Here is a 65354-nt window from a genome sequence, read left to right on the forward strand (position 1 = left end):
TATGTTGTTCCTATTAAATATAAATATTTAGTAATATTCCTTCTATTCCATATTAAGTGAATTTGTGAGGCAATACAAACTTATTAAGAAATACATTTAAGGACATAGTTTATACCATACTTGCCATTATTGTCCTTTATCAAACTTCATTAAAGGAAAGGATAAATATGGAAAACTTTTAAACATCCATCTTAAACTTTGAAAAATTCAATTATTTTGAACAATAAAAAACCCAAAAAGAATTCAAGTAATACGGAATAGATAGAGTACTTGTCATTATTTTTCCTATTTTATTGTTGAGAGTTATTAACATAGAAAATATGCATTTGACCAACATAGAAAAACTAAGTTACTCCATTCGTCCAACAATAATTGTCCACTATACTATTTTGGGATGTCATGTTATATTTGTCCATTTTATCAAATCAATGAAATAATTTTACACTTAGTTCCTAATTTACCTTTATCATTAATTATAGTCATTTCCCTATTATATTTTTCAAGACATTGTATTTATTATATTCAAAGGGTGATATAGTAAAATTACTCTTTTATTTACAGTTTCTTAAGAAGTGTGCAAAGTTAATAGTGTACAACGATTATTGGATAAATAAAGTATTTATTAATGTTTATAGGTTAAATTAATTAATTAAAATAAATTAAATTATTTTTATTTATAAACTTGACTTAAAAAAACATTAAATAATAGTACAATGATAAGTTACCTAGTTTCTCTGAAACATAATAGGGTGACAATTAAATAGGAATGGAAAGAGGGTAATGTTACCAAAAAAAAATAAAAATTAAAAACATTACTTAAGCCCGTAACCGTTTTTCTCAATAATCGCCGTTCCCCCACCCCACCCCACTACCACCCCCACCATAACAGACGCGAATGCCACCCAACTCAACAAAACTGCTCAACAGCTTATATAATATCACATTCACATAACCCCAACCCCCCCAAAACCACCCACCCCTTCTTCGCTCCTCTTCTCCGTTTAACAAATCTGTTCGGAGCGAAGAAGTTGCAGAGTAGAATATCTAGATAGAGAAACACATATAGAGAGAGAAAAAGAGAATACCCACACCACTCTCCTTTTCTCTCTATATCATATTATATATATATATGTTGAACATTCACCTTCAGATATAGCTGCATACACAATATACCGGAGGTTTTGGCGTGGTTGATCTCCTTTCCTGCCGTTCGTATTCCGATTGCAGATCTCGAGATTCCACCGGAGGATCAATTAATTGTGCATTTCTCTGTAAAAAAGGAATTCAACTTCGTTATTGAGATTTTTGGCTTACATTTTCATTGACGGAGGAGCATTGGAGTGTGTTGCTGTTTAGAGGAGGTTGAATGTGATGCAAGTATTGTAGAGAATAGTTTTTCAATTAGCTGAAAGTATGGATGATAGAGGAGGATCGTTCGTGGCGGTGAGGAGGATATCTCAAGGAATTGAAAGAGGCAATGCTTGTCATACAACTTCTGGTATATTTACCTTTTTACCTTACCTAACAGTACAAACATTCGCTCATTTCTCTCTCTATATATCGATATTTCTCTCTCTGTCTCTATCTCTCTCTGTTTTTGCTGTTACTATCGGTGTATTTCTGTCTGTATGTATTACCGATTGGTCTCCGTCTATGTCAGGAGTAAATTAATTGAGGTTTTGGATCTGTGAATTGAAAAATTAGGTGCATTCATGCCTACTTGCATTGACATGTGTGGTGAGTTTTCATCTGCTGCTTAATTCATTTTCTTTCCCTGAAGTTTTGGTGTCGTACCTACCGTTTGGATAATTAACAGATTCATGCATTTTGTTTGGATAAGATCGGTTTCATAGAGTTACTTTGTGATTTACCAGTACTGAAGTTTTCTGTAGATAAAGCTGTCCCAGAGCATATTTTGAACATGTCTGGGCTACCTTAAGAGGAATCAGATGTTAGTAACGGAGTTTGGTTTTATTCAGTTTGTGTAGGTTTTACAACAATTACATTGGTTGTGGAGAAATAATTACTTTGTTTATATAACTGAGTTACTGTAAGTAAGTTCGGGTAAAATGGATTTTGATTTTTGATTGGTTCACCTCATGGTGGATGGTTTTGTTGCTAGAGGAGTTGCTTAGAAAGGATGACCTTGCTAGTTGTAAATATTTTGAGTATGGTTTACAGTTTTTTCTGCTTCCTAATGTTTGAGTAAAGTGAACTAGTTGTTTTACTGAGGGTCATGTCATTTCGTAGTCTTCTCAATTGATCTATGAAGAATGTATTGACATAGATTTTTCCTTTGCACAGTGTCTCACATGCACAAGAGAGAGAGAGAGAGAAAATACAGTTGTTTGTGCTCACGCATTGTGATTTATTATTCTGTAGATATAGATATATAGGGCATGGAATCCTTGTAAATAGTTGCCTATTTCTTTTCCAAGAAAAGCCATTTACTGCTGTCACATGGCTATAGATCTCTCTGCTATTTATGCCTTGTGCCTTTTGGTTGATCTACTATTGAGTTTTCTCCATAGGAATTGCAGGAAGTGTGTCTTTTAATTGACTGAACCAATCCAGCATATTCTCTCAGTGGACAGAGATAACTAGGAAATATTAGTACAGTTACGTGATTCATATTAATTTTTTGGGAATGGTGCTGGATACATCTTTTATCTTTAATGAAGTTAAGTAGGGGCTTAACAGAGTATGTTGTCTTTAACTATTTATATCAGAGGATGGTCCACTTTTCTTCTTGTGTTCTACTTACCATGATTTTGGTTCATCATGCTTAGAATTCTCCATTAATCTGTTCTGTTTTTAGTGTTTGCTTTCCCGTAGGAGAAAGATATCTAGTTCTATAATTCATCATTAGGTGCTGAACTTCAGCTCTATTCGATGTTGATATTAGAACTTTTTCTTATTTAAAAAAAATAGAACTTTATGGTTATATAAAAGTTGTATACCAAGCTCTAGCTAGACCTTTGAAGCTAGTTGATATTCATCTGTGGGTAAGCTCATTTTTTAGAATCCACATTTTGGGTAACATGAACTGATTGGATATTGTTTTTTTCACCTTTTCCGGAACCATATATTCCATTAGTTGATCTCCAATGTAGCTTTATCGAATTGTACAACTAGATTTTAGTTTTACAAACATTTTAAAATCCTATTTGCCTCGTATATTTGCAGGAAACAGTCTGCTAATATGGCCTTGATTTTATCCATGTAGAATGCATTTCTTCCTTACTCTATCAAGATTGTTGACTAAATCAGATCTGCTTAAGGATACTTATGTAGCCACTAAAACACTACCCAAGCAGGAAGTGTCCTTCACAATTTCTGTTGAATCACTACAGCCCATGATGCTTAGGTTGTATCATAAGAACACATTTTATGTTTATTTCCATTTTCATGTCATGTGCTGTAGTTTATTTGTATCATACTTTCCTGATAATGTAATTGAGGCATTGAGCATATTCGTCGGATTGTTTAATGTTGACAGTATAATACCCGAAAATGACCAAACTTTTCTCATCATATGTGAACATGTTTCTAGAAAGAAGTGTTTCTTTATCTGGCATCTGCATTCCAGTCTCACTTATAATAGAGGCATTTCATTATTGGAAAATCCAGGATTTCCATTTTCTTTTGCCAATCATTTTATTTTGTTACAGCGGAGGTTGTGGCAGGATCAGCAGCATGGCTAGGCAGAGGCCTTTCATGTGTTTGTGTTCAAAGGAGGGAGAGCGATGCTCGTCCATCATTTGATTTAACTCCATCCCAGGTAATATGTTTGTGGAGGTTATATTAAGTTTATATTTCCTGCTTGCTGAATACTGAAAATGTCATAAGACACAATGTAGTAGTATGCATTTCAGTCTGCAGTATAATAGAAGTCCTGTTGTGTGCAGTACTAGTTTGTGTTTTTAATGTTGTTCTTACTTCTCTTGTTGAGTAGACAAATGTGCTCATGTGCATCTGGATATGCTGTGATTTTTATTTCTAACTGTGCCATGTCTTAGGCACAAGTGATTTGTCTAAATTTTCTGGCTTTCCACTTTAATGAGATTTCCAAATAACTCTCTAGTTGGCGTCTGCGCACTTCTTCAAAATTTCTTGTTTTCTTCTTTTGAAATGTCATGCACAAGAATTAGCTTAGCCATGGTAAGGAAGTATGGAATGGCTTCTACATATTGGATGCTAATGATGTTTTTTCCATACTTTGTTAATCTCAGGAGGAATGTTTGCTAAGGCTACAAAACCGTATAGATGTTGCATATGATAGTTTAATCCCTGAACATCAGGTACCTTCTGTGCAAGACATCTTAGTTGTTTGTAATAGCTTAATATCTGTAAGATTTTGACATTTCATTCAGGTATGACATTCTTGTTTCTCAAGATTTTTCTTTGTTTTGACCTAAAGGAAGCTTTAAAAGCTTTGTGGAAAGTTGCCTTTCCTGAGGAACAACTTCGTGGTTTGATATCTGAACAGTGGAAGGAAATGGGCTGGCAAGGAAAAGATCCGTCTACTGACTTTAGGTACATCAGCACCTCACTCCGCCCAAAATTTAAATGAAGAAAAAAGGAGGATATTTTCAGGCTTATTAACATCTTTCTGATAATTTGCCTTTCTGCCTATTGCAATCTTATGTTGGTTTTAAGTTGTTTGATTGATTCTGTAGGGGTGGTGGATTTATATCACTGGAGAACTTGTTATATTTTGCGAGGAATTTCCCGGTATGTCCTCTTTCCTCACTCTTTTTATGGAGAATGATATGTCAAACCTTCTAAGCATATGTATGCATACTGGTAAGAATGAGAACATTACTAGGAAAAGATAACTTTTAGTGTCAAAATTGGCGGTTATTTTGTGTGATGGGAGACCTGACAGTTCTAGGTTATTTTTTTCTAAGCAGGTATTGGGAATTTGCATCCTGAGATTGTAGCTATTCAAATTGTTATGTTACGCCTGAATTACTTCACTACGTCTGCCACACGCCTTTTCCTTCCCCTATGCATTGAAACATATGGTTTTTTAATTGCTTGCTCAACCCAGAAATTGTGGTAGTTGCTGGGGGATGGGGGTGGGGATGGGTTATGGTAGGTGCATACTTAATGATGTGATGATTATCTCTGGATTTCTTTATGATATTCTACACAATCTAAGTAGGCACCTAGTCATCATCTCTCGGTGATAGCAGCATATAAAAAACTGCTGGAAAAGTATTTCTGGCATTAATTATTTAGTGTTTAAGGGTGAAATGTACTTTAATGGAATAAATCAGGCACAATGCTTTAGAACTTGGATGACCAAGAAGGAAAAAAGGTTTATAACTTGGTTGACCAAGAATGAAAAAACAAAAAAGGGCTTTATTGTCATCTAGTATCTCTTTGTTTCTTGTAAAATTGGATAAATGTTTGTTAATCAGACTATGACATCACTAATCTTCATGCGCGTCAAGGGAGGGATAGTCTTGTGAAAGGGCCCTATCCTCCAACCATAAGGTTGGGGTTTCAAATCACCAAGGGAGCGAAGGGGGAAAAGCTGTTGTTCTCCTTGTTTTTTTTTTTTTTGGTGTTTGTGTGGGTGGGTGGGTGGGTGGGGTTCGGAGTGGGGGTACCATAAATAAAAAACAAATCTATGTGCAGCAATATTTTCCCACTCCCTAACTTTTGCTGGATCATATATATTTAGTTGGAAAGTTGTGTATTTGGAGACCCTCAAAGTTAGCACAAAATTATGCCTTGGATGTCAAATCTGAATTGGTTTTGTGATGTTGGATTGTGTGACATGATGACGTAAGTGGTTTATATATCGTATGTATCCTCACTAGAAAAGTTACATTCAGGAGAAGGTACAGATATTTGTCTTAATCAATAATCATTTAATTTAGAAGTTAAGTGTTTTTCAATTACTTTTCTCTATGGTAAGCCTTGAAGAAAATCACGGAATGGATGATCGGCATAATGAACTTTGATAGATCTATTAAATACTTTTCAGAAAAGATTGGCTTGATGTTCGATGAATTTCTTAAAATAATTCTGCCTAAATTGCAAATTTTATTCTCCCTTTGAATAACTTGCTCAGGTGAATATGAGGCCTTCAAATTTGTACAATTAAATTTGAAATGTGGTCCTATTATTCAGGCATCTATGAATCAACAAAACTGATCTGTCCCACTCTGTATCTTGTCATTTTATGTGAAATATTTGAGTGTCTACTATTAGCAAAACAAAGGGTTTGTGTTAACTTGGAGAAAGATTCACGAGAGCATACTATAACACATCCATGAACAAAAATTCAGCAATTTCTGTTTTTACCACACCAACAATTATCTAAAGAAGTGCACATTATTATCTTGATTTTATGTGAAATAATTGGAAATCTGTGAATGACAGATTGTTCAGAAGTAAGTTTCAGTTAACCAATAGAATGCTTATGCGACGTACAAGCAGTATAAAGTTCTAGATTCATCTATTTATTCTCTTTTCGTAATTTTATTTGCAGAAATCTTTCCAGGATCTGCTCCGAAAGCAGGAAGGTGATAGAGCAATTTGGGAATACCCATTCGCTGTTGCTGGCGTCAATATCACATTTATGCTTATCCAGATGCTCGATCTGGAAGCTTGTACGTGTACCACATCTACACTCTTTTATATACTCAAAGTTGTGAAGTCTCGACAAAATTCCAGACTATATGCTTTTAAGTAGGCCCTTCTAATGAAAAATGAGATTTGAGTTTCTAACAATCAATACAGAGTCTCTCATGCACAAGTATATAGTCCAACCAAAGATGCTTAATTCTCCCTGCAAACTTGTTTTGATATACGTAATTAATTGTGTTTTTATCTCTGCAGTAAAACCTAGAAATCTGGTTGGAGCTACTTTCTTGAAGTTTCTTGCAGGTACATTTTTTTTGAGATCTGTCTCTACTTTCAGGTTTTCGTAAAGTGCTGCTAATTTCTCTTTCATTTTGATGCATTCATTACTGCGTGTAGATGTGTCTTTTTGTTTCTACTTCTCTTCTGTGTTAAATAAGAGAAGTCAGTGAATCTCCATTTAGTCCTTCACAAATGTGAAGTCGTACTTTCATCTGCATTTATCCTTTGCTCTTCTAAGCAAAGTTGTTTCCTTTTTACAGAAAATGAATCAGCATTTGATCTGCTATATTGCATCACATTTAAGCTGATGGATAATCAGTGGCTTGCCATGCGCGCATCATATATGGACTTCAATGTATGTATTTTCAGCTTACTGATATTCAGTTATGGATATGGAATGATCAAATTCTGCTGCTACCTAATCCGGTTCTTTTGCATTTGAAAAAGTTTTCATGTCTCTTTCACTTAAATGCTTTCTTAATTGTTTCACTTTGGCTAGCATTATCTTAATATCAAAGAGATGTGAAATCCTTGGTAACAGAGCAGCCTGCAATTTTGCTTTTACTGACGATTGTGGTTTCTGAGTAACATGTTTGTTGTGACTCTTTATTGGTGGATTTATCTAGTTGGTATTGGGTTCAATCAGAGAAATTCACTATGGCTATCACACTACTTGGTAGTACACTACATGTGAATTTAGAGTCCTGATTTTAGATATGCTATGTTCTTGCAGGCGGTCATGAAGGCTACTCGTCGTCAACTAGAAGAGGAGCTTCTGCAAGAAGACGTTACACGGCTAGAAGATTTACCATCATACAACCTTCTTAGTCGATAGTGTTTGTAGGCATGACTTTTAAGAAAATGAGAATATGGCTTCCGTATGCATGTTTTGTGGCATTTATTGGTGGTGTTGTTACGTAGTAGCTTTTGATGGGTGGGTGTTACTTTGTAAAAGTCAGCGGATAGGGAAAATGGGGATTAATGTTAGAGCAAGTACAATGTTATTCCCTTGTTTCTTGAATTTGGAAAGGGTCACACCTGATGATCGGTCTCAGTAGTGATGGTAGGAATTCAAAGATTGCCTTCAGAGACTACCTTTCTCTTTAATTAACTCGTAAGGTGGTAACCATCAATAGTCTGTCTATAAACAAGACTTTGTAAGACTTTAGACCAAGACGTGTCCGTGTAAACTGACTGATCCTTGAAAGAGATTGTGATATCAACGTGACCTATATTCATCTTATATCTTGAATCCTGTTGGAATCTAATTAAATTTGAACGGCTTCTATGGTTGCCTTCCGACCCACTTGTGACTTGTGAGGTCATGTCAAAAGGAGGATCCATCTTGGGATGTACACTTGCCCAAAACAGAGTGTTCCCTAACCGAAGATTGTTAGTGTCAAGTCAACTCACAACATCTGTTGATTAAGCAGTCACCTCAACACAACCTGGGTCTTTTGTATCATAGCACCAAATTAGTGCGCATTACTCAGCATACAGTAACAAGCATAAACCGGCTGATGTGTACTTGCCAGCCTATGAGCAGTGAGAACAAGTACCGACAGCCTGAACTATGGACAATTCTTAAGTGCAAGAATTCTACATTTCAACTGTGGCAGTTATTCCACGCCTTCATTTTCTATTTTATTTATATTGGCTATTTTCAGTGTACACCTAACAAGAAATAAATAGGCCAAACTTCACACTGGTTTTTGTGCTAGCAGAGACCAAGCTCCAAAATACTGACCTTCTTTCAGACCAAAGTCGATTGCAGCAACAATATGATTATGAACCAAAACTCACATCCACAAGCACTAAAGTTATCAAATCTTAGTGCATATTGCACACAAACATGTTGCCAACTACCATTTATAGCCACAGCATAGAGTTAAGGAACATTGTTTAACGTTACACTGGTTTTTGAAACAAAATTTTAAGATGCTTTTTTCTTTTAACAAGAATAAAGAAAAATGTGAAGCAAACAAATGATGAAAGCTCACAATTACTTGAAAGTGCAACACATAAACAAAATGATCAAATATCACATCATTAAGTCTCAAAATACCAAACTTCTGGACTCAAATGACATACAAAATTCATAAGTTAAAACAAAACAGGCAAGACCATAGAGAGAGTTCTAAATTCATAAAACTTTTCTATTCATAGATCCATGAGTGAAGGCTGCTCTCCCACTCTGCAATTCCTTCGGGGAACCAAAGAGCAATCTCCTTCCTAGCACTCTCAACAGCATCACTTCCATGAATAACATTCCTGTAATCAAACAGGTTGGGGGTCTTAGACTTCAGCACTATGGTTAAGGTAGGGGCAATAAGCAAAAACAACAGTGAACTGAAAAATAGTAACATCACCAGGCTTCTATTACATAGAAGGGAAATAAACATTAACATAACAAGTATATCTTGAATTAGTATAGTTTATTCATATACACAGATGTTTTACCTGCCAATATCAATAGCAAAATCACCACGGATGGTACCAGCAGCTGACTCCAAGGGGTTGGTTGCTCCAATGATCTTCCTGCCAGTGGCAACTACACCCTTACCCTCCCAGACCATAGCAACAACAGGTCCAGAAACAATATACTCAACAAGCCCATTAAAGAAAGGCTTAGCAGACAAGTCAGCGTAATGCTTCTCAGCAAAGGCACGGTCCACAGTGATGAGCTTCAAGCCTTTATACATGCAAAGTAAAAAATCACAACCAAATCAACAATTACAGTCAAAATAAATTCAAAATACTACACTACAGAAAGAATTCTTTTAACGGTAACAATGACACATTAGCTGGATAATGTGGCATTTGCAAAGAGCAATAATAATTACGCAAGGAGGCAAAGGAAACATACTAGACTGTTCCAATACATATTACTCTAATGTAAAAGAAACAAATCTCCAACTGAAAAATCATTGCAGTGTGGGTCCTGACTAATCATAAGATTTTTGTGATGTAATTGGGACACTAAATAAATCGAGTACTAAATTAATCATACATTGTAATAATTGATTAAATTTTACCTTTCAAAGAGAATCCTTTCTTCTCAAATCTGCCGATAATCTCACCAACCTGAAACATAACATTCAAATGAGTGCACAGTAAGAAAAAAAAAACTGCCGTATCAAGGATTTAGTAAACTAAGATACAAAATTGACAATATATAACATTTATTAAACAAAAATACACACTGAATCAAAGCTCAAAGGGATAGATCTAAAAGAAACAAGATTTAGGAAGACGAACCAGGCCACGTTGGACACCGTCAGGCTTGATCATGATGAAAGTCTGCTCCATTTTTGCTTCTTTGATGTTTGCTCAAGTATGGTCTGTGGATTAGCAAATAACAGTACGCGGCACTTTGGTGAAAAGACGGAGAAGGGGTATTTATACGGTAACGGGTCGGTGGCACTTTACACAGTGAACCCTAATTGTTCGATGGAATATTCTCGGGTTTTTTTCCTTTTTGGTTTTGTTTTAACCCGAACGAAAGCCCATAGGTAAATTCGCCAGTCCAGAACCCAGCAATAAACGTATCTCGGTTTTGAAATTGTTGAACATACACATATTTGATGTAATGAAAAAAAAGGAAAATGTAAGTCGTAAGTTGGAGATCATATTTTGGTTAAGATGGTCGGAGACTATTCTATTTTAAATTTTATTTCATGTCTATATAAATATATATATTTCTTTGAAGATATATCTCAAAAATTTCATAAATTCATAAAATATTCAAAAAGAGATTGAAATATGATCATACTCTTTTTGACAATCAAATACTTTCTTTCTTGAAGATTTGTTAAGTAAATCCTTGACATATAATAAGATTAAAACTCATTGATCATATAGAACTTATATTAAGTGAGAACTGTTAAACAACTCAATATTTTTTAGAGATAATATCTCAAATGATCATTCAACTTTGCATAGTTCACTTAGAAAGTCACTCAATTTTATTTTATAACTCAAAAGTCACTTAACTATTGATATCTCACTTAGAAAGTCATTCAACTATTGATATTTCACTTAGAAAGTCACTCAACTATTGATATTTTACTTAGAAAGTCACCCAACAAACTTAAATGATTTGTTTATTAAATTTTGTTGAAGTCTAAATTTTATTTTTAAATTAGTTTTAAGAATTAATAAAATATTTATTTTAATTATCTTATTGACCTACTTCAATTATTTATTTACAATTTTTTTTAAAAAACGTACAGTAGCATTTTTCAGCATATTTAATTTTAGTAAGACAATAGCAAGTTTTTTTCTCAATTGCTACTGTACGTTTAAAATAGTAGCAATCTTTTATTATTTTCTTATTAAATTAATAGCAATGCTACAGTACATTTTAATTTTAATTTGTCAATTGCTATGGTACGTTTAACAATCTTTTATTAAATTAAAAGGAGTAATCAAAAAGATAAAAAAGACGCACAGTAGCAAACTTTTATTATTTTAAAAAAAATTGTATTTCAACAAAGTTTAACAAAATAATTAAACTGAACATTTTTTATTTATTTTTTAAAAATAGTTTAAACAAAATTGTATTTCAACAAAATTTAATGAAGAAATTATTTAAATTAGTTGGATGACTTTCTAAGTTAAATATCAATAGTTGAGTGACTTTTGAGTTGTAAAATAAAATTGAGTGATTTTCTAAGTAAACTACTCAAAGTTGAGTCACTTTCTAAGTTAACTATTCAAAGTTGAGTGACCGTATGAGATATTAACTCATATTTTTTACTATGTATAAACTAACAAATACGGTGCAGCGGGAGGTAGCTCTTTCCTTAATTAAAAGTTTTGGGTTCAAGTCCTGGATATAAAAAAATTCTCTGTTGGTTTATTAGCATTTTAATATTAATGTTTTGTATATTAATTTGCTAAGGCTTAGTGTCGACCGTTGCTGTCAATCTTTAGTGACTTTTCAGTTTGCAACCGTTGAAATGTCATGATTGCTACATTACTATACTGCATTACTCCATTGGCAGTAAGTGCATATGTTACAAACTTCTGGTGCAGCAACTAAGGTCTAAGCCGTTAGTGGCTGATAGCTTTTATCTCATTTACTTATTCACCTTTATTCTATAACATATGTAACCCCTAAATCATTTATCTTCACTATTTACTACACCATTCATCTTCCTATTCATTGCTAGGAAGACTTCTTCTAGTATAAATAGTGATGGTTTTCATTTGGTTTGGAACACACAATACACAATAAAATATAGAGTGCATAAGGTTTGTCAAAAAGATAGTTCTTATTAGTTGAAGGGAGGTATTTCTTTTGTGGAGCTTTGGACTCAACTCTTGTCCAGAGTTGTTGAGTTATACTTTGTGAAGGCTGTTGTATCCTGGAGGGGACAAGTCAAGAGGACTATTGCTGGACCGGTGAAAACATTTGTTGCAGTGGGCTTGAATCTCCTTAAAGAGAGCGTGATATCCGCGCCTCAGCCTGAAGAGATTTATTTCTTCATTTTTATTTTCAATTGTAATCTTGTATTTTTGTTATCTTGTAAGTTTTCACTAACATTCTCGATAGGAGCGCTTTCTCCTAAATAGAGACTTACGCAGGATGAATCCGAATTAGTTGAACTTCAATACGGGTATCGAAAACCAAATGAAAAATAAAAAAAAATGAATAGAGCATATCATGGAAGCTTTACCAAGGAATTACCCAATTGGATTGATTCCTATATCGAAATCCTAACCTTAAAATAGACATTCACTTGGTACAAGAATCAAATACTCTCCACCTTGTAAAAGTTAAAATTGATGTTAAAGATATAGTATTATCTATGTTCGATATTAATCATAACCTTCATTATATTAATATTATTTTTATTATTAGTAATAGGTTATTAATGCGTAGAAAATCTACGAGTCAAGCATAGCTCATAAGAAAGTAAATAACGTTACAAACTGCCTTGGAAAGAATTTAAAAAATTTAGAGCTTTATTGTATACCCCTTGGTTATGTAATTTTATCTTCTGAAAATATATATACATTTAGGTATTATGTATTCTAGGCAAATTGTAGTATGTAATAGTCTTTAAATTCGAAAAAAAAAACCGTCTTTATTATATTTATTAAAAGAAAAAAAATAGAGACAAGTTGAAGTGGGATAAAAGTTAGATGAGACGGTGGCAATGACGTATTTTTTTTATCCCCACCCATTATCATTCTTTGATTCTAGGGGAATGAAATTCAATTATGTTTTCAAATAAAAAATTTAATTCGATATTAAAATTAAGAAGAAAAAAAACCTTTTGATGCATGAATCGAATTTATACAAAATATTGATGGTAAAATATTCTTATGATGTTTTTGATATAAAAGAAACATAAAATTCTCCAGAAAAATAAGGAGGAAATGATTTTATGTGGCCACTTTTGAATAGATACGAAAATGATATATTTTTAGATTTTTCTTTTTAATGTTTTCCAACACACATGAAATTCAAATTATTTATATTTTTTTCTTTCTCCAAATTATTGAATAGGACTTCGATTTTCCACATACAAAACACACCTATATTAACATGTAAAAATATCTAAGTCCTATCTAAATTATTGAATAGGACTTCAATTTTTCCACTTACAAAACACACTTGTATTAACATATGAAAATATCTAAGTCCTATCCAAATTATTGAATAGGACTTCAATTTTTCCACATAAAAAACACATTTGTATTTTTACATGTAAAAATATCTAAGTCCTATCCAAATTATTGAATAGGACTTCAATTTTTCCACATAAAAAACACATTTGTATTTTTACATGTAAAAATATCTAAGTCCTATCCAAATTATTCCCATCCATTGCTTGCCCCGGCCCAGCCCAATAAATTGATTCTACTAGGCCCAAAATCAAATTCAGCCTCAATGGCCCAAACCATCGGTCAAACATATTCTCACTCAACCATTTCAAACACAGTTTCCCATGATATCAAACACTGCATTAGTCTTCGAACAATACTTGAGTTGAAATCTTAAAGTTAAATTATTTTTCAAAGTTTAATTATGTATAAAAATGAAATAGAAACAAAAATTATTTAGGCTTATAGTCTAGTAGTACATGTAAGAATTTCACAGGTATATTGGAGGTTATTTCACACATGATTGAAATTAAATTGCAGATGTGGAATTCACTTGGAAAACATTACTTCGATAATATATATCACGTGTGTATATCATAGCCATATTATCACTAATATACACAGATATACATGACCTACATTCTTCTTCGTTGAACATATACTATCATGGATATTCACTGATATACACATGTACATGAAATATACATGGACATACACATATATACAATGTGTTCTTTACCTCGAACAATGTATTCATAGTTATATTCACGTTTTTAAGTTTACAAATATCACAACAATGATTTCAAGGCTTTTGAACGAAGAGTTCAACGCAATGTGAAGATGACAACAATCTGTTATCCGACTAGCATACACGAATTTTTGACCAAAGTAAGCTATTATTAAAATCAATTCACCAAAATAATACTTTTTTTTTTTGAAATTTTACGAAACTAGTATAAACGTAGTTCTCAGTAACGTTTTAGGTTATATTTTATTCAAAAAATATTCATTAACAAAAAGACAAAATTCTGATAGAATAAACAGACGTAAAACGTTATTGTCAGTAACGTTTTATAATTCGTTACTCTGAGGCACATTTTACAGCTAAAACGTGACTCACATTAACGTTTTTCTGGAATGACTGAAAATTAAAATTCAATCTTGTACATGCCTCATTCAACTTTATTAAACTTCCACTATTAAAATGAATATAAGATACTATTTTTGTAAGGAAAAGAAGTTGTGGGGAGGGCTTTACTACAATATCAATTAATTTCTTTGTCTCTTCTATTATGATGTAGCCATTATGTTTTTATTTAATAAGTGTTTTGCTTACTTATTACGTCAATTTTAATTCAATAGCTTCTTTATTGATAGTCTAATATTTAATAATTATAAGAAACCGATTGTTCTAATATTTGAAAGGGATGCTATCTTAGGCTAGAAGAAGATCTCTCATATGATTCATTTACAAAATTTGAAATTGAAATGATACGGGACAAGCTCCAATTTGTGCAAAGTCTTCCTCACCTTTTTTTTTCCTTTTGTTTAAAAATGTATTGTCTATGTATGAAAAGAGAAAGAAAAGAGAAAATCACATATATTTCAAATGAATGTATGTACAAAATATATCTATCCATTTTAATAATGGAAATTTGAATAATGAATGAGGCAGGTACAAGATTGAATTTCAATTTTCACCATTCCAGAGAAATGTTACTGAGAGTCACATTTTAGCTGTAAAATATGCTTCAGAGTAACGAATTATAAAACGTTACTAACAATAACGTTTTATGTCTGTTTACTCTGTCAGATTTTTGTCTTTTAGTTATTGATTTTTTTTTGAATAAAATCTTACCCAAAACGTTACTGAGAACTATGTTTATACTAGTTTTGTAAAATTTTAAAAAAACATATTATTTTGGTGAATTGATTTTAATAATGGCTTACTTTGGTAAAAAATTCTAAACATACACATGCCAATTTCTCAAAAAGAAAAGAGTAGTAAAATAAGGGGAAAACTACACTTCATAACCAACAACTAAAATAATATATAGCAACTGTATATTTTTATATGAAATACACAAAATTCACATTTTTTATACAAAATTGTTTTTTTAAATCTATTTTATAATTATTTTGGCCGATCGGTAAAATATAGAGCAACTTTCACATATAGCAAACACAAAATTCATATTTGTGTGCTATAGCAAAGTTTGCATAATTGCGCTCCATAGCAAACATATATATGTATAATTCGCTATACGTATACAAAAAAAATAGTTGTATAATTCGCTATACATATATAAAGAAAGCAGTTGTATAATTCGCTATACATATACAAAAGAAAGCAGTTGTATACAAAAGATCAATTGTATAATCTGTGTATGTATAAAACGAGAAAGAGAGAAAGGCAAAAGAAAACTGGGCAGAGAAATATTTGTATTGTATAGTTATAAGTGTATAGGACGAAAATATATGTATTTGCATGTGTATATACAATTTTCTCCCGCTTTATACAAACAGAAGCGCAATTTATACATTTCGTTTTTGTTTGTATAAGCAAGAGAGGCGAGGGTGGCGAGCGAGATCTGGGAGAGGGGAGAGAGGGCAACGAAAATATATGTATATATACAATTTCCTCTCGCTTTATACAAAACACAAACACATTTTATACATTTGTGTTTGTATAAAAGCGAGTGAGGCGAGCAAGACTGCCACCAAACGAGAGTGGCGAGCGAGATTCCACCAGGGAGAGTGGCGAAAATAACAATAGTTAGTTATAGGGTACAATTAAATCAAAGTATATTTATAGCATTTAATTGAATTAATAGTTTGCTATTATATATAATTTTCCCTAAAATATATAACTTGCCCTAAAATGAAAGTACCTAGGGGAAATCCCAACATGATATCCAACACAATAGGTTAGGCCCAATTATTAAAGGCTCCTTCCTCCTTGTAATAAGTGCAAGTAAACTTTAGAAGGTGGATCTAGTGGGCCTAAAGAATAAATAATAAGTGAAATTTTGAATAAATAGATTATGGCTTTTCCCATAAAAGTAAAATCTCAAGCTTGGTTTAAATTAAAGAAAAAACATGCATTTTCTAGAAGCTTATATAAGTCTAGAGAAATTAAGTCAAAGAAAAATGCCATAGTTGAGAGTTATTGAACAATGATAACAACAAAATATGATTGAATTTTGAATTACAACTCAATAGCAATCAGGTATTCCATGATTAAAAATCATTAATGAGAAAAAAAAAGTATTAGGGCCCTTCTTACTCATGAGAGCCAAAGAAACAAAGAAAAGCAAGGGGTAAACATAACTTTTAATAAGTGATCTCTTTTCTTTGCCAAAGTTTTATGCAGCAAATTACAATGTTACTTGTGTTGGTGCGAAATAACAGGTATCAGGTGAAAGACTTGAAGTGTGTTCAGAGGCAATGGAGCCTATTTTAATGGATTCGAGTAAGCCAGGTGTTTTTAAATCCATAGTTTAAAAATAGTGCGTTCAACATTAATAAACTCAAAAAAATTAAACCTATCAAATTTAACTCGTAAATCTGCTCTAACGCGCACACATGTTAAATCATATAGCACTATTGTTTTCTTTTATAGAGAATAGTAGTTTTTGCTATTGAGGATTTAGTTTCTGCGAATGTATTTGACTTAAGTGGTTGAACCTAGGGGTGTGCAAAAACCGATTTAACCAATAAACCGAACCGAAAAAAACACTATTGATTTATTGATATTGGGTTATTGGGCTAACGGTTTTTAAACAGTTTTGCAAAATTTTTTATTGGGTTATTGGTTCGGTTTTCGGTTTTATAATTTTTGTTAATGGTTAAACCGATAACCCAATAAGACTATACTAAATTTACTACTCTTATTGTTAATGGTTAAACGATTGTTACTTTCACACTTTTTGTTAATGGTTAAACAATTGTTACTTTCACACTTTTTCCTTTGAATGTGTCTAGTGTCTAAACTTGCAAGAAAAATGATTGTTACTTTTATGATTATTACTTTCATGCCAAATGCTGGAAAAATCATATGGTTTATTTGAAAATTTTCTTATCGTGTATATAATATATATGAGTATTTTCTTATTGGTTAAACTGAAAACCGAACCGTTAAGTACCATAAACCGATTAACCAAAAAACCGATAAGAAATATGTTATTGGTTTGATTATCGGTTTGAAGTATTTACAAACCGAGAACTGATAAACTGAACCAATAACACCTAAAACCGAACCGAACCAACCGATGCGCACCCCTATTTGAACCTATCAAATTAAAATCTTAAATCTGCCTCTAAGTAACACATGTTAAATCAGATACCACTTAGCTATTGAGGATTTAGTTTGTGCAAATGTAATTGACTTGAGTGGTTGGACCAATCAAATTCAACTTGTGAATCTGTCTCTAAGCAACAAACATGTTAAATAAGATACCACTTAGCTATTGAGGATTTAGTTAGTGCAAATATAATTGACTTAAGTGGTTGAACCTATCAAATTTAAATCATGAATCTGCCTCTAAACAACACACATGTTAAATCAGATACAACTTAGCTATTGAGGATTTTGTTTGTGCAAATATAAATGACTTGAGCAGTTGAACTTATCAAATTTAACTCGTGAATTTGCCTCTAAGCAACACACATGTTATATCAGATACCACTTAGCTATTGAGGATTTAGTTAGTGCAAATGTAATTGACTTAAGTGGTTGAAGGAGTGTTAAGTCTCACCAGCCAATAAATTAAAGAAACATTGCATGTCAAAGTTCAAGAAATAATTTTTTTTTAAAAAGGTGTCAAAGTTTGAAAAAACCATATGTACCTCAAAGGGAAAGAAAACAAAGAGAAGACAACAAAAAAGAAAAAGAGAAAGACCCCACCAAATATTTATCTTATGATGAATAATAGAAGACTTTAACACACTGATTGAAATGGCCATTATGGTTGCATGGAATTCAGCATATGATGCCTGCCCCCCTTTGCCCTTTGCCCTTTACCCTTTGGTGGAAATCTCTCAATTACTTCAACTTGTTACTAGTGAATATCTTTTTTTGAAGAAGACAATCCATTACTTGTTTGAAATTTTTATCAGAAATCATGAGATTGTCGGATCCATAGCTAAAACTTTCCCTTTTCAAATCCTACAATTCCCTCCAACTTGTTGAGTTGTTTCATTTCTTCTGGAAAATTTAAATTATATATATTGACAGTATTATAGTTATATTTTATATTATTCGTGTAATTTCACGTAAGACTTATCACTTCTTTTAGGTTTTTGATCTATGTTTATTATATAAGATTGTCTATATTAACATTTTAAGTGATATGATCATGTAAATATGTTTTGAGTCATTAGTTTATATATATTTGAATATTGACGTCATCATATGAATATACATAAAAATATTAAAATGTTGTATTAAGATATGAATATTAAATAAAGAACTAATAATGTTTGTTTTTTTCAATATTTAAATGCATAAAATTTTATAGTAAACTTGATTAGTATAAATTTAAATATACTAATTTATTTAATACTATATCAAACAAAAATATTTTAAAAGATGTATAGCGGTTTGTGGTGGTGATGGTTAACAATGATGATTGTAGATGCTCATTAAGGGTGGTGGCGGTTGATGATGATTGTGGTGGAGGATAACGATAGTTAATTATAGTGTGTGGTGATGACTGATAAATGATAGTTATAGTATATACTAGTGGTTGATGGTGTTGATTTTCAATATTGATTAGTGTTTGTTGTGGTTATGGTGAATGAATTCGATATTAAAATAGAAGCTACTCTATAAAATATTTAGGTGGTGTCTCAAACATAATAAATAAAAGTTACTCTTATCAAGTTCTGAAAGTGGTGGACATGTCTCCCCTTGTGATTATATTCACATAGTGCAACCAACAATTCCACCCTAGAAATAAACGTGCAAATTAAAAGGTCAACAAAAAAATATTGAAAAAAAGTTGGACGATTTATTTGGTGGCCAAAAGATCAAAATTTGTATCTAGCCAATCTCAAATTCCCTCTCTTTGTCAACAAAATCAACACAAAAGAGAGAAAATATGACCAATACTACTATATTTTGCCATCATGAAGTTTGTCATTTTTGTTTATTTTTTTTTCTCATTAAGGTGGGGTAGGGGGTTGTTTCATGCAATATTCTTTTTTGAAATTGGGGCAAGGGAAGGGATTATAATGTTGGGGAATCGAACCCTCACCAACAATGTGTGAGTTCAAATAGTCAACCAATTGAATTACTAAAATTTCTTTTTAATTCATTTATTTTAGCCAAAATGTAGTACAAATGTGAAAAGTTAATCTGAGGGAAGTAGCACATTAGAACTTTAATAAAATCTTTATATGATTCTGTACGAAAACATTGTATTGAATAATTGACACCGTGTAAATTACAGCCACAAAAATTTGAGCCTATAAATGTTTCTAGAATATTTAGGTCAAAGAATTGTACTGAACATATACATGTTGTTCGTATCGTTGTCAAACTAAAAGGAATAAAGGCGACATGATCTCTTATGACCAGTTACCATCTGAATATATAAAAATCATTTTACAAAGATGATATTATTTTTTTAAGAAAAAAAACTTACATGTTAAAAGCAACAAACATTTGATTTGTTCTCTTTGTTCCCATCCTTCATATGGATAATAATAATAACAATTAAATTAGGTGTATATTATATATTTAGCTTTATTTATTTGACTGCTGTTGCAGTGGATCGATGGTCAAGAAAATAGAATAATATAAGTTCAGAACTATATAATTTACAAGATTTATCTCATGATGAGTAGTGATCAATCGATGAGCCTCGAAATTACATTTTTTTGCAGAAGAAAATTCATGATGATTTTTGAAATAATAAAGGACTTTGACCAAGAAGATTTGGGAAGACCAAAAGTTAGAGCTATTACTTATTTTCTTTGCTATTGATTTTGGATCAAACAATATCTTCCAAATTGATTAATCATCAGAATATTGTAGAAGCCTTATTCTACAATTTCTTTGATTTTGTACGCTTTAATCATTGATTTGTACTTTTTGATATTTCAATTCATTTCTACCATGAAACTATATTTAATTTGGATCTAGTATAGAACTTTTAAAGGGGACCGCTACTATACATTGTCCTGTTTTGAGCTCATGATATTGGGTAATGGAAAGATCCACGAGGGGGCTAGGATGGCCTGGGTCAGAGTCATGATCAAATACGACACTTGCTTGGTAAACTTAGTTAAAAAATAAAGAGTTGTGTCTTTACTATCAATCACGTATAACTTTTGGCATAATAGTAAGGAATTGATATTAGCAATAGAGATATGAAACTCGATGAGTTTGACACTATATATAAAGTAAACGGTGATTGATTATTCATATGAAATTAACCCTCAGCTTTTATTTTGGAATCGTGTTTATAAAGATGCATATAGATTGTTCCAAAAAGTCATATATGGTAAGAGTTGATTTCTTTTACAATCACTCAATCACTAGTTATTATCTTCATAAAGTCATTTTATTATTAAAAAAAATTTAAAATTAAGAAAAAAATATGATTTTATGACATAATAACTATCCGTCGAATACATTTGTCATTCTATTTTGCTACTTGTAGCTACGCATAGGATTCCCAATCTAACTCATCAGGGACCTGCACTCACATAAATTGGCATAAATTAGTCAATTCAGACTTGTACAAAGTCAACGCTTGGTTATTTAAATAAGTAAATTAGTCTTATTGTTTATATTTTATTTTTTAAAATACAGTTAGCTTTGCACGAAAAAACATTTTAAAGGTCTATCCTTTTAATTACAGTCACTTTTCTGATTCACAACAATAAATTTTTGTCTAATAAACTTTTAATTTTAATTTTATCACATGGACGTTTTTATTTTACTGAAAAATGTGATATGTATTTTTATCATAAAGAAATTTTTTTAAGATGTTGTTGAAGGAGAAGTCCTAATAGTCAAAGTATAATATGCTCTCTGAGTCAAATGTGGCCATGGATGTCAGGGTTACTTGTCTTTTTTCTTTTTTCTTTATTTAAAACTTAATTGATTCAATAATTGAATCTTATAAATTCGAATTCTACTTCTTTTAGGTTATTAAGTTTTAAATTATATATATATATATATAATAATTTTTTAGACGAATAAAATATTTAAATCAAATCAAATTCAACTAAATTTTATTTTAGCTCCGCCACCAATAGCATGATCGAACACATTTTCGAGCAATTGTTGGTATTAAGCGACAAAAACGTGAAGGGTTGGGCATGTTGATTATTGATCAATTTTTTGAGGGGATAAGATTCTGTGTCCCTCCGTATCAAAATGGTCCTTGATGCATAAATATTAGTACTTTATTTTAATTCTTAATATATTTCACTTTCATTAAAATGGTTTTTAATATTAATAAAAAAATATTTTTATTTTAACTTCTTGTTAGCTTTAAAGAAAGAGTCTTATAAAATCCAACACTATTTTTCTATTTTGTTTTACAAAATTAATTATTTCTCTGATCTAAACGGATTGAACGAATCATATTTTTTCGTATCAACTGGGGGTATGTATGACAGGGTTGAATCAAGTTTTTCAAATATCAAACCAAATTATTATTGTCGAATTTTCAAATATTTAAATCAAATCAAATTAATAAAACTCAAATTTTTCAACCTCGAATTTTTTCGATAAAGTATTCATACAAACATATAATTAACTTGTACTTTATAGGTATTTTTAGTCCTATCAAAATATAATCATCTAATGTATTTTTTAAAAGAAACTAACACAAAATATGAGATGAGTGATGACACAAAAAAATTAATAAAAACTAATAATAAAATCACATAAAACAAATATCGCAAAATAATAGGTTGTAAGAAATGATCATAATTAAAAGTACTAAATCATGCAAAAATAAAGTCTAATAAGTAGTAATTACATGACTAAACATTGAAGAAAAACTAAAATTAGGTTATATATTTTAATTTTCTAAACCAATGTAAAGTTAAAGAACAAATATTCAATATTATTGTCATTCTTAGTATTAAACTGATTTTTTGTTGTTGATAGTATTAGTATTGATTTGAGCTTTAGTAGGGTTACTAATATCTATAGATTATAATCTTTATTGGACCATTCAAAATTTTAAATCTCAAACATGAAATAATATGTTAAACGATAAAAACTATAAAAATATAAGAAATATTTAGAAATTATATCAAAATAAATACTTTTATCTATAAAATAATTTTCTTAACAAATATATATAATATCGAGTTAGTTTGATCTCGGATTGACTTTTTTAGTTAAAACCAGACCAACCCAAGTATAGTCAAATTTTTTTCCAATATCAAACTAAGTCAACCCAAACACTAGTAATTTTTAGTTTCCAATTTAACTCAATTCATGATTTGATTCAATTTTCAATTCGATTTTGTTCACCCTTAGCCGACCCTCTATCTTCCTATCTTTGCAAGGTGAAAAGGGAACATAAGATGATCATATGTGGTGACGAAAGATCGTGTGGAGAGTCAAATAGAGGGACATGTATCGATAAATATGAAATTAAAGAAGAAACTAAGGTGATCGAGTGTTGAGTGGAAGGCCAAGAGAGAAGGCAAAACTAAAGGAAAAAAGTGCCCTATTTACGTCACTCTACATTTGTAGTATTACTTATTAGCTACCTTTCTAGCTATCCCTAGCTTCACTTTTTTTCCTTCGTCGGTGTTCTGTTATTTGTATTAAAGTTCGAATAAATTTAAGTTTAAACTGAAAAGTTCAATATTAGTTGGGGAGGAAGTAAAAAGCTCTCTAATAGAGACGATTTTATATCTAGGAAGAACCTGAACTCAAAAAATTAGTTAAAAATAAATGAATATGGACCATTTCATTACAATCTTTGTCAGTACCGTAATTTTACTTTTATCCAACATAAAGCACGCTAGGGAGATATTTGCTCCCAGAGTATACACCGACGCAGTAAAATTTATGACATAATTAATCTTTACATACTCATATTTATATTCCCTTCCATTTCTAATTTGTTTGTCTTATTTTGATTTGACACGAAATTTAAGAAAATCAAGGTAAAAAATGTTTTTTTTTTAGTCTTGTGATTTGAAACAAAAAATATGTAAAATGTACCAAAATATTCTTTAATTTTATGATATGAAATATGTCACGTGGAGAATTTGAAATAAAGAGTTGCAAGGAAAATGACATTTTTTAAAACTAATTTAAAAGAAAAATAAGACAAAAAGTTGAAATACAGGGATGAGTAAATTACTGTGCGGTGTATATATTTATCCACTTAACAAGGAATAAAAAATGGTTTGTGAATAAATATTTATAAGTAACGGATTTCTTGATGATTTTAATCTTCTATCATAGAACATATATGACGATTGAATTGGTGGCAACTCTCTATTACTTATTATATAGTATAAATGTAATATATATATATATATATATATATATAATGGAAAATGCATAAGTACCCTCAATCTATGCCCGAAATTTCAGAGACACACTTATATTATACTAAGGTCCTATTAACCCGACCTTATTTTATAAATAATTTTCTACCCCTTTTCGGACTACGTGGCACTATCAATGAAAAAATTGTCAACACGCGCTGGACCCAGAAGATAGTGCCACGTAGACCGAAAAGGGGTAGAAAATTATTTATAAAATAAGTTCGAAGGGTAATAGAACCTTAGTATAATATAAGTGTGTTTCTGAAATTTCAGACATAGATTGGGGGTAATTATGCATTTTCTATATATATATATATAATTTTTTTTTTTTTTTTTTTTGAATCCCCATTTAAAAAAGAGACCTACTATGGTCATATGGATACTATCTTTTTCTATATAAGAAATTATCTATACTGACTATGTATAAAATTTGAAATCGATAGAAAATTGGTATAGATTTTAATGGAATCAAATTTGGCAGGATTAGATAGGAAGGGTTATCGTGTTCGTTCATTCCTTTTCCACTGTCTAATACTCATTACAATCTTTTGACATGTAAGAAAATTCTAATGGACCCTACCTACTACTCATTGCTTTCAAGAAATTAATTTTTTCCTTTGATTCAGCCACACCCCATTCACATACAACTAATTAGTAACATCAAGATATTTTACATTATTAGCTTAATTATTTGATTATAAAAAAAGATTTGAAAGAATATAGTTATAGTGGGAGAAAATGATCAAAATGGTCCTTCATGTATGAAGATTGCTTTATGTTGATCCTTAATATATTTCATATGATCCATATGGTCCTTAATGTATATGAAAGAATGATCATTTTTGTCCTTTAACCCTAAAACTAATCAAGAAAAAAAAAACATTTTAGATTTAACATATTTGCTTTCTTTCACCATCACCACCATAAACCCTTCTCCTCAACCTCTTTCTTTTGCCATTTGAGATCATGCTCTATATCCTCATAAGAAAAATAATATACACTACACCTATTTCTTATCTCCATCTAAACAAAATTTTCAAAAGCTTCCATTATCATTCATAAAGAAGAATAAGAGAACCAAAATCATTAAAACAAATGTAAACTAAGTAAATCAAATTAAAGACTCAATTTCTCCTTCCAAGAGATCACCATAAATTATCTCTTTTAAAATTGTAACTAGTTATTCTTTCTTGTCGAAGTGATTTATGGGGAGGATATAGCTTTCTTTTGTTTTATTCTTTTCAAAATTACTAATTTTTTCAAGCCATTTTTTAATTCTATTTTTAAAATTAAAGGGTAAAAATTGAACAGACAGATGTAGAAAACAAATATCTTACAAATATTCTTTTGAAATTTGAAGAAACTTTTCTGTGCATGAGAAGATTTTGGCAGCACAAGTTGTAGAAGAAATGGAAAAAAAAAAAAAAGATGAAGGAGAAGAACTGTGCAAGAAAGATGGAGGAAGAAGGCTCCCAACTGTGGGACCCACAGTTAAGTTTAACATTTTTTATGTTTTCAATTAATTTTTAGGGCTAAGGACCAAAATGATCCTCTTTTATAATATATTAAGAACCATACGGATCATGTGAAATATATTAAGGATCAACATAAAACAACTCTCATTTATGAAGGACCATTTTGATCATTTTCTCTTTATAGTGGATATAACTTAACCTCTAAATTATTTGATTTTGTGTCAAAACTGGATTACTTGTAATGAATTTGTGATGGAAAGACAATTAGGTCATGATGAAATTTAAATGAGAAAATTGTATAAAATAGCAAATTATTAATTCAAATGAAATGATATAACCACAATTTCATTTAATTATAACCCGTAGCAAACAGCTGTCATTCGCCTCTCTCCTAACGAATCTCGTTCGCCAAACTCCCTCGCCTCTCTCACTTTATACAAACACAAATGTAAAAATTGTGTTTGTGTTTGTATAAAGCGAGAGAAAACTGTATATACAAATACAAATACATATATTTTCGTCCTACACACTTATAATTATACAAATACAGATCTTCCCCTACCAGTTTTCTTTTGTCTTTCTCTATTTGTTGCTTTATACAAATACAAATTATTACAATGTATAATTTGTGTTGTATAAAGTGAGAGAGAGAGAGAGAGAGAGAGAAAGATTTGATATATAAATGTTTTATTTCGATTTAATTGCATAAAATTCATTGATACATATACACAGTAGTTACATATATACAATTGAATCGAGAGGCTGCCAGCGATTTATACAAATCTGATGCTCCATAGCAAACATAAAGTTTGCTATTGAGCGCAATTATACAAACTATAGCTATAACACACAAATATAAATTTTATGTTTGCTTAACCTAAAATTTACTCAATTTAAATCTACACCTATCGCAGTTATGCAAATCAGCAAGTTTTATGTGCGCGGAACAATTCAATATATGGAAAAAAATATTCTTCCTAACTAGTGATGAACTTTTATTTTTCGCATTATAAGAATAAGAAGTAATTGAAGAAAAATGATCCACAACGACTTTTTAACTTTGCATTACCGACCATTGATAAAATTAGGCAACACAAGTAAATTTTATTTGGTATATTTGATTTGTGTAATGATGTTTGATATTAAGATATAAATTATGTAACAAACTTTTCATATGAACCAACCAGATAGGCAGGGTATTTGTTAGAAAGGAGACAACAATATCCAATCATGGAGATGGAATATATCATATTAAATTTCACGCCTAAAACCATTTGCACCTGGAAGCACAAGGCACCAAAATAAAGTTTAGGGTCATGTCACAATTTGGGTGGGACTTTGTGGGGTGTGGGGTGTGGAGAGGTTAAAATAGGTAAGTTCGATATAGTCTTAGAGTTTTGATCGAAATCATGTATTTATATTTTGTGTTAAAAAATCAACTGAATATGTATAAATAAAACGAATTCATTCTCCTTGTATCTCAAATTATTAGCTGTGGTAAAATTTTGTTTGATTTGCTTCTTTAATTGATGAAATTTATTGCCTATAGTTTATAGATTTCACAAATTTGTTAAATATTCATTTTTGCTTTATCACTTCAAGACTCAAGTCTTCCTTTTTCATCTTTGATTATTTGATAATTTCCACAAATAAACAAAGCAAAAATCCAGATGTTCCATCTGATGAGAAGGTAGATTAATTCTTCAAAGAAGAAAATTATGACTAATTAGATCATTAGTAATCATTACTCTCATAATACAACATGTTCAAAATTCCACTAGATGTTAAATCAATTTATACCTTTGTTTCAATTTTATGTTCAGTTGGTAAAAAAAAATTAAAATATTTTCTTTAGAGAAACAAGTTTCTTAACATTGAGGAAAATGACCTCCCTAGTAAAAATAGAGAAAATAAGTTGGAGAAATGACATTCCACGTTCATTGTCCTTCCACCCTCCATCAGTATACCTCATCTTCACCACCACCTCTATAGTATCTGTCTAGATTATATATATAAATACGATAAGAATAGAACTTTTTCTATTTACATACCGAACATAAGGAAATAAGTATAAAACCACTTATTTTCCTGAAATTAATTTTTCAAGAAATTTTTTTCAATGGAAAACATTTTTCTTCGTACTGACAAACCCACCCACCCCCCCAAACCCCCAAAGTAAAACTTATACTCCATGTACCTGTCAACCTTACTAATTAAAAACACATGTCTCAAAATACTTGTTATTTTACAAGTTTCAGAAAAATTAACTATATTTTTTTCGTTTTATCTTCTGTAGTAATTGTTCGTGAAGACTATAATTAAACATTTCAATTATAACATATAAATTAAATAATATTTAATGAAGAGAAATTATATATTAAAACATAAATAAGGATAAAATAATTAATGAAACATCCCTTCAAATTAATATTTTTAAGAGGGGGGGGGGGGGGGTGTAAATAAAAAAATCCGACTAGTAATTTGAGTCGGAGTACCTCCCCCATCCCCCAACGTAATAATTTCTTTTAAGAAAATATATGATCTCAAATATTATCAATCATTAGATATTACATTATTGTAGATATAGGTGTAGATGTAGATGTATTGATAAAATTGATCAACCTGTCGATACTCTATAGAAATCAACATGAGTAGTTGTGACGGTGCTCTATTGGTAGATTGATTTAAACAAGATTAAGAAATTAAATATAAAAGAAAAACTTTCAAGAGAAGTGAGATTTCTAAAATGAGCAAGAGAATAAGGGACAGGTTATAAGTTTTTTATTTTTTTATGTGATCGTGGTGTATGGGTTAAGTTTTAGCGCACCTCGATTAATTTCATGGGATACTTGCCACTTGCTACCTGCTACTATCAACGGATACTAGGTAACTCTGTCCACCAAAATTAGAACAAATAGAAAGAATGACTTTGTGTTTTTTTGTCTCTGCTCAAAAATTTATTTGAGAGAATAACATATTTTTATGTTTTTGTTTTTATTTTTTACAATTTTAAAGAGAAGAAAATGACTTAACAAATATCTCTTTAGTACTGTTATTTTTCGATTCCTTATGAAGAAAAATAAAAATTTTGAATTAAAAAATAAAATAAAATTAAAGATAAATTTATAAAGGGTTATAAAGAGAAAATGGTCAAATGCCCCCTCACGTATAACCGGATTTTCAACTACACACTTAAACTTTACGGGAGTCCTATCACCCTCCCTCTCCCCCCCCCCCCCCCCCCCCCGAACTGTTTAAAAATGAAATAATTATACCATTAAAAAGCCATAACCAGATCTATGGTGGCATGTGAGTTTCACGCGTTTGACAGGTCATCAAATTATTATTTTTTCAATTTTTATATTTGTTTACCCTTTTCTTCGATATTCTTACCCATCCCTTCAAACACCCAAAATATTTTCACCATCACTAGAACACCATAAGTCCATGAAATTGGGTCTTTAAGGAAGAAAGGTGAGATATTCGGGTTTTGCTCATTTGAAACCTAAAAATCAAATTAAAAAAAAGTGAAGGGGGGAAGAGAAGACGAATATGACGGAATATTGTCATTAATGGTGGTCATCGAAGATAAGCAATCCTCTCAAGAAAGATGAAGAGGAGGAGCCTACGATGTCTTCCACATCATCATCTATAGTGATGACAATTTCAAAGAGGAAGAGACTGATTCTACGACAGTTGATGGATTAACAAGATTAATAGCGATAATATTTGAGATATAGTTGATTGATTGAGATTTGATATTGATAATTAAAGGATCTATTAGTAAAAAAATATTTTTTTTCGGTTGGTCCAATCGGATTTAAAGTAAACCCATATTGATTTTTCTAAAATCAGATCTAAAGTATCTTGGGGTGATATAAATATATGTAAATTTATCTCAATTGATTTAGGTTGATTGGTTTTGCAAGAGATTTATATGAATTTGAAAATTTGTTTGAAATCAACAATAGTGAATCCGGTGAAGATGGTGGTGGCAGCAAGACTTAGAGGTGGTGAAAGATTGAGAGATTTGTTTAGATGGAGAAGAAAGAAAACAAATAAGAAAAATAAATAATTAAAAATACATATATTTATTGAAAAGAGATATTAAAAATAAAGTTTTAATAATAGATTTTGATACTCACTCTCCCAAACAGAGTGAAATACACTCACTATGCCAGCTAAGCATTCAGGGAGGTAATTATTTCAGTTTTAAATAGTACAGGGGGTGATAGGACTCCCGTAAAGTTTAAGTGTGTAGTTGGAAATCCGGATATACGTTGAGGGGGCATTTGACCATTTTCTCCGGTTATAAAATCAATTGACCTACCTTCGACTAGATGCTATTGTTTTCCTGTTAATTGTTATTCTTTTCAAAGGAAAGTTTATTTTTTTTCTCTTACTTCATTTTCCTTGTTATTTTTTCAAAGGAAAGTTTATTTTTCTCTTACTTTTTTTTTTGAAATCTTATAGACGAGGTTATCTTAAGATTGCAACCTCACCTTTTTTCATTTTGTACAATATTCCTTATGGACCTATCCTAATCAAAAGTCAATAAAGAAAGAGCAAATTAAAAGAAGAGTCTATTAGTCATCGACGTTATAATTGTTATACAAAAGTTGTGTAGTATACAGACAAATGTCTGATTAAGCCAAACACCCTAATAGGAGTTGTGACTTAATTAGGTATATGATATATATAGTTAAACATGAGTTTTCAATTTCTAACTTTCAATATAATTAGGTCAAAATAAAAACATTATTTGCTTCAAATATACGAAAAAAAGTTCGGGGCAATATTGAACTTGTTAAGAAAAAAGTCACTTTAAAATAATGAAAATAATATATATGTATTTATACTTTTGAGTATTGATACAATCACATCCTCTAAACAACCGTTCTTTATAATAACAATCAATTTTTCTATTAAACTAATTTTCATATTATATTAGTATAATAATATCTCTTTATAACAAGAGCAGACCTACATGTATATGTGAGATGTACGTGCACCTGTTAACTTCAGAAAAAATCATGTATATATATGTATATTTATCTTGAAAAATTGGAAAAAAAATAAAAAAATATTAGTGCCCCCATGAAAAGCATCAAAGGACAGGTGCAACTGCTAGTACAAGCAAGCGCAACCGCCCATGCGATCATAATTCGATCCTAGCTAGCTAAATCATATTTTATTATTTTTATCAACTCATAATATTGATGCACACTATTACAGTGAAGTTTTGAATATATGTAGCTAGTAGCTACCATGCATCTTGTTTTTTCCTCTTAAGAAAATGATTAGGGAATTTATATCCATTTCTAAGAACCATAGTGGTCCAGCTAAGCTTGACGTTAAACAATAATAGTGAATAGTATTTATATATATATATATATATATATATATTTTGCAACGATTTTCAAGCTAGCACCCGTTTCAACATATCTATCTTCTTTAGAGAAATTAGAGATTACAGGTTATTGCATTAGTGACATTCTATACTAATTATATCTTATCTATCCTCTCGAACACATCCTACCCTGACTCCATGCACCGCCATATATAGTCTCATCTCCATCACTCCCACACGTTATCCCCCATCTTCATTGTGTTTGACTAAATTACATATAATTATTTTTAAAATGATATTTTTCTACTTATGTATCGAAGACAAGAAAACAAATAAGATAAATATGATAATGTTTCACCGTAACACCAAAATGAGAAAAAAATTTTTTGTCACAACTTGAAATTGGGCAAATAAATATTTTTGTCGCAATTGTCAAGGATGTACTGAAACAATTCGTGGTTATAAAGTTTCTTATAACTTAAACTCCAGTTTTATTGCTTAACAAACCGTTTAGTGGATAATAAGTCAATAACAATGATTATTTTAAAATATACTTAGTCTTAAAGTAATTGTTGTTATCAAACTCCACCGAGAGCCAAACAATATGGTTCAACTTATCAATTTTCTTTATCATTTATGATTACACATGGCTCTAAATACTAATACTTCTATAAAATCTAGGATCAGTCAAATTCAAATTGTATTTGAGATAATTTTACTTCCTTAAAACAAATTGACTCGTATGAAAGTTTAGAGTTTTTAATTTAATTTCAAGATCGCATTTTTATATACGTCTTGTGGTAAAACAATCCAATAAATAGATGATATAGTGTATGTTTAAGCATAGCAAATTTCTTTTATATTAAATGAGTTTTGGGGTGGCGGGGTTTCGACACGGACCCTACCATGTAAATTATTTAATTAATATATATTCTTACAACAATTATCATTTAATTATTGTAGAATAATATGATTAGCCGTTTTGTTTTTTTGCAGTATGATTTTCTGCAAATAAATTTTAATTATATATATTTTTCCGCATTTGATAATTATATCAAATCATAATAATTTATCATGACTAAATAATTTAGAAAAACTGTGAATATATATTCCTCAATGATGATTAAGTGAGACATATCTATTGGCAAATATTATACATCTATTGTCTTGATATTAAAAATTGAACATGAGTATTTTTACTCATTAAGAGGCATGCCCAGAATTGGATATTGGAGCATACATATATAACACAAACAAGATACGTATTAAAACAATTCATTAATTAAACATCTATAGAAATTTAATTTGTGAACTCAATTATTGTATTACTATTTTCTTTGTCTTAATTTACCTCATGTACTTTCTTTTTTAGTTGGTCTCAAAATATAGTATATATTTTTATACTTAGTAACAATTTAACTTAAATGTTCATTTTAACCTAATGAGATAATTTAATGTCTGTTTGGTATGTAAGAAAACATTTTTTACAAATTATTTTCTTATTTTTATATGTCTGGTTGGACAAATTTTTTGAAAAATCTTTTCTTTAGAAAATTAAATTCCTTAAAAATCATGAAAATGACTTTCTTAATGGAAGTACGAAAAAAAAGTTTTATAGTTTATCAAAAAAAAAAAAAAGTTGTATAAATGATATTCTATGTTTGTTATATGCTCCCCATCCACCCATGCTCCCAACTCCCTACCCCTTGACCATTGCACCACCCTTCACCCTTGAGGCCCCACTCCCTACATCCTTTTCCCTCTATAGTATTTTGCTAGATTACATATAAATGTTTTTGGGATAATATTTTTTTACTTACAAAACACTAAATCAACTTGTTTTTTAAGAAAACATTTTTCATGTAAAATTGTTCCTTCATACCAAACACATTACACTGATGCACAATTATTTCTGGCTTGTTTTAAACCATAAATTTCAGAAATTCTTTTTCTTAAAACTCCATGTCAAATTAATTAAAGAATATTACAATATATATTAATTTAATATTTGATCTACATTCCTTATACTTCCTCCGTCTCATTTTATATGTCACCTTTTTAATTTGTATTTGCATTTAGAAATGATGTAACTTTACCCTTCTACCCTTATTTAAATTCTTTGGAACTCAAGTTTTCAATTAATGAATATGAATTAGTTTATTTTGATTAATTAATTTAACCAATGAACATGAATCATTTACTTCGCTTTTCTAAGTTGGTCAAATGTATATTTTCAAGGCTAATAACTCACAAGGGTAGAAAAGGAAGAATATGGTAATTTATGCATTGATTTTATAAAATGACAAGTATTATGGACCAATTATTTATAGAAAGAAATGACATATAAAATGAGACGGAGAGAGTAGCGTTTACCAGTTGACCAGATATATATATTTCCAATATATATGTTGGTGAAAGAAAAAACATCATTCTACTTGAAAATGAAACCCCACACGGAGTACGAATACATGCAATTCACAAAATACATCCCTCAATAATTAATTCACCATCACAACATCATCAACAAGAAGAAGAAGAAGAAGAAGTAGCAAAGAAAGAAATTGTTGAAAAGAAGCATCAACAACAAAAGTACTTTGGAATATTATTAGGAAAAAAAAAGTGAGAGGAATTAATGGAAAGGGGTAGTGAAGAAAGAAATCAGTTAAACAATTACAATTTACAAGTATCTTTTTCATCATCATCCTCAGTAGCAGCACCAAATAATGTTCATCATGAATTGGGATTTATACACTTTGCAGATCAAAACTTGAGCTTCTTAGCTCCTTCATCACAATCTTCTCAGTCTCTTCAAGCTGCTGCTGCCGCCGCCGCCGCCGCCGCCGCCGCCAGCGTAAGTGTTACGCCATCCGCCGCCATCAATACAAACGCTGCTGCGGCTGGCGCGTCCAATAACGTTGGTGGTGGTGGTGGTGGTCTAGGGTTTAGCCACAATGAATTACTTGTCAATAGACCTTCTTGGAACAACAACGAACAGGTAAATTCGGATGATTTACAACTTTATCGTAGATTTGTGCTGGTGAAAGATAACAACCATCACAAAAAATATATTGGGATCTCTTTTAGGGTTTCTCAAATTATTCTTTGTAATAATTTCTTCTTTTTGTTTAATTTTACATATAGGTGGAAGCACTAGATCCCAAGGGTATAAATGACGAAAATTGCAGCGGTAATGCCAGTGAGGGTAACAATTCATGGTATTATTTCTCTATAACATTTACTCCTACTAATTTATTTTCAAAATGTTACATCGATTCTCGCGCTATGAATTGCGGCTTGTTATTTTATATAATATAATATAGAAGTGAAATATCTTAATTTAATCTAACATTTGATTTATCTTGGTTTTAACAAAAGGGGAAACTGAAGAAAGGAGGGATGGAGATCATGATCTATTTACCCTTCTCACAACTATTCATGCATACTTCTTCTTCTTCAATTCTTTTTTTTAAAATTTAAGAAAAGGGTTATTAACCTCACTATTTTGTGCTTAATTCATTCCATCAAAATCTGAGAAATTAGATCGGAGACAAAGATTTTCTCACTCTTAATTAGAGTGCAGAGTCTTGGGAATGAATTGCTCTTCCTAATATAGAGCATTTTTATAGTGCGATTTAATTAAACAAGGTGAATTGGAGTTGGTCAGACTTTGAACTTTTCACCACGCGTATCAAAATTAATCAGACTAAGGAGTTTCAGACAAAGACTTGAAGGAAAAAAAAGTCTTTACTTTATTTTCAACTCCACTATTTATTAGTACTACCTCTCTAGAAGCTTCTTCATGATTTACATTAAAACCTGAAAAGAGATCTAGCAAGGCATTCATGCAGATAGATTTTTGCTATCATGTTTTCTTGAAATGTCTCTCTTGCTCTTTAATAATGACACTATTTCAAAGTGTGTATATAAATACTATGGTTTGTACTAAATAATATGTGGTGTTGTGCATTTTGAGAAGGACAAGTGCTAGATAGATCCACTATACATATTATAATGCTCAACTATAAATATATTTGTACCCACATCATGATAAAATTCAACTCACATATGATAAGACTTTTTTAATTTATTTGCTAGCACAAGTATATATACATTTTTATTGTTGTCATGAGCTCATCAAGTTATTATTTTACTAGCAAGCAATTACATTATTTCATTTCTAAAATATGTAGGTGGAAGAATTCATCTTCAGACAAAGGAAAAGTGAAGATAAGAAGAAAGCTAAGAGAACCAAGATTTTGTTTCCAAACAAGGAGTGACATTGATGTTCTTGATGATGGATATAAATGGAGAAAATATGGTCAGAAAGTTGTCAAGAATAGCCTTCATCCCAGGTACCTAATAATAATAATAATCAATTACTACTAGTTTCTCATGTTTTTCCTTATAGGAGTTGATTAAATTTATCTTACAAAGTACTCCTTATATCTTTATATGATATAGTTAGAATTTCGTGAGTCAAGCGATTTTATTTGTTTTTACTGTGATTCATTCTTCTTTTTTAAAACTTAATTTTGGCAACTGCGATATATTGTATTTCTTATATAGTTACAAAATATGTTAATGATTTTTCAAAAACATTAAAATTTGAACTATCATATAAATTGAGACAAAAGAAGTATAAATGTTGTTTTAGTTATAAAAAGAAATAATATAAATACTTAATATGCCTCGTTACAAAAGAAAAAAAAAGAGAGTGTGTTACTGTTAGCAATATATGTGATTGTTGAATGTAACGATGTAAGTACATTTATCCGAAACAACTTTAGGAGTACTAATTCATCTTCTAAATTGATTTAATTAATAAATGGGTAAGTTATTGACCCATTTGATATTATTTGGATGAAATAATTTAAAAGTCGATTCATAATTTAATCCCTTTGATTTTTACTAAATTTTAAATTCAAAGTAGTTTTGCTATAATTTGTTATTGAGTATCTACTAAGCTTTTCTCCTAATGTTATGACTATAAAAAAAAATTAAATAAATAAATAAAAAAAAATTCTCATAAATCAATCTAAACAGCATATTAACTCATTTTAAAAATGAATTAAACTAATTAAATCAAAATGAGAGGAACTTTGAAATAGACAGAACTTCTAGAAAGTAAGAGAATTATGTCTTTAATTCCTTCTATCCATTTAATAATTATTTGTGAAAATATCGTTTTACACATCAATTTCTCTCAAATCGTGTTGCACAAAATTTGGGATCACGAGATAGAAGTCCAGATCAATTAAATTTAGGGTAGTTTTTCTTCAAATAGTATATTTATATTAATATTTAATTAAATGGGATAACTTAAATTTAGAACTAACTTGATATTAGTCTCTTCTCCTCAAATCATAATATCATCATATAATTGAGTTGTTTATAGTCTTTAAAAATAATAACTATAATAACAAAATGACAAAAATATAATTAATTATGCATTGAATTTCTATAATAACAAATTATTTGAGAAAACTATTTTCAGAAGGTGCGACAAATGACTTGAGATGAAAGGAGCGGTACTTGAAATGTTGGTTTTTTTTTTTTTTTTTTTTATTTTTTTTAAACCCTCCCTAGAAGATCACACATGCTTATTCTTTTGGTGATTTAAACCCATAATTTTAAAATTAAAAATGGCAAATATCTACCACATGTGCAATCCTTCTTGTCTTTGAACTATTTATTCTAAAATTCGTAATCTAAAAATTAAAATTATAACTCCGATTCACGGGACATTATATTGGACCTACAATTTAAAATTAAAAATGGTGAAAGTGATATATAAAGTGTGCTTTCAAATAGTTTTGGGAAGTACAAGAAATTGTATAAATTGGTATTATTACTTCTACTCCATATCTAGAAGTGGGATAGACCCTGTTGACAGTAGCCTGTGGACCATCTAATATATCTTCAATTCTCCTCTAACCATTGATGAATACTTCTTTTTTTCTGCTCCAATTCCCTTTTGCTTTGTATTTTTCTACTTTGGCTTTATTTGCTTCCAGTATTTTCTCTTATTTTCCTAGTTCTAATAATTACCTTAAATTCAAAATAATATTTCCTATATATTTGTATAGCCTGAGAAATGTTAAGTAATAGATTTGGTAATGGACCATTTATATATATTGATAATGGATGACAGTGACATATGTTTATCGATATCATGTTGAGGTGCATTACCATCTTATAAATAACTTAAGTCGTTAAAGTGCATTACTAGTAGTATAATTTAGTTGTCAGGATACAGTTTTGTATAATATTTAAGAAAAAATCAATTAGTAGTATAATTTAATTAATATATCCTTATTAATTCTTCAATCGTTTTCTATTTATATAATATAGGCTAACTAAATAGAAACGGAGAGAGTATTTAGTAATTCTAAATATGGTTGCTTTTCAAGAGATGTATGTTACACTAATCTTTGCGTGAATATTGTCTAATGGCTCCTACAACAAATAGACTGAAAGTTGAAAGAGTCGTTTGGTGTGAGGTGTTGGTATAATAATTCTATAATAAAATGTAGTATTATTTTAATCTGTGTTTTGGAGGTATTAGGTAATTCTTATATTATTTATCTCACCATTTATACCTTAGTGATGAGATAAGTTATCACATATATATGATGGAATAACTTATTCCAGGATAATTAATCTCGGGATAACTTGTTTCCCAACCAAATGACCTGGAACGATTGAAACCTTTTGCTTATATTTTAGAAATTAAAAAAAAAGAGAGAAAAAAATCATCAATTTATCCAAGAATGTATTGCATCTCACTTCTTAGTTACTTAAGATATTTATGATGAATTGAAATTGTGCTAAGTATTTTTTAAATTTGTCAATATGAGCTGAACCAATCACATAATTGGAGTATGAAAGACTATCAGGGGTGTAATTTACTGTAAAGTCCCTGTGCCGATCATAATTAGCATAGTTCAATAAGAAATTGATTAAGTCGAGAATATAATTAAATAATAAAAATATTTTTTTTAAATAACTTAAATGGTCACATACTTCAATTAATTAATGGATGAAAATAGTACTTTGAGTGTTTCATTTTATTTGGTTCATATATATTGACTTGACACAGCTCTTACGAAATCTTTTATTGGAAATGTATTTTATTAAATTAACTTTATTAATGGCACAATGAAACTAAGCTCAAAATTTGACTACTACTACTATTTTATATAGTTATTTAATATTAAAATAGTACGAAAAAAGTAATAAAACTCTCTTAATTTATTAAAATGAACAAGTAAAAAATGTATTATGTTTTAATATAAATGTCAAATGAAATAAAGAGAGTATTGCGACTGAATTGAATTGAAAATGCATATGTATACCCCTGGAGATTAACGTGGAGTGCAAGCATGCATTTGACATTTCTCAAGGGTAAGTAAGTAAATTGAAAATCTTAATTTTAATACAAAGGTCAAATAATATGAAATAGAGGATATAAACTAAAGCATGATCGTCGATAAAAATGGAAGGAAGTAAATAATCTAAATCATTGGTTATTGGTGGTGCAAAGTAGCTGATAGTGTTTTTCATCCACCTCACACTTTTCTTATAGTATTGTGTGTGGTCAGATTAAATATAAATATACGTAAATATTTCCCAAATATACTAAAATAAATAAGAAAATTACTTATAATCTCATTTTCTTATTGTTATTGCAGGAGTTACTATCGATGTACGCATAGTAATTGTAGAGTGAAGAAGAGAGTTGAAAGATTATCAGAAGATTGTCGTATGGTAATAACTACGTATGAAGGTAGACATAACCATTCTCCTTGTGATGATTCTAACTCTTCTGATCATGATTGTTTCACCTCTTTCTAGAATTAATATTATTATTATTATTATTACATCCACCAATATTCTGTATATAGCACGTACCTAGCTACCCATATATATTATTGATAATTATTATATTATATAGTTTTATAAGGAACAACAATAACAATGTCACAACGAATCATATATATATTGTGAGCTAGCTGCATGTTGCTATGGTGGATTTTATATTCGTTATGTCGAGTTTTTTCCCTTTATTTATGTATGGCTAGCTAGCTCGATATAATTTTGTAGTCAAGACCATGATTTATTTATATTGATGATGAATAGTGGATTTTTCTCGTCTATTGTTTTTCTTTTATTTATATTAAAGTTGAAACCTTTTAAGTAAATTGATCATGATTCATGTCTCTACCCATGAGGGAGGGTTAGTTCGTTTAATTGGGAACAAGTTATCCAAGGATTAATTATTCGGGATAGTTATCCTGGGATAACTTATCCCACTATGTATATGGGATAACTTATCCCATTACTATGACAACCAAACTAGATACCAAATTTTTATCCCATGACTATTTATTCTTATCCCTCATACCAAAAGATTATATTCACATTTGGTCATTACTAAAGTCGTGATAACGTAAGATAGGACAAGGGAGAAAACAATTTATATATATATATATATATATATATATATATTATGTGAGAGTCTAGTACTAATGTACTATTTATATTCGATTCGTGATTTATTAGCATGTACGTTTATGGTGTAATTAATTAGTAACGTTTACAGGTAAGTACACCCTTCATTATAGCAGTAATCTTTTTATGTACTTAATTAACTGGGACCCTAGTCTCTTCTAATACTAGTTTATTATTTGATTCTTCTATTCAGTTTAAGTAGAGCTTAGTTTAGCATATATTATGAGTGACATCATATATACTGAGGCTTGTTTTAGTGTTTGATCCTTCAACATTAATAGATGGGTTGAGGGTTCTAGTCACCTGGAAGGACATGTGAAAATATTATTGATCTTCCTGATGAGTGGGGTGCGGAAAAAAAGTACTAAGAATATGAAGTTGGAGATTCATTTCTTAGACATCACGAAAACATAGTATAGTAATTTATAGTCTAAAGTCAAGTTCAAAAATGATTATGTTAGAGTACAATATTCTGTGAATGTGAGGGAAATTTGGTTTCAAAGTAACTTATTCTAGGTAAAATAAAATACTTTTGGTTAAGTTGAAATGTCATAAATCAATCGATTTCTTGTATTGGCCATAGTAGAGATAAAAACAAATATATCTATTTTTTTATTGTTACTTGAAAAGACATTATCTTCATTCCATAACTTGTTTTGGGAGTTTCACCAATCCTAATTAAACACGCCAATTTATTGATATGAAAGAAGAAACACTTTGTATTTGCTGCTAAGTAGTTGAAGTTAAATGAAGAACTTTATAAACCACACAAAGTATTTTTTATTTTTTTTTGTCGAACAAATTATCTTGAAATTGTAATATAGAAATTAAATGATGATAAGATTATTTAGCACATATACTTTTATTAGTAGATATTTGGTTATGGGACTGAATTGAAATGTTTGATGTATAATATAAAACACATGTTTGGTTTAAACAAGATAGTTTTGATACATTTTTATTTAATGGGTGCATGAAATATTCTGGATTTCTTCGCTTTAATCCAATGTTTCATAGTCGAATTTTGAAAATCCCATCTCCAATGTCTCATAGTTTAATCTTGAAATCCAATAGGGATAAAATTTATGTATATCTCTTCCTCCAAAATTCTTCTCTTTTTGAAAATAATACAAACTTGTGAGTTGTGATATGGCTAAAGTGGATAATAGTTGGAGTTGCACGTTAGCTAGATATTGTCAATGTCTTTTTATGCATTGACCTTACACTAAGGTGGCAACTAATGACCAACATTATCACTACTGTACTGTGTCACCCCAACTGGGGTTACACATGACTTGGACGAAATTACAATTGTCTATCAGAGATTTCAAGCAAATTCAGTTAGAAATGCAAGACTGGATTGAACTTTAAAGTTAGATATATACCACAGCTCATACATATGTCAACTTTCCCTTGAAAAGTTGTAGTTATGTCAGTTTTCGAGCCTAATTTCACCACCTTCTGTCATCCAAAGAATCCTTTTGCGTAAATCAGTCTATACTTTAACAAAACTAGCAACACCAACTACCATATAAAAGAAACGGAATATATACAGAATTACCAAAAAGAATGATGAGCAGCATTACCTAATCAGACCATGATTTAAGAACCCCCAGATTAGGAGAATGCTTGAGCAATAATATCATAACTTGCATTAAATAGTCATCCACATATAGCCACGAACAGTTTTAAAGACTTCAGCAAAGTGACCTTGCAAAGCAGGGGATCTTTAAGAGTGTCGAAGCAAAACAATACCTGAATTTTGGTATCCTGCTTGATACTTGCCCATAGGAAAAAGACATGACCTTCCTAGTTACTCTATAGCAGTTCAAACATGGAACGGAAAACCACAATTGAAGTTTCATAAACATCACAGCCCATGAAATTGTTTATAGTCTGGTTCAAACTTGAATCTTTAAGAGAAATCTCAATAAGAGTACATCCAACAATCGAATAATCCTCTCCTAGGTCGAGTCATTTTGAATATCTATTGTACCACTTACGAGATCTTTGCTTGGGCTTGGCATCAAGAAACATCAGAACAACATGTGAAGAAGTTCTATGAAAGTTCAAAACTTCCTCTGATGATTCTTCTGACTTATCCATGTCCATTTCCCAGAAAATCATCAGTTTTTCCAATACTCGTGCATTCTTCAGGAAAAACTTCACTAGTTCTATCTCGTTTTCTTCACCTTTGAAACCAGTCAAATGAATTGACTTTAGATGGGATTCCAAGCACACAATGCTTTCATCAAGATCAAGCAGCTGCCAATTCACACTCTCGCAGACGGTCGAGAGTCAGTAGAGAAACCACTTCATCGGGCATAGTAAGCTCTTATATCAAAACAGCAATAAATGAATAACGATAATTAATCATTCAGCAGTGTAGGCAACCATTCCTCGATTAAAAGTGGAAATGTCAAACAAGATTCATTTCCAAAATGTCTTGGACCATTTACTTCTCTTTGGATTTTTCTTTTCCCAAAAGTTCTACTGATGCATTAAATGTCCAGTGATCTATCCATTCACCAGGATTTATGTTTGTATGCAGAAGGATTAAACTAATGCTCCCTTTAGACCATATCTTTTGTGCATGAACACATTGGAAACACATCTTTAAGTTCTAGCTTTGAAATGAGTTGATTTTAGAATCTATCAGTGTCGATTTAATGAATTCATCCATATATCAACTTAATGCTCCCTAAAGTTGTAATATCATCTCAATTCTTCTCAGACTTTCTCCACATCACTTTACAAATTAAATCTATTTCAAACATTAAAATTCATTCAGCAAATATGATTAAAAAAAAATGGCATGAGTAAACAAGTATGCCAACTACAAAGTGTGTTAAAAATTATAACTGATGATTAGCAGATCCTCCCTCTCATTGTGGCATGTTTAACATTTTTTGTGAGTGGAATTTGCTTATTAGGGTCAAATTACTCGAAAATAGAGTTATAATGTAGCATTCTTCCAATGACATTGCAATTATAAGTCAACTTTTCCTTGGAAGATTTAGTGATGTCAGTTTTTAAGCCTAGTTTCTTACCTTCTTATCTTGAAAGAATCCTTTCATGTTAAATCAACGTCTAGTTTTACTTACAAGTCCTTCTGACTAATTACCATCCAGAAGAAACGGGTTTTCTACAGAAGAATTAGCGAAAACAAAGACGACCTTTACCTCATCAGACCACAATTTAAGAACCTCCAAATTAGGAGAATACTTGAGCAATAGTATCATTATTTGCATTGACTCTTCATGAATTACCACTTCCAGTTTTAGAGACTTCAGCTTATCAAAAGACACTGGAGAGAGTTTTATTCTGCGAGCCACATCGTACAAACCCTAAAACAACAAAAAACAAGAAATAAGGGGGATTTTCAATAACTTCGTAAGGAGATTAATTGAAAAGCTATCAACAAGTTGTCAAAATGACTATATATTTCCTTAATACTTCTTTCTCACTTTTACACGTAAAGAGAGGACTTTACCGAAATGGAAGTCATGCATAGCCTCTTTCTTTGATTGAACCGCTATCAATAAGGTTGATACGAACAACTTCTATTGAAAAGAGATTCTCAACAACTATATCCTTTGGCACTGGAGCATTATATTTTAACACTTTGAGACTCGGGCAAGAAATTCTGATTTCACAATTGCCATAGCACTCCACTTTAGAAATGTTATTTCGTAAAGTAACGTTTATAAGAGACATGGAAGCAATATCAAGTAGTGTCATATCTCCCACAGTAAAATCTTCTAAGATCAAAGTTTTGAGAAAATCACATTTCGACAACAAGCAACTAATCAAATGCTCATCCGATAACTGGACTTGCTCAAGATTAAGCAATTTCAGCTGACGAAATCCCACACAATTAGGCAGTGTAAGTACATCCCCAGACAAGTGTAGTTTCAAAACTTGCAACGATTAACTCGTTACAAGACAATACGATAACTCAAGTGGCTTACCAAGACGAAATTTTAACACAAGTTCTTGTACATTTCGCTTTGTAGTCACATGATTAATCCATCGCAAAATAGTTGGCTCATCAAACAAATTGTCAAAACAGAGAAGAAACTGAACAAGTTTATTAGTGTCACCTTGGGAAATCAATACCCAATTGATGAAGTCTTTAAATCTCCCAGCTATTACAAAATCACAATACCGTTGTGGATAAAATTGATCAATATCAAAGTGCAAGTAAGGCATTGTAGTCCATACATATCTCCATCTTTTCGATAACACACTCAACTGAACCACATCAAAAATAAAGAGAGATGAAAGGATGTTGTGAAGTACATCATCTGGCAATGCCCTTATTCTATCAATCCATGTACCGGTACTGGAAATCTTAGGTTTTCTGGTTGATACTTCCATTAAAAAATCCGATTTGAATGAGAAAATACCAACAAAATTACCTTGTTACGAAGATATACGATAGGTAGAAATGGCACCCTGACAGCAAAACTCAACAAAGGTCACCAGTCCCGGTCTATATGAACTGACGGTTGGAGAGAGAAGAAAACGGCAGTTCTTGGGCATTGTTGTAAGGTTTTCCTTCTTTGGAAAGATGAAAAGAATGAAAATGTAACGTTTTCCCCCAAAATTATTAGAGTTTGTTTTGTTTGGATTAACATGAGAACTTTTAAGCCAAAAATGTAAGTTAGATTTTTTATTTTGAAAAATCTTTTTATATTATTCAAATATTATACTAACTATTTAAAACATATTAATCTAAATAGAGTTTGAATTGAAATTGATTTTTTTTTTTATAATTTATTGAAACTAAAAAAAATTAAGAAAGTCATTTTCTTCTATTCAAGTGGTAAAAAGCTATAGTCACCCATTTATTTCCCCAGAGCTTTACAAGTACTTGTATATATGCACATCAAATAAGCCTCGAGACACCGATTGAGGATGCTTCAGAGTTCAGACTAAGAATGAAATGTTGAACAAGTATGAAGCATAAACACAAACACTCTTGCCAGATTGAGCTGATGAAAATTGGATCTCGACAACTCACAATAATAGCAAGCATTTCATGTAGTTTAAAGGAGATATGAAGACGTGTTTCTATGAAATACACATTGATTTCTGAGCAAACAGTATCAATAGTTGCAAAAAATCAGTGTTTAGGAAGCACTAAAATTGCTACTTTGGCACTTGTAAAGGAAGTTAACCACACCCTGCTTGATACTTTCCAGTAGAAATAAGACTTGACCTTCCTCTTAGCTACTCTATAGCAGTCCAAACATGAAACATGAAACAACTATAGTGGTTCCATAAAAACCATGGAACAATGTAATTTATGATACAGTTTGGTTCTGGCTTGGATCTTCAAGAGTACATTCAACAATCAAATAACCATCTCCTAGGTAGAGTAATTTTGAATTATCTATCGTACCATTTACGAGAACTTGGTTGGGGCTTGGCATCGAGAAATGTCAAAACAACCTGTGAAGAAGTTGTAGGAAACTTTAAAACCTCCACTAACGCCTCTTCTGATTTATCAGGATACTCATCCCAGATAATAGTCAGTTTTTCCAACACTCGTGCATTCATCAGAAAAAACTTTACTAGTTTTATCTCGTTTTCTACACCTTTGAAATTTGTCAAATGAATTGACTTTATATGAGATTCCAACCACACAATGCTTTCATCAAGATCATGCATCTGCCAATTCTTAGACCAGCGTACATTCTAGCAGACAGATGAGAGTTAGAATAGAAACCATATCAGGATATACTTATATTGAAACAACTATGAGCAATTGCTCAACAACATAAGCACGCATATCCTACATTACAAATGACATTAGTTCTTGAGCCTAATTTCACCGGCTTCTGTTCTTGAAAGATTCCTTCCCCGTTAATCAACGTCTAGTTTTATCATACAAAACTTACAAGTCATTCCGACTACAATATAAAAAGAAATGGAATTTGTACACAAAATTTGTGATAAAAAAATGAAGAACTTTACCTCATAAGACAGCAACTGTAGAACCTCCAGATTAGGAGAATACTTGAGCAATAATATCATAGCTAGAATAAAATCACCATCAACTCTCGCATACAGTTTTTGTTGGAAAACTATATGAACAACGGAAGCATACCAATATCTTTCTGCTTAAATGAATAATAAATAACCAATATTATTTATACTAGAACACATAATCATGTTAGAACACATTAACTTGCTGAAATTTAATTCGATAAATACTTCTTGAAGTGTGAGTAGATACCTCCAAGCGAATCTCCAAGATAAATAGACCTTCAAGCAAATCTACGAGATAGACAATGGCTATGGTCTTCTACAGTGATCTCAAGTTCACATCCGAACTCTCTCAATACTTGGGTGGGCAAGTATCGAATAGAAAACTAATCAATCTTTTTCTAGGTTAGGAGAATCTCTATTTATAGAGACTTCTTCCCCAATCCAAAAAGGAGAAAGAAAACCCAGTTTTCTTGAAAAACAAGAAAACACACTCCTACTCCTTTTTCCCCTAAGAAATTGGTTCTGAGTTAATAGTTAAATATGGGCACTGGAGGGACCACATAATTAATTACTAAGGCTTCCTATTATGGAAATAATTCCAAATAATTAATTTGAATTATTCTTACCATAATTAATTACAAATCATTCCACTAGAAATTTGTAATTGCACTCCTCTATTTATATTTCATAATTCCCCATGTTAAGATTTCAGATACTAATCAATAAATTAAATTACTGACGAATTTAACTTAATGATTAATTTCCTTTAGAGCACTACTTAACTTATTTCATGTGTCGAATTCATAAATCCACTTGCAAGGTTTGACACGATAAAAACTTATAAGTTTCTTAAAAAGGCATATCAATCAATCTCTATAACGAGACATGGATTCCATCAACTAACTTATTATTTCACCAATATATATTATTATCATCCAACTTACCAGACATATTGACCCATCTCAGAATCTCACCTTTTAATAAATCAAAACGATAATTAATATATACAGATTATAATAGTTATATCAGGATTAAGAATATAAGTACATTTAATAGTTTAGATAATATGTTTTGTAAGTTAGTCTAAAACAACTATCTCTACTCGGTCCTGTTCAATACATACAAAATGCACTAGCACAAGAAGTTGAAATTATACCGTTCCCATAATCAAGATAAATTACATATAATTTTGTGTTACAATCTTACCGATGTCATGTCCAATTTCCATCCTAGATTGTGAACAAAAAACTTTATACTTATAAGAACCGATGATTTAATCCTATGTGTATAAGCTAAAACTCTACACACGAAATCATCTACTACATAAGTAAACATGCACCATAAACGAATATATGATCTATTAAAATTGAGCAAATATTTATTCTATAATAAATATTATTTCTTAACACATGGTTAATAGTATATATTCCGTAGTCGATCATGATGGGAAGATCCCGCTAGGATCTCGGCACCTCTCCTCTGCACTTATTCCATCTACCATCCATTTAGTCCAATGAAGTAGGTGATACATCCGAACAAGAAGCAGACTAAGACAGTGATTCGAATCTCACACCTTCCACCAGCCTCTTACAATAGGGGCTTTTTTTTCCAAGTTGCTTTCCTTAACAGTTTTAAGGTCTTCAACTTATAAAAGGAGACGAGGGAGAGCCTTTCTTTACTAGCTACTTTATACATACCCTACACAAACAAAAATAATAGAAATGAGAATTTTTCTTATGACTAAGAAGTGAGAAACTTATTATATTTTTTTTTTTACAGTCAAGTAGTGAGAAATTTATCAGTAATAAAGAGACTAATTGAAAAGCTATCAACAAGCCCTCCAAACAACTAAGAAAATACTTAATGTATTTTTTTAACGATAAATACTTAAGACTGTTAATATATTTTTATAAGGACTTGAGACTTTATGTTTAAAAAATGTACGTGTATATCTTTTTAAATATTTGTATTCCCCTTTTATGAAGAGAACTTTACCAAAATAGAATCATTGCATAGTGCCAAAACTGATGTAAAAGAAACTTAATTCCTTGATCATCTTATGCACAAATATCTCAGTGTATTAGTAAACACGATACTAACATCTTCTATTGAAAACAGATTCTCGATGATTATATCCTTTGGCGTTGGAGCTTCATAATTTAAGAATTTGAGATTGGGGAGTTCGCATTTGCCATACTCATCCTCATAATAATAGTAACGGAACTAAGAGATGTGGTAGCGATAGAAAGTAGTGTCATAGCTCTTAAACCACATTCATGTAAGATCAAACTTTTGAGTTGATGACATTTTGAGAATAAGCAATTTGGGGAATGTTTGTCCAATAACTCAACATCCTCAAGATGGAGCAATTTCAGCTGACGAAATCCAAAATGATTAGGCAGTTTAAGTATATTGTCGGGCAGGTTTAGCTTTAAAACTTGCAAAGATTCACAAGTTGCAAGACAAATTGGTAACTCTAATGGCACGCACACAAAGAGTAAATTCTAACACAATTTCTTGAACATTTCGCCTCGTTGCTGCATGAATCCACCGAAAAATCTCCATCTTATCAAAGTAACCATGTGGAGTAACACAGAGTAGAAACTTGGCAAGCTTAGTCTCCCTTTGGGAAATTAGGACCCAAAGGGAGTCTTTGAATTTTTCCTTCGGTATCATATGAAAATCCCACCTTCCACCATAGAGCCGTTGTAGACAAGAATTATCAATATCAAAGTGCAAATAAGGCATTGTAGTCCCATATATATCTCCACCTTTTGGACAATACACTCAACTGAACTACTTCATCAAATATAGAGAGAGAGGAAAGTATGTTGTGGATTACCTCATCTGGCAATGTGCTTATTTTATCAATCCCTTCACTTGTATTGCCGGAAATCATGAATTTTTTCGCTGATGTTTCCATTATGTATTCCAATTTGAACGATTGAAAAACAGAAAAACCCAAAAATTTACCTTGCATTGGAGATCAAAGAGGTAGAATGGACACTCAGATAGCACAACTCAACAATGGATTTCTTCCTGAGATTGAGAAATGACAAGTAGACCAGCTCATGCCCGTCTCCATGAGCCCTAGAGACCAAACACAATTTTTTTTGGGGAAAAAAACATGTATTTAACGGGTGTGTTTGGTAGGAAGTACAATGTTATTTGGGTCGAGTTTTGGGTGAAATTTCACCACATGGATTCTGAAAGAAATAATTAATTTTCAGACCAAGGATGGTATGTTGAAGAAGTATGAAACAAAACTCAAAAACTCTTGCCAGATACTCTATAGCAGTCCAAACATGAAACATGAAACATGAAACATGAAACATGAAACCTGAAACCTGAAACAACTATAGTGGTTTCATAAAAACCAAGGAACAATAAAATTTCTTATACAGTTTATTTCCAGCTTGGATCTTCAAGAGAAATCCCAATAAGAGTACATCCAACAATTGAATAATCATCTCCCAGGTCGAGACATTTTGAATTATCTATCGTACCATTTACGAGACCTTGGTTTGGGCTTGGCATCGAGAAATGTCAGAACAACCTGTGAAGAAGTTCTAGGAAACTTTAAAACCTCCTCTAATGCCTCTTCTGATTTATCAGGATACTCCACCCAGAAAATAGTCAGTTTTTCCAACACTCGTGCATTCTTCAGAAAAAACTTTAGTAGTTTTATCTCGTTTTCTTCACCATTGAAATTAGTCAAATGAATTGACTTTAGACAAGATTCCAAGCACCCCACGCTTTCATCAAGATCATGCATCCGGCTCCCTCCATTATACTAGCAGACAGATGAGAGTTAGAATAGAAACCATTTCAGTGAATACTTATATTGAAACAACAATAAGCAATTACCCAACAGCATAAGCACCCATTTCCTACATTACAAGTGAAAATGTCATACAAGATCCACTATAAAAATGTTTGGACTACTTCTCATTGGAACTTCTCTTTTTCCCCTAGGCATCACAGATGCATTAAAACTCCCAGTGATCTGTTCATATTTCGGAGCACGGTACCTACTACTCAAACCATGCCATCCATCTAACAAACATCTTGCTCATCTCAGGTCATCTAAGCAAGCAATCTCCTCATTAAGCCAAGTGAATTTATAATAATGCTTGCTTAGACCACATATCTTGCGCATGAGAACATTTGAAACACACAACTCCAAAGTTCTAGCATCCATATGAGTTGATTTCAGAATCTGTCGGTGCCATTTATACATCTTTATATTTTACAATGAAAATAAATTAATTTGGTGAAGCTCTCTAACCTCAGCTTATAGCCAAATTTAGATACTATGATTGCTGGAAACTTTCTTTTAATAAAGATATTGCTCAAGGTCACATTTACAATTCTCCTTCATTTATCAACTTAATGCTCCTTTAAGTTGTGTGATCATCCTCACAGTGCTTCTTAGACTTAGGGGTGGGCATACAACTGAAAAGCCACACCGAACTGAATGAATTCGGTTCTTCAATCGGTTTCGTTTTTTATTTTTTAAAAAAAATTGGTTTGTATTTAAGATATATTTGATAAACCAAAATACAAAACTATTTGGTAGACTACTACGGTAGACCAAGTTTCAGGTCTAACTCATTATTTAGCTGGACTTCAAGACTTTTTTCCTCTCATTTCTATTTTCTTTTGCAATTACTTTGAGCATTTTGAGATGTGGAAGATTGTTATAGTAGCTCCAAAGAACTCATGCCCAACTTGTGCTCCTTTTGTTGAAATATTAAGGATAACTGCTTGTTTTTTTCCTCTCACCTTTTAGCATTTGTGTGCCTCATGTCAAGATATAGATGTTAGCAATGTAAAGAACTCATAAGTTCTTCTCTCTTTTTTTAATAATTGTGTTGTGCGATGCAGCTTGCGTGCACCTCAACTAATTTCATGACCTTCCACCTCCCACCAACAACAATCTCTGTCCACCAAGTCCGGGACAGATAGGATAAAGAATTCATAAGATCTTGACGAAGTATAAAAATTCACAATGTCAATTTATTTTACTACGTGAAAAAAGAAATCTTCCTGCGTAGAGTTTGTCCTACGGTGCGAAAACAGACTTGAATCATGGTCCCAACGGAAGGCATAAAATGCTCACTTTATTTCAGCACTATAAAAGATCAAAATGAACCTTTATGACTGCATTAGACACAAAACATCATCATAAGCAATTAAGAAAGCCAATTGAAAGAAATAACCATGAGATTTTCCTATATAAGCATTGGAATCAAATCCTGACTCAATTTATTTTGATGTGTTATTTAGTTTTTAATTAATCATCACACCCAAATCGATTTTTGCCATTTTAAGCAGAAAATAATCCAGTATAATAAGCTCATACCAAAAAAAACACAAAACAAAACCAAACCAAACAAGAAAAAACCAAACCGAGCTAACAACGGTTCGATATTTGGTATAGACAATCAAAAACCTGAAACCTGAATATCGAAGTTCATAAAACCGAACCAAAATACCGAAAGCTCACCCCTACCTAGACTTCGCCACAGCGATTCACAGTTCAGAGACATTTCTACCATTAAGTTTTATGCAAAAAACGTGATTAAATCATATGGCATGAGTAAACAGGTGATAGTTGCAAACTTCCAAGGTAAATGTTAAAAGTTAAAACCGATGATAACAGATCCTATTCCTTTCACTGTGGTGTGTCAATCATTTTGGTCAGTGGATTTTTGCTTAGCAGGATCTGCTTTTCTCGAATATAGGTTCGCAGTTCAGCACTGTTGCAATGACATTGCAATTACCATTGAACCTTTCATTAGTAAGTCTAGTGACGGAAGTTCTTGAGCCTAATTTCACCGGCTTCTCTTCTTGAAAGATTCCTTCCATGTTAATCAACTTCTAGTTTTATTTTACAAAACTTACAAGTCATTCTGACTACCATATAAAAGGAATGGAGTTTGTATACAAAATTCATGATAAAAATGAAGAGCTTTACCTGAAGACACCACAACTGTAGAACCTCCAGATTAGGAGAATACTTGAGCAATAATATCATAGCTTGCATAAAAATCACCATCAACTCTCGCATACAGTTTTAAGGTCTTCAACTTATAAAAGGAGACAAGGGAGAGGCTTCCTTTGCTAGTTGCTTTATACATACCCTACACAAACAAAAAGACTAGAAATGAGAATTTTTCTTATAACTAAGAAGTGAGAAACTTATTAGATTTTTTTTTTACAACTAAGTAGTGAGAAATTTATTAGTAATAAAGTGACTAATTGAAAAGCTACCAACAAGCCCTCCAAACAACTTAGAAAATACTTGATGTATTTTTTTAAAGATAATTACTTAGACTGTTGATAAATTTTTATAAGGACTTAAGACTTTATGTTTAAAAAATGTACTCAGTATTCAAAAAATGTACGTAGACTGTTTATATCTTTTTAAATATTTGTATTCCCCTTTTATGAAGAGAGCTTTACCAAAATAGAATAATTGCATAGTGTCAAAGCTGATGTAGAAGAAACCTCCTTGATCATCTTATGCACAAATATCTCAGTGTCTTGTATAATGGTGACGACAATACTAACATCTTCTATTGAAAGCAGATTGTCGATTATTATATCCTTTGGAATTGGAGCTTCATAATTTAAGAACTTGAGATTGGGGCAAGAAATTTTGAGTTTGCATTTGCCATACTCATCCAATTGATAATAGTCCGCTATAATAGTAACAGAACTAAGAGATATGGAATCAATAGAAAGTAGTGTCATAGCTCCTAAACCACATTCATGTAAGATCAAACTTTTGAGTTGATGACATTTTGAGATGAAGCAATTTGGGGAATGTTTGTCCGATAACTGAACGTCCTCAAGATGTAGCAATTTCAGCTGACGAAATCCAAAATGATTAGGCAGTTTAAGTATATTGTCGGGCAGGTTTAGCTTTAAAACTTGCAAAGATTCACAAGTTGCAAGACAAATTGGTAACTCTAATGGCTCACAAAGAGTAAATTCTATCACAATTTCTCGAACATTTCGCCTCGTTGCTGCATGAATTCACCGCAAAACCTCCATCTTATCAAAGTAATCATCTCGAGCAACACAGAGTAGAAACTTGGCAAGCTTAGTCTCCCTTTGGGAAATTAGGACCCAATTGATAAAGCCTTTGAAATTTTCCTTAGGCGGCGTATAAAAAATCCTCCTTCCACTATTGGGCTGTTGTAGCCAAAATTGATCAATATCAAAGTGCAGTGCAAGTAAGGCATTGTAGTCCATATATATCTCCATCTTTTGGACAATACACTCAACTGAACTACTTCATCAAATATAGAGAGAGAGGAAAGAATGTTGTGGATTACCTCATCTGGTAATGAGCTTATTCTATCAATCCCTTCACTTGTATTGCCGGAAATCATTGATTTTTTCGCTGCTGTTTCCATTATATATTCCAATTTGAACGATTGAAAACAGAAAAACCCAAAAAAATTACCTTGCGCCGGAAATTTAAGAGGTAGAATGGCTACTCAAATAGCACAATTTCTTCACAATCATCCTGGCGTAGACCAGCTGGTCCATAAGCCCTAGAGACCAAACACAATTTTTGGGGGAAAAGAACATGATGTATCTAACGGGAAGTAAATGTTTTTCTCCAAATAAGTGATTTCTTTTAGCTTCTCAAAAAAACATAATCCCTTAGTTTTAAAAAAAAAATGACCAGTTTGACTTGGCACTGAGCTTAAGAAAAGAAAAAAAAGAAACTTTTAAATTTTATAGTTCTAAATTAAAGTTATGTTAAATGTACTAAAATATCATTTAATCTTGTGGAATTAAACATGCTACATGAAAAATTGAATAAATGTGTTGCCAAAAAAGGAAAAAGGTAATTCTTTTTTAAACAGATTAAAAAGGAAACTAGGTCATTCTTTTTTTAAACGGAGTAGTATTTTGTTATTCTCATAAATACTTATCTTCTTTCAAAAATTTGGTCAAATAACCTCCAAAAGCTTGATCGAGTTATAAATTTATTTCTCGTCAAAAATACTTTAATGTATTAGTTTGTAGATTTTACAGTGAAATTTTTTAATGATTCTTTAGTGGATTAACAATTTATTCAATAAGAAAATTGAATAAATTCAAATCATGCACCATTATCCCATTTATTACAAATTTCAATCTATTCACTAATCATTAGTTCTGCAATTGAATCATCATATATCATTCGATTTTAAACAACTCTAATAATATGATTCAAAGTATAAGTGGGTTATATATAAACAAGGGAAGTTGTTGTGACCGCAGGAAAATTAGAGGTGACAAATCAAACTCAATCCATTCAAATATGCCCAATACATTTAAGTTTGGTGGATTGTCATTTCAATCCATTAAAAATTGAGTAGATATGTAACCCGAATAATCAAATTAGCTCATGAGAAATCTTGTCAAAATATTTTTTTTTTCTTTCAATTTGATATGTTATATATATAGTAGTAATAAAGGGGAAAAAATGATTTTATTATGTACTAAAATATTTAAAAGAACAAATAAAATACTAATAAGCTTGGTAAAAAATGAATTGGGTTGGATCTTGACCATTATATTACTCATTAACTAACCCGTTTTGAGCCAAACAAATTTGGATCGGATGGATTTTGACGAAATTCCCTTATTATTATTTTAGTCCATTATAACCCGCCCAATTGCCACAGGAAAAAACAGAGACGTACAATCTCTTACTTGAAATTGCCCATCAGGTCTGTAATTATCTGGTAATTGCCTTATTCTTTGTTACCCCTTGCCATGTGAAATGTACGAATTTGCAGCTTAAGTTCTCTCTGAAGAAGTAAATTATCCGCCACCTCCAAAGTACAATCACCATAAATGACCTTTTGATCACATATAATTTCAAAATATGTCAACTGAATTGGAAAAAAAAAGTGGGATACTATTACCACACAACTAGGAGAAACAACGCAAAAACACATCAAATAAACCTAAAGGAACCGATTGAGGATGCTTCAGAGTTGAATATGTATGAAGCAAAACACAAAAACTCTTGCCAGGTTGAGCTCATGAAAATTGGATCTCGACAAATGATTCACTTATCCATGTGTCAAAAAGTTAACAGAGTCTCACACACCTTTTATTGGTTGTGCGTCTCCCATAATAAAAAAATTCGATACTTTCCCGTAGAAATAAAACTTGACCTTCCTAGGTACTCTATATCAGTTTCATAAAAACCAAGGAAAAATGTAATTTATTAAATTGTTTGGTTCTGATTCATTTTTCTCAAATTTTAAGGTGTATTATATAATATTATAATTATTTTTTTGGTGATTACCCGATATTTGTGTCATAGAGGTGTATCTAGGTAGGTATTTGAGCAAGAGTATTCGATAGCTATATTAACAAAACGAGCAAGCATTTACTGAAATACTCAATGTGTGGCGAGTTTAACGGTTTAAAATTATAATCAATTATGACATATATAAGGTTATAAGTTTTAAAAATCTCAAATATTAAGTATTATGATAAATTTAAAATTATAAATTCTTAAAATGGAAAAGAGTCATATATGTCCTTGTATTCTTAGAAAAGGGTCATATTTGCCCTTCGTCATATTTTTTTGATGTATTTGCCCTTATCATCCAACTTTGGGTACATATTTGTCCTTGTATAGTTAAGTATTGTGTCCCCATTTTTATTAGTCTATGTGGCACCTACATGGCGCCTACGTGACTCCATGTGTATATAATTTTATTATAATTAAAATTTTACTTTCTATTTTGTATTATATCCGACCCATTTAGTAAAATTTGACCCAACCAAAATAAAGACCCATTGACCCGATTCCAATACCCGGAATGGATTCGTGTGACAAAAATATATGTTGGTTGGGTGTTTTTTGTCAGAAAAAATGGTTACTGGACTTCTTCTTGCATAAACGAATTTATCTGGAATTATATGCGTACACTTAGTTTTCAAACCAATTTATTTTATGGACCAATTCCGGAATTCAATCGAATGGGTGCTTTAAAAGGTCTTTATTTGTCAGAAAATTAATTTTGTGGTGAAATTCCTTCAAATTACTTCGAGAAAATGTTGTCGTTGAAGAAATTATGGCTCTTGGACAACAAATTTTCGGGTGAAATTTCGTCGTCATTAATGGAGCTGCAATATCTCATTGAATTGCACCTGGAGAACAACCAGTTCTCATGTCCAATACCGCCAGTCGGCAGTCTCGAACCAGTCGATATTAGAATCACTCGATCTTTCTACTAATAACTTGAAAGTGGATCAAGATTCAATGAGAGTTTGTTTAAGGGGAATTCCAAGCTTTGTGGTGAGAAATTAGGCAAAGCTTGTAATCAAGCCATAAATAGCAGCAGCGACACCAACACCAGCATCAACGACAACAACGCAAATAATAGCACTCAATAATGTCCGGATAGTAATTCGAATTAAAGCATCTCAATATGGATTATGATATAATCAATTGTACTGTTATTGATCATGATTATAGTAATATACATCATATGTCGCTACCAACAAACTTGTCGTGCTTCAATTGAAAGTTTTGAGGAGCCATAACTTGGGAGGCGAATTTTGAGTGATGGCAAGAAGTCATTTGAACTAAGTCGGTGTGGCTGAATGATGATAAAGGTGAGTTTGGTTTAGCAGATTTGATGAAAGTAATGGATCTTTATTTTAGTTGGGTCGGATTTTACTAAATGGGTCGGATAAAATACAAAAAAGAAAGTAAAAATTTAATTATAATAAAAATATATACGCATGGAGCCACCTAGGCGCCATGTAGGTGCCACATAGACTAATAAAAATGGTGACACAATACTTAACTGTACAAGGGCAAATATGTGCCCAAAGTTGGATGGTAAGGGTAAATATATCAAAAAAATATGACGAAAGATAAATATGATCCTTTTCTAAGAGTATAAGGGTAAATATGACCCTTTTCCGTTCTTAAAATTTCTATTTGTTAAAATATGTACTTAGTTAAATAAATCAAATAAATTGAAACGAAAAGGTATTTAATTATATCTTACGAGAATAATAACAATATAACATGACCGCATTAAGTGAAACGAGTAATAAGTTTTAAATAAGAAAGTTAGAAAGATGATCTATGTAAAGTAACAATTTATAATTTTTGACACTCTGGTGAATAATATTTTTTGAATAGGAAATTAGCATTTTCTTATTTAAAGGCAAACTAATATTTAAAAACATTTTCTAAAGAAATTTGCTTTTACAGAGTAAGAGTCTGTTTGGATTGACTTAAAATTGATCAAATCTAATTTTATGTCATTTTTAACGGTTGGAAGTGTTCAACAAAATTAAAAATAACTTTAAAAAGGTGAAAAATCAAAAGTAGTTTCCCTTTACTTTTTTTTTTTAAATTTTAAAGTCATTTAAATTTGACTTTTTTATTTTTAACTTAAAAACTATTTTAAAGTTGATTCGGCTCTAACAAGGATTTAATGGACCCTGATTTCATGCAATTCTGATGCATCCAGTACCCATATATAGTTCTTTCTAAAATGTTGACCACCAGCGATATACACAAATATAAGTAATGCCTCAATAGTATTATTTCAATTTCAGAGAGTACTAATTTCTATTACTGAAAATGGTGATTTTTCAGTGAATATTTAACCAATTGACTGAACAATTTATAATTGAAGAATAACATACATTTATGTCCTCAAAAAGTCGGTGTAACTACAGCAAAAAAAAACAGAAAACACAATAATTCTAAGAATATAATTCAATTGCCCTTGTAAAGTTGTAACTAATCAAGATTTGACCTCAAAGTGTTTATCTCAACTTCAGTACTCGGGGGCGTTTGGCAGTTTCCATTATTAGAAAAAAATCTTCCCTTTGTAATTGAGAGGCGGAGCCAGCATACAGAGTTTGGGGGTTCTAAATTTCCTTTAAAATTGTCGATCAATTTTGTTAGGGGTTCACAAATTAATATACATAAATATTTAATTATTTTTTTAGTACAAATACATGGTCTGCGAAAAAGTTACTGGGTTCATCTGAACCCACGAACCCCCACCTAGCTCCACCTCTGCTTTGTACACACCGCCCGTCACTCCTACCGATTGATGATCCGGTGAAATGTTTGAATCGTGGCGACATGGGCAGTTTACTGTCCGACATCGCGAGAAGTCTATTGAATCTTATCATTTAGAGGAAGGAGAAGTCATAACAATGTTTCCGTAGGTGAATTTGCGGAAGGATCATTGACGAAACCTGCAAAGAAGAAAGACCCGCGCACACGTTTCAACACTTGGGGGTGACGCGCAACTGGAGGTGCTTAGCTCCCCTATCCTGTCCCAGCGTGGAAAGCGCCAAGGAATACTAAAATTGACAGGTGGAAACTGGCCGGCCTCATGTGTGCCATATACATTAACTTAATGCTTTACTTATATGTTGTTCGGTACATTCTTTTTCAACTTATGTAAAAACACAATTGCACCTCACAACTTTTCCATGTAATTTTCACCATATTTCGTAAAGGATATTTTTGTAAATATTTTTTTTAAAAAGAAATTATATAATGAATGTTATATAATTTAATACACCAAACCAAATAATGGATAAGAAATAATCTCAACTTTACTAATATCAATATTAATAATACATTTTATTCATTACTATTCTTATACACTATTTCAAAACAAGAGGAATGAATATAAGAAGTTAGATATGGAAAAAGATCATAGTATCAAATTATTAATATCAGTAAATACAAATCACTAGGTTTTGATTTTGAATTTAAAACTCTATACCTAGCTTGATCAATACGGAATGTTTTTAATGGAGGACGAAACTGTATAAGATTTGAATATAGAACAAAATCATATAATAGTATCATTTTACCATAATTAATTGAGTAGTAGTAATAGGTAAAAATAGTACTCTATTAATTTAATTATGGTGGTACTACTACACAGCCACTTGTCATGTTATTATTGGCTTTCGTTTAACAGTAGCTTTTTTTCCATAACAGAGGTGAAGTTTCATGGCATGTTCCTTTTATCCCTTAATGGAAATTGGTCTGTTACACAACAGTAATAATGGCGTTTTGACAGTGTGTATATATATATATATATATATATATATATATAGTCTCCTTTCATCTACAAAGTATTTTTTTTTAGGGACTTGGAAGCATTTCTAGAGTTTCAGAGGTAACCTTCATTCAAAAAGTAAAGTATTTTTCCTACCTTTTTCATCTTAAAAATGGTGTTTTTTTTAAAAAAAAATTCTGTTTACTTGGGGTTATTTTTTTTCTTTTGGTTTATCGTAAAAAATAGATTTCATGTTCATTTCGAAAGAGCTTCATGTACACTTGAGTCGAGGGTATTTCGTAAGATTTGCGTACATTTTACCTCTTTTGGCATTTCACTGGGGTATATTGTTGTTGTTGTTGTTGTTCGAAAGAGCTTCATGTGTCTAGTTTGGAAGAACGAATGAGTTCTTCATTATGTTTCTATGGTTGAGCGATTTTGTTTTTTTTTTTAAATAATATTTGGACTTGAAGTTTTTATCATTTTTTTGTGTGATTTCTTTTTTAGTCTTGTGATTATGTGTGTGTGTGTGTGTTTGTGACTTTGTGTATAGTGAAGAAACCTGAAATGCAAAATTATTTTTCATAAAACCCTGCGAAGAAACTGTTTTTCCTTTCATATGATCTGTTGGGTGGAGGGGCGGAGCCAGTTACTGCTGAGGGGTTCTTCCTATCCTCCTGTGGAAAGTTATATTGTTTATTTTTATGTATATGTATGAGATATTGAGATGTTAAACCCTTTCGGCTTCTTTTTGGGCTTATTTTTTCATATTTTGGAACCCCTTAGTAAAATAAACTTTGCTACTTTGAATATGACTTGATTTCTGCCTTTGCTTTTTGAGCTGTCTCGTCTATAGTTGTTTGATTCTCTTCTACATCTTTACTTGTATTTTGCCCGACTAAAATGAAAGTGCAAAAACCATAGTTGGATTAGACAATATTTTACAAATTGACTAGTGGCAAAACTTTTCTTTGTTTACATCTTTAATATCCAAAGATGTGGCCTACCGGTCTAGTGATCAATAAAATGAGTTGATTACCATGAGGTCTAAAGTTCGGCGTGATTACCCTGTACCTGACTAGTAGTAGAAGATACTACTCCGTAGAATTAGTTGAGGTTTTAGTTTACTTTTTATTCATTTCTCTGTGTTTGATTGGATCAGATTCTTAATGTTTCAAGTTGCTGAATATTGAAGCTAGTGTCAATAGCTTACTCCCACTATGCTCCTTCCTATTTAATTCTTGTCCTGTTCAACTGTTTCTTTACAATTCATGTACTTGCCCATTTTGAGAAAGTAAGATGACAATTTAATGTCGTATGTGCTTTTAGGCGTTTAGTTTTGTAACTTCACTGGCAATTTGTTGGTGACTCTTGCAGTTTCTTGATGTATTTTGCTACAATTTAATGTTGAGAGTAGTATTTTTTTTTCATTTCTTTAGTCAAAGAGGGCATGGAGTTCTTGTTTTTTTTTCTTAACAAGGAATATATTTGAACTTTATCTTTTGTCATATGAACCAGAAGGAAGATTTCTTGAGGTATTCTAACATTGAGAAAAGGGGTCAAAAACTCTTTGGGGTAAGGTAAAACTTGAATCTGTACCAAATTTGGAAAAGGTATTTCGAGTTAATCATCTTCTGCAGCCTGGAAGTATGCTGGCTTTACAACCGAATGACTAAACCTTTTTCAGATTATTAATGAGCTTTACATACAACAATTTAAACTAGTTGTAAACTGTGTTTCTGTCTTGAATGAGATTTTCTGATAGTTTTTATACTGTTAAGTTTGAGTAAAATGTAAGTTTCTACTTGTCCGTGTGTGGTGTTGTGGGTCTTGATTCTTGACAACCTCTACTTGTCATGTTAGGAAGATCAAGGAACTGCAAACATGATGTACCACGTAGCAAGGGCATCTGAATTTCTGGTGATCACTGGGATTGGTATTAATGAACTGAAGATCACAAAAAAGGCACTAGTATGGCCATTGCAGAAATGTCGAATCATTGATGTTACTCCTGTGAACTATACTTTTGAAGTCAATGCTATGAGTGCTGAGAAGCTGCCCTTCCTTCTCCCTGCTGTTTTCACTATAGGTCCATGTGTGGATGACCGTGAGAGACTTATCAAATATGCTAAACTTCTATCCCACCATGAACGTGATTCACACGATGTGAAGGACCTTGTTCAAGGTGTCATTGAGGGAGAGACTCGTGTCTTGGCTGCTTCCATGACCATGGAGGAAATCTTTAAAGGCACAAAAGATTTCAAGAAGGAGGTATTTGACAAGGTTCAGCTTGAGCTCAACCAATTTGGCTTGCTGATTTACAATGCTAACATTAAGCAACTGGTCGATGTTCAAGGGCACGAATACTTTTCTTACTTGGGGCAGAAAACTCAAATGGAAGCTGCAAACCAAGCTAAAATTGATGTTTCTGAGGCCAAAATGAAGGGTGAGATTGGAGCTAAGGAGCGAGAAGGTCTCACACGTCAAAATGCTGCCAAGATTGACGCTGAGACAAAGATCATATCCACCCAAAGGGATGGTGATGGAAAGAAAGAGGAGGTTAAAGTGAAGACTGATGTTAAGATATATGAAAATCAGAGAGAAGCTGAAGTGGCAGAGGCGAATTCTGTTCTGGCAACCAAGAAGGCTGGGTGGTCTCAGCAGGCAAAAATGGCAGAGATCGAAGCCCAGAAAGCTGTAGCAATTCGGGAGGCTGTATTACAACAAGAAGTTGAGAGAAAGAATGCATTGACTAAGACAGAGAGCCTCAAAGCACAACACCTCAGTAAGGCTACTGTTGACTATGAGATTAAGGCAAGTTCATCATGTCACAACACTTCTCTTTTAGTATCTTTGTCTGAATTCATGGAGTTGACTTTTCATTTGCTGATATTACTAGAGTAAGTTAGATTGCTTTTATTTATCATTATTTCATGTTATTTTTGTGTTTAGATGTTTGCATGTGAGATGGCTTACTCACTTAATAGTCCACAAAATCAGTATGATTTGATGATTTCATGTTCAACTGTTACATGACTTTGCTTGTGTTTCCTTCCAGTTACATTCTTTCTTTTGTGACTTTGCCCAATATATGTAGTCGTGCATGTGGCTCTTTTCCTTCTTGTCTATTTTCAGTTGTAAGTCTAATACTTTATTCTGTCATATGAATCCATTGTTTATGTACCATGCTACTACTCATCCAAAGTTTGACATGAAAACACTCTAGGTGCAAGAAGCCAATTCAGTATTGTACAAGAAGCAGAAGGAAGCAGAAGCAGAGCTTTATGAAAATAGAAAAGCTGCCGAGGCTAAGAAATTGGCAGCAGAAGCTCAGACATATGCTGTACAACTAGCTGCTGATGCTGCACTCTATGCCAAAAAGAAAGAGGCGGAAGGACTAAAGGGCATTGCAGAAGCAGAGGGCGTTTATGTACGCAGTCTGATGTCAGCCTTGGGAGGAAACTACAACGCCCTGCGAGACTACATGATGATCGACAAAGGAATGTTCAAAGACATCGCCAAGTTCAATGCTGAAGCAATCAAGGGACTTCAACCCAAAATCAGCATTTGGAGTAATGGTGGCACAAATGGACAGATGGTTGATGGAACAAGTGGTGGACATGCTGGAATCAAAGAATTGGCTTCTATTTACCAAGCATTGCCTCCTTTTCTTGAGACTGTGCATGAACAAACTGGAATGTTGCCACCAGCATGGATGGGAAGCCTCCCTGTTTCTGCTGATCCAGCCACATCCAGCCAATCTGCATAGGAAAATTCATGACTTTTATGACCATCTAGTAGGATTCCAACTACCAATAAGCTGATATGACTAAACATTGCACTTAACTACTTAAGCAATAGCTAGTATATTAGGCCTTTTGTGCCTGGACAAGTGTGATGTTTACAATGCTTTATTACATACATTGAACTTCTTGTTGATTATAATAGAAGACTGATTGTTGGAGACTAGGATGTGTTAGGGTCCTACGCTTCATTCTTTTCACTTGATAAACATTCGAAATCGAATTATTCACACCACGCTTCATTCTTTTCACTTGATAAACATCCGAAATCGAATTATTCACACCACTTACTGCGGGTACTGCACACCGGATAGAAAAAAAAAACATATTACAATTACCACTCTAGCTCTCAATGCACAACACTGCCATCACTTACTTATATCGACAATCCCCTTCATCACCAACACTCAACTGACTTCCCTACAGCTAATTTAACAATCCATTTAAAGTTTTCTTAATTTTAAAGATTTGAATAGCAAATTATTTTGGAGATTATGAGATTGATTTAACTATTTTAAATAATAATTTAATGCAATGTCAATTTTATGAAATATTAAGTTTAATTATTGGTATTAATTTTCCAACTAAACATTTATTATGCTGGTCCTCAACTGAAATTTTAAATGAATTAAAGTTAAAATAAGTAATAAAGTGTATCAAGATATAATTAAAATTGATTTCTTTTATGATATCATGTTCAAAAAATAATAACTCATACGGCACATACTGCACTAAACCCGAAGGAAAAAAAAACTATATGTCAATCTTTTTTATATTCTTTAATGGTAAGTGTTTATAATAGATACTAGTTTTTCGAAAACGCACGTGATTACCAATTCAGAAAATATCTTATTTAAGCGAAGATAATGAACTTTGAACAAAATAATATTGTAGATTTTTTTGTGAATGTTCAATGTTGATTGTTATATATATATCTCTTATTCACGAGAACCTACAAAGATGATCAACGAAAAAATTTATTAGTTCAATGCAATAATGTATATATTTATTTCAATTTGATGAGGTGCAATCATGTAATTAGTCACATCTCAGCAATATTACCTTATAGACGATATTTGTTGTCTTTTTTTCTTATCATCTAACCAGATGTGTTTTGCATATGTATTTCACATTAAACTGTTTATAGTCATATGAACATGTGAAGAGAACAATTAAATTTTATTTTTAGAACTATTGTATATTGATTTTTATTTTATACGTTATAATATAATAGATGACGTTCTTGTTGTTGGCCCTCATATTTGACTTCTCGATTGATTTTGTATATAAATCAAAGATAGTTATATGATTGTCAATAGTAAACTGGGAAAAGTTACTTTTTTTTACCTAAAAAATATAAATAAAAACCAAAGAATATATTCTATTTGTGAAATCATATATATATATATATATATTACCTATTTATCTTACACCGAACAAAGATATAGTTTATATACTTGTAAACGATTTTTCAATTTATTCAACCAAGCATGATTCGTCGAAGGAAAATAACAACATTGTGTTATCATATATATAGGGGTGGTAATCATGTGAAAAATTATTGGTCAAAAGTTAATATAAGTAAAAATGAAAGATAGAAATAATTAATGTACTAACTATGAGAATTCATAATATCATAACTAAAGAATGTAAAAGAGTATGAATAACATTTGCAATAGTTAGTAATATCTAAGAGAATTTATAATGTTATAACTAAAGAATTAATGTGCAATGACTGGATTTCTAATAAATTTTATACTTACTTAAATAAATAGGACTTTTAATTAATGTTACTATTTTTTTTTTACAGTTATTACATTTTAATTTATTGTAGGGACAAAATGAAAATGTTTATTCCATATTACTGAATATAAAATTTAATTGCAAATGATAAATTTTAAATGATTCATATAAATTCACATACATTCACATTTGTTATGTATTTTTTTTTTAAAAAAAAAAGAAACTCAGACCATTTTAAAATAATATATTTTGAAGTTAGAGATTTGCATTAATGAAAATATTTATCTCATTAAAATTAGCTATTAAATAAATAATAATAATAATTAAACTATACAAACTTCAAGTGGCGTTATTACAAATCATATGAATTTTTCTTCGTCTAAAATACTGAAATATTAAGAAATAGTAAATAATGAAAACGAAAGGGCAATGTTTATTTAGTAATAACTATTTTGAAGCAAACTTCCTGACATTCTAAATCACATAGGCAACATTGATAAATAAAGTCATTCTTTTGTTTTGAGCATTAAAAAATCATGAGAATTCTCTAACTTTTAAACAAGTTTAATATTTTTGGAAAAAGATATTTAGAAGTAGATATCTACATCACAAGAGAAATTGTTAACCAAAACAAATGAATTTAGACTACATCATGTTAACTTCATATATTTGAACATTACACACTAATGTATATACTAAGCAAATAAATAATTATCATATCATCAAAATTATTTTCCTCAAGTACTCGAGGGTATAGTGGTACCTCATATTCTGCTAACTTTGAACTCACTCAACGACAATAAATCACACAAGTTTTCTTTTAAAATTCAATAAGAAGAAGAGTAGAAGATTGAAAAAAATTGGGGTTGAAAAATTAGAGGAAACCCCTTTATTTATAGTCAACAAAGGGTAGTATGAACAAGTGTTTTTTGTTTCATCAGAATAGTGGTACCTCATATTTCGCTACACTTCGAACTCACTCAACGACAATAAATTACACGAAATTATTTAAAATGCTAGAAGAAGAAGAGTAGAATATTAAAAAAATTGTGGTTGAAAAATGAGAGGAAGACCCTCTATTTATAGTCAACAACTGGTAGTATGAACAAGTTTTTTTTTGTGTCTTACCTGAAAAGTCATGACGTTTTCGAGAAGTCACAATCCTTTGAAAAAGTCACAACTTATTAAAAAAGTCACAACTCTTTAGAAAAGTCACAACTCATTGAAAAATCACAATCCTTTGAAAAAAGTCACAACTTATCAGAAAAGTCACAACTCATCGGAAAAGCCACAACCTAAGATAGGAATATTATAGTAATTTAACATTCAAGTTAGGAGTTCATGCTTTTAAAGTAATACTTAT

General features: G+C 31.3%; 6 protein-coding genes across 11 annotated transcripts; 3 read left to right on the plus strand and 3 right to left on the minus strand.

Moving 5' to 3' along the window:
• Positions 1-959: 959 nt before the first annotated feature.
• On the plus strand, positions 960-8105 carry LOC125819830 (uncharacterized). Of its 4 annotated transcripts, none has more exons than XM_049499265.1 (10): positions 1225-1498; positions 1661-1737; positions 3672-3781; positions 4233-4301; positions 4421-4536; positions 4680-4734; positions 6506-6626; positions 6856-6903; positions 7140-7234; positions 7613-8105. In XM_049499265.1, the coding sequence occupies exons 2-10, from the start codon at positions 1713-1715 to the stop codon at positions 7712-7714; spliced, it is 741 nt and encodes a 246-aa protein (XP_049355222.1). In that variant the 5' UTR covers positions 1225-1498; positions 1661-1712; the 3' UTR covers positions 7715-8105. The 4 variants fall into 4 exon arrangements, with proteins under 4 accessions (XP_049355215.1, XP_049355218.1, XP_049355222.1 ...); XM_049499267.1 differs by having other exon boundaries at positions 3687-3781; XM_049499258.1 differs by lacking the exon at positions 1661-1737 and having other exon boundaries at positions 960-1498.
• Positions 8106-8938: 833 nt separating this feature from the next.
• LOC125820086 (nucleoside diphosphate kinase) lies at positions 8939-10398 on the minus strand. Its single transcript, XM_049499506.1, has 4 exons — positions 10138-10398; positions 9915-9963; positions 9340-9571; positions 8939-9150 (listed from the first exon to the last, which is right to left on the minus strand). The coding sequence occupies exons 1-4, from the start codon at positions 10186-10188 to the stop codon at positions 9036-9038; spliced, it is 447 nt and encodes a 148-aa protein (XP_049355463.1). The 5' UTR covers positions 10189-10398; the 3' UTR covers positions 8939-9035.
• A 22892-nt stretch (positions 10399-33290) lies between these two features.
• On the plus strand, positions 33291-38725 carry LOC125819860 (probable WRKY transcription factor 12). Its single transcript, XM_049499268.1, has 4 exons — positions 33291-33850; positions 33997-34070; positions 35046-35207; positions 38547-38725. Exons 1-4 carry the CDS (start codon positions 33488-33490, stop codon positions 38707-38709), a joined length of 762 nt encoding a protein of 253 aa, XP_049355225.1. The 5' UTR covers positions 33291-33487; the 3' UTR covers positions 38710-38725.
• A 2528-nt stretch (positions 38726-41253) lies between these two features.
• Positions 41254-43031, minus strand: LOC125820297 (F-box/FBD/LRR-repeat protein At3g26920). Its single transcript, XM_049499743.1, is given in 4 exon segments — positions 41254-41679; positions 42549-42713; positions 42860-42901; positions 42999-43031. Coding segments are annotated over 4 exon segments (579 nt in total). The 3' UTR covers positions 41254-41340.
• Positions 43032-44760: 1729 nt separating this feature from the next.
• On the minus strand, positions 44761-45442 carry LOC125820105 (uncharacterized). Its single transcript, XM_049499529.1, has 2 exons — positions 45349-45442; positions 44761-45069 (listed from the first exon to the last, which is right to left on the minus strand). Exons 1-2 carry the CDS (start codon positions 45406-45408, stop codon positions 44761-44763), a joined length of 369 nt encoding a protein of 122 aa, XP_049355486.1. The 5' UTR covers positions 45409-45442.
• A 13081-nt stretch (positions 45443-58523) lies between these two features.
• LOC125819674 (flotillin-like protein 6) lies at positions 58524-62249 on the plus strand. 3 transcript variants are annotated; one of them, XM_049499143.1, is made up of 3 exons: positions 58524-58583; positions 60309-61259; positions 61672-62249. In XM_049499143.1, exons 2-3 carry the CDS (start codon positions 60330-60332, stop codon positions 62212-62214), a joined length of 1473 nt encoding a protein of 490 aa, XP_049355100.1. In that variant the 5' UTR covers positions 58524-58583; positions 60309-60329; the 3' UTR covers positions 62215-62249. The 3 variants fall into 3 exon arrangements, with proteins under 3 accessions (XP_049355100.1, XP_049355117.1, XP_049355109.1); XM_049499160.1 differs by having other exon boundaries at positions 58541-58583; positions 60313-61259; XM_049499152.1 differs by lacking the exon at positions 58524-58583 and adding an exon at positions 59965-60020.
• The last annotated feature ends 3105 nt before the right edge of the window (positions 62250-65354 follow it).

This window comes from Solanum verrucosum, unplaced genomic scaffold (genome assembly GCF_900185275.1).
Source record: "Solanum verrucosum unplaced genomic scaffold, falcon-dt-bn FXZP01000020.1, whole genome shotgun sequence".
NCBI classification, from domain to species: Eukaryota; Viridiplantae; Streptophyta; class Magnoliopsida; order Solanales; family Solanaceae; genus Solanum; species Solanum verrucosum.

What these genes read in the sequence shown, in the direction of transcription:
- LOC125819830 (XM_049499258.1), top strand. Translation starts at nt 1,414, where the DNA reads ATGGATGATAGAGGAGGATCGTTCGTGGCGGTGAGGAGGATATCTCAA. An exon ending in TTGATTTAACTCCATCCCAG is followed by an intron (nt 3,782 to 4,232) that starts GTAATATGTTTG and finishes TGTTAATCTCAG; the next exon opens with GAGGAATGTTTGCTAAGGCT. An exon ending in CATCATATATGGACTTCAAT is followed by an intron (nt 7,235 to 7,612) that starts GTATGTATTTTC and finishes ATGTTCTTGCAG; the next exon opens with GCGGTCATGAAGGCTACTCG.
- LOC125820086 (XM_049499506.1), bottom strand. Translation starts at nt 10,188, where the DNA reads ATGGAGCAGACTTTCATCATGATCAAGCCTGACGGTGTCCAACGTGGC. An exon ending in ACGGTGTCCAACGTGGCCTG is followed by an intron (nt 9,964 to 10,137) that starts GTTCGTCTTCCT and finishes GTTATGTTTCAG; the next exon opens with GTTGGTGAGATTATCGGCAG. An exon ending in TTTGCTATTGATATTGGCAG is followed by an intron (nt 9,151 to 9,339) that starts GTAAAACATCTG and finishes GTTTGATTACAG; the next exon opens with GAATGTTATTCATGGAAGTG.
- LOC125819860 (XM_049499268.1), top strand. Translation starts at nt 33,488, where the DNA reads ATGGAAAGGGGTAGTGAAGAAAGAAATCAGTTAAACAATTACAATTTA. An exon ending in AGTGAGGGTAACAATTCATG is followed by an intron (nt 34,071 to 35,045) that starts GTATTATTTCTC and finishes TAAAATATGTAG; the next exon opens with GTGGAAGAATTCATCTTCAG. An exon ending in AAGAATAGCCTTCATCCCAG is followed by an intron (nt 35,208 to 38,546) that starts GTACCTAATAAT and finishes TTGTTATTGCAG; the next exon opens with GAGTTACTATCGATGTACGC.
- LOC125820105 (XM_049499529.1), bottom strand. Translation starts at nt 45,408, where the DNA reads ATGATATTATTGCTCAAGTATTCTCCTAATCTGGAGGTTCTACAGTTG. An exon ending in TACAGTTGCTGTCTTATGAG is followed by an intron (nt 45,070 to 45,348) that starts GTAAAGTTCTTC and finishes TCTGTCTGCTAG; the next exon opens with AATGTACGCTGGTCTAAGAA.
- LOC125819674 (XM_049499143.1), top strand. Translation starts at nt 60,330, where the DNA reads ATGATGTACCACGTAGCAAGGGCATCTGAATTTCTGGTGATCACTGGG. An exon ending in CTGTTGACTATGAGATTAAG is followed by an intron (nt 61,260 to 61,671) that starts GCAAGTTCATCA and finishes AAAACACTCTAG; the next exon opens with GTGCAAGAAGCCAATTCAGT.